General features: G+C 36.4%; 2 protein-coding genes across 3 annotated transcripts; both read right to left on the reverse strand.

Annotated features, from left to right (window-relative positions):
- Window positions 1–34,001: 34,001 nt before the first annotated feature.
- On the reverse strand, window positions 34,002–35,240 carry LOC104098980 (uncharacterized). Its single transcript, XM_009605836.1, has 2 exons — window positions 34,953–35,240; window positions 34,002–34,895 (listed from the first exon to the last, which is right to left on the reverse strand). Exons 1-2 carry the CDS (start codon window positions 35,238–35,240, stop codon window positions 34,002–34,004), a joined length of 1,182 nt encoding a protein of 393 aa, XP_009604131.1.
- A 7,338-nt stretch (window positions 35,241–42,578) lies between these two features.
- Window positions 42,579–47,076, reverse strand: LOC104098979 (uncharacterized). Of its 2 annotated transcripts, none has more exons than XM_009605834.4 (6): window positions 46,786–47,076; window positions 45,727–45,984; window positions 45,464–45,637; window positions 45,222–45,328; window positions 43,860–44,185; window positions 42,579–43,355 (listed from the first exon to the last, which is right to left on the reverse strand). In XM_009605834.4, the coding sequence occupies exons 1-6, from the start codon at window positions 46,939–46,941 to the stop codon at window positions 42,769–42,771; spliced, it is 1,608 nt and encodes a 535-aa protein (XP_009604129.1). In that variant the 5' UTR covers window positions 46,942–47,076; the 3' UTR covers window positions 42,579–42,768. The 2 variants fall into 2 exon arrangements, with proteins under 2 accessions (XP_009604129.1, XP_009604130.1); XM_009605835.4 differs by having other exon boundaries at window positions 45,727–45,981; window positions 46,786–47,069.
- Window positions 47,077–72,089: the final 25,013 nt, after the last annotated feature.

The raw sequence follows: 72,089 nt of genomic DNA on the forward strand, positions 1-72,089 counted from the left end.
AATCGATGATATTTGTCTACGTATCTCACATCCGGTGAGAATTAGACTCGCGCAGTTCGATAAGAAAAGCACGACCTTTTTTGAAAATATTTGAGGTATTTTGAAATGACTCATTTTTTTTTTTTTTTTTTTCAAAATTTCGGCAGAGTTTTGGGATTTTCAAATACCTGGTAAATTTCTCTCTCTTGCCTCACTCTTGTTTTTTCTTGATTTTCTTTCCCTATATTAGAATTTGGTCACCATGTAAGCCGAAACAAATATATGCACAAGTAGTACATAAAAATGAATCAGGATGGTCTTTTGATTTTGGAACACCTGTCCTAGACGGACCCAACCCCTGTGTTGAGTCCCCAAAGTCAAATGCACGTGATGCAAACAAACGTACCTACTAGGGATCCGACATGAGGTTATTACATTCTAGGTTTGAACCCTGGGTGTATTGTTCTAGACCTGGCTTACCCAAGAAGACAACTCGAGCCGAGGGGGCAACGTACCGGGAACCAAAAGGCCATCCGACTTTGTAATGATCCGATCCTCATTCTAAATTAGGATATGACACTAACAGAAAAGAAGTCACTCCATCGTGCACTTCCTAGAAGATTTAGAAGACTCAGAGAGAAAAAGAGTTTCACAACAGTTTTATATACAATTCAAACAATATCAAAGCGGCAATAGCGACATTTAGCACATTAGGCTCAAATACGTAAAAATTATATAATAAATAAAAGTCAAGTATAACAGTTATTCTAAGCTCGAATTCTGAACTCTGAACCAGAGATTCTGGGTTCTTGTCTCCAGCAGAGTCGCCAGAGCTGTCACACCTCCCTTTTCCCGAGGCACATGGAGTTTTTCCAATTTAAGTGACATTATTCGAAATGGAATTATTTATTTAATTAGAGTCGCCACTTGGGATAATTATTATAGTGTCCAAAGTCACCGGTTTATTTTAAAATTTCAAATCGAGGAGATTGATTCAATTTATGGTCCGCGAGCACAGAAGACCGGGGTAAAGAATTTTGTTAACCCACGAGAAAGTGTGAGGCACTTCCGAATTCCGTGATTTTAGCATGGTCGCTTAACAATTAATACTTGGCCTAATTATTAGACTTATTACATGTTTTAAACCTATTGTGCATTTTACCTTTTGACCACTTTTAATTATTTGCTTAACCGTTTTTAGTATTTATGGAATTTATTTGAACAAGCTACGATGTTGTACACTTGTCATTTGGGTACACATTGCAACATGTTTATTTCTATTATTATTTGAAGTTATGGTCAAGTCGCGTGAAACACACACTTGAATTGGGGTTTACGTATCATGACTATGCCACGGGAACCGTACCCATAGTCACGATGTTTTATTATTAATCGCGCCTAAAACAAGCTACGATGTTCGAATATTATTCAATTACTAATTTTGAGATTATTGTAAGGTCATGAGGTATGGATATTGTTGTGGAGGAAATGAAGTAAATTAATTATGAAAAAGTTGGCTAACTTGTGAATGTTTATTTATTTTTGGTCATGGGCAACAATTTGCCCATAAATACGCCGAGTAAGTCCAATTAAAGTCTTACACCAATCATGACCCAACTTAATTTCTTATAATTTTACTGCTAACCAATATTTGAAACTAATCTAAATTTATGGTAGGAATAGATAGATACAGACATAACCAATTTAGTCACTAAGATAGAAGATCAAAATGAAACTAAAGCATGCTAAAATGGAAAGCCATTACTTTATTGAATAAACAAGAAAAGTAACAAATTAATACATATTCATCAATAAGATTAATCATATGAACTACCAAAAAGGACAATAAATTAATCTTAACAAATATTCAACATGAGAACAAATTAATCTTAGCACACTCAGATACAAACTCGACTATATCATACTCAAAGTTAAATTAAAAGAGAGTGACCTAGAACATTAATGAGAAAAGAAAATAGAAAGAGAAGTGAACCTTTGTATTGATGATAGTGGATTTAAATTACAACCACTCAATGATCAGATAACTCTCAGCTGGACCCTTCAGACCGCGGAAAGCTCGAGCGGAAAATATCAACTTGCAACCTCAATCGACTTTACAAAACCGACGATTTAGTGGCTATTATTGGAGCTTTTTTTTTGGGGGGGGGGGAGAGGGGGAGTTGTGGTGGGAGGTTAATGATGACTCAAAAGTGGTCAAGGGCTGTGGCTTTGGGGTGGTAAAACTGCTGGTGTTTTCGAAAGAATGAAACGAATAGAATTTTGCTTAGCGTAGAATAAGCAAAAATATTTCTCTCCAAATCCTCCCCTCTTTTTTCCTTTCTCTCCCCTTTTTTTATCCTCACATTTCTCTTCTATTTATAGAAATTATTTTAGAATTTTTCAGATTTTATTTTTCTTATTTTGTTTATTAAAAAAATTTTAACTTCTCATTTTTCTTATTTTTTTTTTTAAAAAAATTATTCCCCACTTTCCTTTACATTTATTTTTTAATTTCTCACCTTTTTACTTTTATTATATTTAAATTTTCACTTTTTTTACTTTTTTTTTTTCATTTTTCACTTATTTTACTTTTTTTTTTTTTAATTTCCACTTTCTTTTACTTTTAAAAAAAATTTAAGCTACCTTTACTTTTATTTTTTTAATTCCAACTTTCTTTTACTTTTTATTTTTTCAATTCCAACTTTCTTTTACTTTTCATTTTTTTAAATTTTCACATTCTTTTACTTTTATTTTTTAAATTTTACACTTTCTTTTACTTTTTTATTAAATAATTTCCACCTACTTTTACTTTTACCTTTTAATTATATATTTCTACTTTCCCTATTTTTTTAATTCCCGTCCGAAATTTTGAAAAAATATATTTATTTATTTATTTCAGTTTTTTAATTCATTTTATTTTGAAATAAAGATAAAAATAAAAATAAAAATAATACTATTAATAATAATTGACCTTTTAAATTATTATTAATTTTTACCCTATATAAAAAAAGTGTAACAAAGTTAAAAAAAATATATTATTTTTTAAAAAATATTTATATAGTAGAAGATAATAAAATTCAAATATAATCAAATATTAGGTGCTTACAATTAGTTGTTGGGCTAATTAACTAACTCAAGAATATTCTTAACACAGTGTTATATCGTCTACTTTGAGCTAAACCCACATATTTTTCTCCAAAATATCTTAAACTATTAAGAGATTTTTATACCTGCAAACTTTTTTTTTCCGGTTATCAATGTAAAACTTTATTCATAGGGCCACATTAATGAACTATGAATCGAAGTTCTTAAAGGGAATACAAAAATAGCTAAACGATAAAAATAAATATAGGTTCTGGCGTTAACATCTCAATTCAGGTTACATAAGGTTGCAAGCTGTCATTATGAGTTCTCTTTTATTATGCTGATTTTGCTAACAAAGTTGCCAAGCACATACAGCAATTCAAGTGTTATAGGTAATATTGCTAGCTTAAACTTTTTGCCGTACAATTATTGAAGTAAATAATTGGATATCTATGGGCAGCAACACAATGTAAGAACAAAAGTTAACTAGTACATTGTCCCCACTTGGTCTACAAAAAAGGCAACATCCGGCCAACCTTGGTACAAAATGGCACATATTTTGATAGATGAATACTTTTATTTTTAAAAGATATCTCCGTCTATATCATAAAAGTAATCTAATCATGTTCTTATTTTGTTTCGAGACTTAAAAACCTAATTAAAGCTATAAGATAGGAATATGTTTATCTTTAGACACTTTAATGCTTTTCATTTGACAAGATTTGTTCTGATTTATTGTCGCCTCAATTGCACATAAGTGGTAACTACTAGGTTACCTTCTATGTGTAAGAAGCTCCATCATTTGTGTCACACTATTTGCTTGATAATTTAATTAAGTCCGTGCGTGTTGCAATACTACTTAACAATTAGCAAAGGGATGCATTAATTCAAACTATAGGTGAAAAGGATAAACAAATACTCCCTAGGTCTAAATTTATGTGTCATATTTTTATTTTTTGGCCAAATACGTACGTAACTCTCAAACTTGTCCTTTTTTGTCACTTTGATACCTAAATATAGGTTTGTTTCTATCAGATACTTCAACTAAATCCATATGTGCCAATTAAACACCTAAACATATGGTTGTTCCTATCAGACATTCCAACTAAATCACATTTGTGTCAATTAAACACTGTCAAGGGAAAGGGCGCATGAACATGAAAAAAACTTGTTGATTTTTATTTATTTATTATTATTTATTATTATTATTATTATTATACTCTATATTATAATTATTTTATATATCCTAATATATTATTTCTATTAAAGCCAGATCGTCATTTTTTTTCTTGGCAAAACCGAAGGCAAAGTGTCATATATTTATTTTTTCTGTCCAAAAAAATGTCACATTTATTTAAAAATAATTTAACTTTAAATTTTCTACTTTACCCTTTATGAGATGATTTATAATCACACAAATATTTATGACTTATGTTTTTGATTATAAATTTCAAAAGTACTATTTTCTTTCATGAACGTCAAACAGTAGCTCATAAATCGACGAAAAATACAAGACTTTTGACTCCTTGCCTCCTTTCTTGAGCATGGCCAATTCTTTATCTAAGAGATGACTTTGAATGTTCACTAATTTCACACTGCACCTACTACACGTACTTCCCCTTCGAAGTACATCTACAAATACCTATTACACTTCTTCGCTGGACTCATATAACTAAATAGTGAACATTCAATCAGATTGAGAAACATGCAGATTCCCACATTTATTACTACTACAACAATATTCATTCTCATAAAATTCCTTTTGTTTCTACAAAGAACTGAAGCTAGAATTTTACCAAATAATCATCATGTCACACAAATGCTCAACCCTGAAATCTTCATAACAAAGAAAACATTTGAAAGACCCTCAATTTCATCACCAGCTTCCAGGCAAATCTCAGAGGCCTCTCCTAATTGGACTTTCATATTGAAAAACAAATTGATTAGCTTTTTGTTTGATATAGACACTGCTAGTATAAGAGACAACTTATGCAAATACAAGTGGTTTAGAACCTCATTGAGTTATTATCGCTGCTCAGGGGCGTATATAGGATTTTTTGTAAGTGGTTACCAAATTCTCGCTCCTCCCCAAAGAAGTGGTTTTGGAAGAAGTCCACGGTTGGCTCCGCCATCTCCACGGCCAGCTCCACCCACTCGGCAGTTGTCTGTTATTGAGATGCTCTTATCAGCAAACTCTTGGCAGAGATTATTTTCAAATTGAAATTAGCTATTTGTATTGTTAGATAGAGCACACATGTCGAAAGTTTAAATTAAAGAAGTTAATTGCTATAACATGTTGCTGGAATTTGATTTTGTATTTGATCAAGTAACATATATTACAAGCAAAATGATATTGTTGAAAAGCGCTGGTTTCGGTTTGCTTCAGTAGTTCAGGAACTTCGTAATGAATTGAATTTATTGTGTTAATGGGACAAAAATATATGCAAATCCCTGCTTTTCTCTCTAGCAAAAATATATGCAAATCTACAGTCTATGCCCATTTTCATTAACCTAGCTAACGGGGCCTGCTGAGCCTTTTCTTTAGTGCTTGTAACATCAATTATTTTTCTGAATGAAAGAGAAATTAAAAACAAAGCACGGTTCCATGACCACTCATCGTTTAGTCATTGTATAGCTATAGCATATATGGAATTGAACACAAAACAATTGTATTATTAGCACGTTCATCTACAAGTGATAACTCCTGCATATATATATATATATATATATATATATATATATATATATATATATATATATATATATATATATATATATATATATATATATATATATAACATACCTATTAACGATACTTACGTGCGTGATAATTTTTTGGACGAAATGTTATTGGTTATTGATATACTTCGTTTTGAAATTTTGAATCTAATACATATCACAATAATAATTCAACATGTCATAATTCAATAAGCATGGGTATATATAATGCCACTTCTCCCTCGGGAGTCACGTTCTTTAATTGTTTGGTGAAGAAAATATTAATTACATTTTAGCAAATAAGCAATTGCTTCTTGAATACAGTTTTTACTACTTCGATAATAAAATTTATTCAACTATTCTAGAAATTTAACACAGTAAAATTTATTCCTATGATAATAAGCTTTTGAAAATTTTAAGTTACCACTTTTTTCACATGAGTAAATCATCACTCACTTGCCAGCAAATTTTTCAAATAAAACCATTTAGAAATTAATTGCACAGAGGATCGAAACAACTTCACAAAATGTTTCCCTTTTCTCTTGAACATCCATATGAATATAATTTAGAAAACAAGAAAAGTTTCAAAGATAATTAAACTTTAAAATGAGATGACGAGTTCAAACACATACTCTAATATGGGCTTAAGACGGTTCTTTTGAAGAAGAAAAAAGGTTTTTGAAGAAGCTATATTAAAATGTGTTTTCTAAAAGAGAATACCAAATAAATACTCATTTTGAAGTTGCAAATTCCTTAAAAAGAGAAGTGTGGCCCTCATTAAACATAGCACTTATAGAAAGAGAAGTGGCTTATAATTTGCCCTTTGTCAACTTGCTTCTTTAATTTATAGTTTCATGGGTCTCGTTTGTCTTCTTTCGGTCAGACAATTGATAAGAAACGTGCTCTTTCATTTTCATGGTAAACGACGTGTGAAAATTTTCCTTTCTTCTATGACTTAGAATCCGTTTGGAAATAAGAAAAATTTTCACTCCTTAAAAAAAAAATTCACTTTTAACCGAAATCAGCGTTTGTTCATAAAATTTTCAATTTTTCCTTAAAGATGCATTTTAAAAATTTTCGAAAATTTGAAAAACTCCATAAAGTTATTTTTTTAAATTTTCACTCAAATCAATCACAAAACTTCAAAAACAACCCAAAATTATATTCATGTTCAAATACAACTCTAAATTTCAAATACCATTTTTACTTTGAAAAACTTTTTTCCCTATTTTGAAATTTTACAATTCTTATGTCCAAACGCCCACTTAGTGACTATGTATTGCTTGCTTTGCTGTCAACATATACACACTGACACTCGCTTTGAGATGTAAAAAGGCATTGGTCACTGTTGACGGTGTCAGCCATTAACAATTCAGCGTATGGACTCCTATCGGCGTGTATATTAATGGCCGGTCTTTTGTGCATTGGTCGTGTCTGTTCAAAGGGCATATATGTTAAAATTTTTGGCCAAGTTTTAAGAAGAAAAAGAAAGTGTTTTGAATGAAAGTAAGAATTATTTTTTGAGAAGCAGGAAAAATAATTTCTACTCAAAAATCTTTTTTCGAAAATATTTTTAAGAACAATACACTTAAAAGTATTTTTTAAAAATTTGGTCAAACACAAATTTGTTGTTCAAAAATTCTTTTGAAAATTAATTAACCAGACACCAACACTGATAAGTTATGCGTCTTTTGTTTTGATGATTTGACAAACTTCATGAGAGAACCAGATAATAAACTTAATGCAATTAGTTCCCTTGCGTTCAGAGTAACTAGTCAGATGTCTGGTTCAATTCTCAATGAAATCATATAAGGGAACATTAGAGGGAACAAATAGGGATCAATTCCCCTGGTCGTCGTGCAGTCAACTCTATAGTTGTAAAAGCTGTTGCATTGTACCGTCTGGCAGCAGTACAACAACACATCTCTAGCTTGCTAAGGCCAAACTAAAGGACACTTTATTGCATCATCTTTGATGACCTCACACACACATATTATCAACATAAGGTGAGAGATTTTTTTCCCTAACACTTGCAAATCCAAAAATCATATTCTCTCAAGTGCTAGCCACCACCTCTCTCAAGAACAAAGCTACTACAACCTCAAGGACCAAATTCAAAGATTGAAGATAGCGTACGTCCCTAGGTTTGTTGAGTCTATTATTTTGTTCTTCATTTGTAATCCTACACTACTTTCAAGAAGTATTTTTGTCGGACAGATTTAAACCACTGTTTGGTTTAGTTTCTTGACTAGAGTTAGTCAAGGTTTGTTGCTTTGTAAGAGAGTTATTGCAAAGGGTTTACAATAGAGTTATTGTAAGAGCTGAGGGATTAAGAGTTTAATTCCTAGATTGCAATAGGTTGTTATCTAAAGTTTGCTCGGTTTAGTGGAGTTGAAATCCTACTAGGGTAGGTTGTGATTTTTAATCCCTTGAGCAAGGAGTTTTTCACGTAAATATCGCTTGTTCTTTATTTACTATGGGAACAGATAGAGAACCTGATTCTAAGAGAAAACAAGTATGAGTGACATTGTACCTCTAGGAGTTTTTGCTCAAATTTTCAAAAACCGTCAAGGAACCTGGTTCCTGTGACTCAGGTTAGTAGTCTCTTCAATACTTATATTCCTTTCTAAATTGCTGAAGTCTCATGTCATTAATTTATTCATATCTCTCTCCTAATTTTTGAAGTCCAAAATGATAAACCTTTATGAACTGACCCATTGACCCAAAAAACTATTTTCTTCTCTCACACCCAACTAAAACCGATTCTTTTATTCTAAACCAGAATCAACCTTGTCTAAAAAAGAATCACTCTCTCCAAATATACCAAAAGTGAACCCAACTCTGTCATCTTCCAAAATCCTAACTCCATCTAAATCAAAACCCCAAGAAGTCTTTGGTAGATTTTGATGAGACTTTAACTGAAAGGGAACAAGGTAGATCTAATATTTTAGAGAGTGAGACTGAAATTATTGCTGGGTTTGTAGAAGCCTTAAAGGATGGAGGAATTGGTGAATGTGCTAGAAAAAAGGGGGAACTGAATGAGGGACCTGATCCGTCTAGTCCATCTCAGGATATTAATTTTGATGATGAATTCTTTTTGAGCTCTGTGTTTAAACGAACTTCTGATCTAGTGGTGAAAAGTAAGTTGATTAATGATAAAGTGGTGTTACTTATTGATGTGGTGTATGTGGAGGATGAGGAGAATGAAGTGGAAAAATCTCCATTTATGAGAAAGAACGCAAAGAAGAGAAAAATGGAGAAAAGAAAGTCAGCTAAGAAAGATGCAACAAATGATAAGGGTAAACAGATTGAGAAAGAGAAGAGGGAGACCTGATCGCTCAGGAAAAGAAAGAGTAGTGTCAGTGAGGAGCATAGTTCCTTAAAGAAGCAAAATGTTGACTTATCGGAATTGGAGAGGAAGGAGAATCTGAAGTCTCATAAAGTGTTGTTAGGAAAATTGTTTGACTGTGATATTGCTGAAAAATGGAGGAACTTCTAGACATTGTTGAATTTCAAAAATAGAATCACCTATTTGTTCCTCCAAGTCCGAACGTTTATGAATAAAAGTAAAAACTTCTATGTTGTATGTGATACTCTGATGCTATATGTGCATGGGACTAAGTTTGTTCTTGATGAGGAAAAGCTTGGAAAGATTCTTGGTGATCTGAATGATGGTTCAGCCTACTCAGATAGGTAGAGAACCAGGTCCCCGTGGACCCTTTGTAGAATAAAATGCTAAGTTGAAGGGTGAGAATGAAATGTTGAGGAAACAGGTGGAGGACCTGAGAGAGTAGATGATCATTGATCAAAGGATTGTAAATGAACGAATGGACAAGCTCATCAAGGCCTTATCCTCTTACTTTTCTTCCTACCCAGTGATCCATGTCTTTCACTCCTTCCAAATTTCCTCGAATTCCTATCTTCTTTTGATCCCTATGTTTGATGACATTGGTACTTTAGTTGTTTAAATTATCATATTCTGTATTGACTGAAACTAATGTGCTTTTGTTATAATTACTTTACTATGGGAAATCACTCTATTTTGTGCAAAGATATTCACTTATTGTTCTTGTTACTGTTTATGATGTGTTGCCTAAGTGGCATAAGTTAATGTTGCTGAACTTCTTTTTGGTTGTGCCTCTTCTGTTATTCTTCTCAATGATACCAAAAGAGGGAAGTTACATAGGCGTCAACATGGGGGAGGAACATAATTGATTTTGATATGATGTGTTGTGCATGAAACATAAGTCTATTTCGCAGTGGGAACATTGATGTTAACATGTTGCTTATAGGTCTAATCCATAAGGGGAACTTGTAAGAAATCTGGTTCTCAAGGGGAATATCAATTTTGGATTTGTCATCATAAAAAAGAGGGAAATATGATAAGTTATGTTATTTCGTGTTGATGATTTGGCAAACATTCTTAAGGAACCAGATACGGACCAGATGTGATCAGTTCCCTTGGTTGTCGTGCAGTCAACTTTACAGCTGCAAAAGTTGTTGCACTGTACCGACTGGCAGTAGATATGTTACTTGAAAATTGAAAGGGAGGAAACATGTTCTCAAGGGGAATATGGCTGATCCGTAGGGGGAACAATGTGGATATCTAGTTCTCAGAGGGGATATCAATTCTAAGTTTGTCATCATCAAAAAGGGAAAAATTGATACGTTATGCTGATGACGTCCAATCCTACTCTCTATATGAAAGTAGCACGGTAGTTAGCAATAAACCCAACAAAGGTTGGGGTCGAATCCCACACGGAGTAGTTGTGTGTTAGAGTGTCCAAATGTGTGCAAACTCGATGTTTTTTAATGTAATCTTCAAACAAAGTGTGGTTGTTCAATTATGTCTACAATTTCCACTAAAGTTTAACTAAGGAATTCTATCAAACACGTAGAGTGCAAATAAGATGTAGTTATAACAAAATAAGAGAAAGGCGCTAGGATTGCTTCCCCCTCGTGTAGGCTATGCTTTTGGGTATACAAATCATCAATTCTAGTTAATTAAGCATGTGTTATGACCTCAATTTCTATTCTACTAACTTAATATATTCCAACACTTGAGAGATTTCTACCCCAAGTTGCTCTTCCAAGACAACTAAGACTCAATGATAAGCAATTGATTAGCCCAAGTAGAAATCACACTATTCCTAACTAGATTTCATTAATCAAATGGTTAACCCACTTAATTCCTTGCTAATTACTTTATACCTAAGCTAAGTTCTACTCTTCCAAGCTAGAACTAGCAAAATAGGCATGGATTTAGTATTTGCAACTACAAAATCAATCAATAAAGCATGGAGTAATTGGATAACACAAAGCTTAATCAAATTTTGAATTTATATTAATAACCCCAAAACATAACCAAACTTAGGGTTCACAATTCTAGCTTAATAAACTTAGCTAGACATATTAAGAAAGGAGAATACAAAAAGAGATGAAAAACTAAACATAATAGCTAAAGAGGAAAGAAAGATTGTGTAGAACAATGGTGAAGTCACCCAAATTCCTCAAGAAGAAATCCCCAACAACTGCTACACAAGTCTCCTTGCCAAAGAGATACCCTAGAATGACTTAAAATAGCTATTTATACTAAGCCCCACGACTGGACAATTGCGTAGGCTGGATGTATGGGCATAGGCTAATTGCGTAGCCTACGCAAGTTTGAACACTTCAATTTTTTTTCTCTGCGTAGGATATCTGCGTAGCCTATGCAGGTTTGCGTAGGCAAAAACAGAATGTCCTTAAAGCTTTACTTCTCAAGTCTACCTTTACGTAGCCTACGCAAGTTTGCATGCGCAAGGCTACGCATGGTCTTCAGCTCAAACTTCAACTTTTCTTCCATTTTTCACTTGGACTTAGTCTTTTCTTGATATTTTTTATTCTTTTCCATTCTTTAAGCGTACACAAAGATTCATTACCTAAAATCGAGCCATTCAAAGCATAATTAGTCACTTTTTTCCAATAAATGGGGCATAAAATCGTATAAAAACACAAGAGACATTGGCTAAAAAGCCAACTTATCAACTCTCCCAAACTTACACTTTGGTTGTCCTCAACCAAATCAAGACTCATACTTAGGCATCAATTCATTGAAGCTATTAAACATTTAAGCTCACAATCTAAAGCTAGCATCACAACCAAGCTAAGAAGAAACTCATGACTTCGGCTGGTACCACAATAGTAACGATCCGACCGGTTGTTTTGAGTATTTGCACTTCACTTGGTAGTTTGATGGCATGAGTAGCTCCGTATGATATATTATATCTTGTGTGAATCGTCAGTTTTGATTTTCAGGTTATTCAGAATTGATTTGGAAGAACGATTCTCAACTAGGAAGCTTTAAGTTAGAAGAGTTGACCAAGTTTGACTTTTATGAATTTGATCTCGGAACGGAGTTTTGATGATTCCAATAGCTGTGTATGGTGATTTTGGACTTAGTAGAGTGTTCGAAAATTTATTTGGAAGTCCGTAGTTAAATTAGATTTGAAATGACTAAAATAGAAATTTAAGTTTGAAAGTTTGACCGGGGAGTTGACTTTTTGATATCAGGGTCGGAATCCAGTTCTGAAAGTTTTCATAGGTCCGTTATATTATTTATGACTTGTGTACAAAATTTGAGGTCAATCGTACTTGATTTGATAGGTTTCGACATCGAATGTAGAAGTTGGAATTTCTTAGTTTCGTTAAGCTTGAATTGGGGTATGATTCGTGATTTTAGCGTTGTTTGATGTGATTTGACGTTTCGACTAAGTTCGTATCATATTTTAAGACTTTTTGGTATGATTGAATGGGGTCCCGAGGGGCTCGGGTGTGTTTTGGATCACTGGTTGAGAAACTAGTTAAGTTAAGGATTTGGAGTTTGACCATGATCAATATCGGGTCAAGATGACCTCTATTCGGTGTTTTGAGTATCTGAGCAGGTTCGTAGCATGGTTTATGATTGAAACGCATATATGGTTTGTGTCCGAAAAGTTCCGAATGAGTTTTGGGTGCTAAAACGAAAATTCATTCGTTGCTGATTTTCTGGTGTACAATAATTACGAAAATGTCATTTTTTATCTCTTAAATTTTCATACTTCATTTAAATTTTCAAAACATCATATCTCCCTCATTTTAAGGCCAAATTGGGTGATTCAAAAGTCTAACTTGACTAAAATTTCACAAGGAATCCATTGGAGGTATCAAAAGATAGTTTTAGGATTGTTTGGCATACAAAACGATGCAAAATATTTGGGAAAAAAAATATTTAATATCGAGGGTTTGTTCATTTTCCATTTTTGACGAATTGGAGCTCGAAAAGAGGCTATTTTCAGGATAATTTCAAGAAAAATAATGGGGTAAGTGTTATTAACTCAATATTGATCAAATTACCCGAATTCATAGTTATTTTTAATATTTAATTGGTGAATTAAGTTGAAAATATTTAGAAAACCCTCTTGGTTTAATTTGAGGATTTGAGGATCGAGTTGATGTCGGAATTTGATAAAATTGGTATGGTTGGACTCTTGATTAAATGAGCATTCATATTTTGTAACTATTTTCAAGTTCCGAGACGTGGTCCCCACGAACGAATTTTGAGTGTAATTTCGGATTGTTTTAGGAAAAATTAATATTTTGATATGGAATTAAATCCTATAATTTGTGTTGACTGAATCGAATTAATTGTGACTAGATTCGAGCCTTTCGGAAGTTGATACGCTTAAAATGGAATTTATGGAGCATTGTTTAGCTTGCTCGACATTGGATTCAGCTTGTTCGAGGTAAGTAACTCTTCTAAACTTTGAGCTGAGGGTATGAATCCTGATTATACGTGTTATGTGAATTGTTTGGAGGTGACACACATGCTAGGTGACGGGCGTGTGAGCGTGCACTATAGAAATTGAGACTTAGTTGATTTAGTAGAGCTGTATAGTCAATTAACTTGTATTTTTCCATGTATTGTTATGTGTTAGAGAAACTGAGGTGTGACTCATATTAGAAATCATGCTTAGGAAAATATTGGTATTATTGGGACCCACTGAGGTCAGTTCTGCTGTCGAAGTATATGTTTAAAGTGGCATTTCGTACTCAGTCATATACATTCATGGCATATCATATCATAGTCTCTGTTATTATTTATTGATACATCATATCATCATTTTGGGCTAGTTTCATGAAACTTTGAGCCTGAGAGACTGGAGAGATTGATGACTGAGTGAGGCCGAGGGCCTGATTTTTTGAGAAATTAATACTATAGCACGTGAGTTGCCCGTTCAGCACGTGAGTTGTCCGTGCGGATCCAGATATTTATACTATAGCACGTGAGTTGTTCGTGCAGTGCGTGAGTTGTCAGTGCAGTTCATAGCGCTTGGGCTGAAGGAGCCCCTTCAGAGTCTGTACATACCCCCAGTGAGCGCAGGTACCTACTGAGTGCGAGTGTCGAGCGATTGTGAGGACTAAGTGACTGGGAGGACTGAGTATGCATATGGTTTTATTACTGAGTTGCATCGCATTGACATGCACACTTGACATACAGGCATAAAGATGCATTTTTCCTCATGTTGTACCATATTGTGTCATTCATGACTTCACATACTCATTGACATGTAGGCATAGAGATGTATTTTTCTCATGCCATTTAAAAAAAGAAACATCCTATTTGTTGTTGAAAGTTTTTTGGAAAAAATCACAGTTTTACAAAACGTACTTATATTTTGGTGATTTCGGTAAAAGATTCGGGTTTTCACTGATATACTTGAAAAGCATGTCTATTTTTCTGGAACTGTGAACGAGCTGAGCATTTTATCTCTGAGCTACTTCTTTTATTACTTTTATTATGTTGTTATGAATTGTTGTTGGCAGTTGGTGTTAGACCCTGACCTTTGTTCCAGCTCGTCACTACTTTCAACCTAAGGTTAGGTTTGTTACTTATTGAGTACATGGGGTTGGTTGTACTCATACTACACTTCTACACCTTGCGTGCAGATATTGGATGCTGATATTGTTGTGATAGACGAGAGCTGGATTTGAAAATGTACCTATGTTCCGGTCATAGTTGCCTCTTGTTCATGGTAGCCTTAGATTTATAAAAATTTGTTTATGTATATTTCGAACAGATGATGTATTTATTTCATACCAGCTTTGTAAATTCTAATCTTAGAAGCTCATGATTTGTACTACCAGTCCTTGGAGAGTGTATTATAGTCAGTTAAATATTAATTGAATTGAATAGTTATTAATTGGCTTACCTGACGGTTTGGGTTATGTGCCATCATGACTATGTGGATTTTGGGTCGTGACAAGTTGGTATCAGAGCTCTAGGTTCATAGGTTCTACAAGTCATGAGCAAGTATCTAGTAGAGTCTTGCGGATCGGTATGATGACGTCCATACTTATGTTCGAGAGGCTACAAGGCATTTAGGATAAATTCCATCTTTCTTTATTTTTCGTACGGAATTGATTCAGCTTGAAATATAACTCTTTGAATTCCTTCCATGCATTCGTGTGCGCATGTGATCGCTCGGTATCAGATGTGCATCGCCGGCTTGTGATTCCATGAACGAGGTTCGTGATGTGTATTCTGTGTTTTGGTGATTGGCCAGTCTGGAGGACTTGAGGCCAGGTTTAGACCGCAGCTTAGGCTCGGTAGATTCAGTTGTGTGAACTTGTACATTTGGACTCATATGTACAGTAATGTCCCTATGAGTGGAATTTGTGGCTCGATGAGTGGTTAAATAGCTATATGATGAGCATGACGTGACTTCAGAATGTGTTCAGATGGTTTGATTGTGATGAGAATAGTTTTCTTGAGATGTAAAAAAAGAAAAAGAGGGTCATTGGGTGCTTGGTGTCTGTCTTGATTTAACGTATAGTCTCGAGTATGAATGTATTGAAGGATCTTTCATGTTGTTTAATTGTGGAAAAAAGTAGATTTTCACGTCTTGATTGATAAGTTCGGTCTTAGGGAGATTAAGTGATCGCATATTGATTGCGGCTACGAAAGGGTATATCAAGATGCTAATTTTTAGGCAAAACATGTGGGTTATCTCATGCAGAGTAATCTATGGAGGTGGACCCCTTATAACATTGAGCGGAGAGTTTCTTTTCTACCAGCGGGGTGTATGTGTTGAGATTTGAATTTGAATCTAGTTGAGAAAGTTGACTTGACTGTCAAGAGAAATAAATGCGATCTTAGCTGATGATTTAGGTATTTTATAGTTGGTGTTGCATGAGCTTGAGAAGAATTTTCGTTGAATTGACGACGGTATTATGGCGGTAATAGATTATGGATATTGTGAGTTATGGAATGTTTTATTCTATGGCTTTGAGCCAAGTGGGAGAGATTGCTATCACCGATTTGATTGCACGGTTATTGTCACGACCCAAACCGATGGGCTGCGACGGGTACCCGGTACCTTACTCAACCAAGTACCAACATGACGTATATTTTCGTATCATACTATCATAGATAACTGAGCCGGAGAGGCTGCTGTGAGATAAGTAGAATACAGTGTGAAATACCAACTTATACATATGACGTACTGCCTATAAGGCCATACCAGTATCCGTATATATGACATATGTCTACAAGCCTCTAAGAGTACATAAATATCATAAAGGTCGGGACAGAGCCCCGCCATACCAAACAATACACATCTAAATCATACTGACCAAACAAGGAACTCCGGAGCAAATGGAGCGCACCAACACCTTCCGCTGAGCTGATAGCCTATTTGGAGGACTCTCGACCTGTCTATCGGGACTGCGGGCATGAAATGCAACGTCCCCAGGCAAAAGGGACGTCAGTACAAATAAAGTACCGAGTATGTAAGGAATGAAAATCAGTAAATCATAGACATGAGAGAAACATGGAGTAAAAGACTCGACATATAAGTCTGAATAGATCTGTGAATTATTTAATATTATAATGTCATGCATGTGCGTATAAATGTCATACCATGTATAGGTATATGCGTTCATAACATCATCAAGCCTCTGAGGGCATCCCATCATATCATCTCGGCCACTGTGGGCAAATCATCAACGTATACTAGCTAATCAGGTGGTGGTGGGTATATAATGCCATAACCTCTTTCCATATCCCATATACATATAATATACGCGTATATAACTCCTTCTGATCATGGGTCAATGTACATGTATAAATGCATGAAATGCATAAGAAATATGTTAATAAGATTTCTCGAATATCATAAGAATCAATATACCTTTCGGAAAAACTTTATCAAATACGTATTTTTCTGAGACCCATGAACAGAGGATATAATAATAATTCTCATGGGGAATCAAAAATATAGACATCCCTAGTATTTCTATGAATAGAATCATTTATGAAAGTTGCGTATTTGCTCGTTTTGTTTGTATCGTACTGATCAAGCCAAAAGAAAATGAGGGATAGCCTTAACATACCTTAACTCCGTTGAGTCCTTAATACCTTCCAAGAAATTCTTCAAACAACTTAATCCAATCTACCACATCATAAGAAGATTCAAAATCAGTGCTGAATAATGGCTAAGTCCTCAACTTAAACTAGTAGCTCGTTTACGTAAATTTGGGCAGCATCTCCCCTGTAACTAGGCCCTCCTCCTCCAATACCATATAAGAACAACAACAAGAACATAACAATAACAACATGTAAGAATCATTTTCCAACCTTATCTCCATCACAATATACCACAAAACAGCACACATACCATAATCACTTCATACATAAAATAACCAAAGTAGTGTCAAACAACTTAAAATAATGTAACGACGAACGCCCAGCCCACCATTCCATCATTATGTGGTGTTTCTACACACTATTTTTCCTCCAAAACTCCATTAAACAGTAGAAAAATAGACAGACCAAAGGCAACACAAAACAGCTCACAAAACAGTCCACTACAAGTCAAATAACTCGAACTCACGGCTTCCGATCACCGTCCCGTGAGTTCTAACTATTAGGAAAAGAATTTATGAACTTTTATTGATATTTTAAAGCTTAAATACTAAAATTAGAAATTTTATTAACTATTAAATATATTCCAAAACTTAAACTACAAAGAAAAAGAGAGGCGATATAGCGATACTTACGTCGTAGGGATCGTTTTAATGTTATTGCTTCTTGATTTCGTGTCCGAGATGATAGTCTTGTTTGAAGCACTATTAGAGATCTCAAGCACCATTTTTATGGAATTCTATGGTCAGATGCTATTTAAAAATGAAGAGAGAGAGAGAGAGAGAGAGAGAGAGAGAGAGAGAGAGAGAGACGAGTTAACAAAATATATATCAACTTTTGAAAAGTCAAAAGGTGCTAGTTTGTCACCCTCTGATTTGTCCATTTTCCGACGCTTATATCTTTTTATCCGGATATTGTATGAACGAATGGTTAAGAGCGTTGGAAACTAAATTCCAAGACCTTTAATTTTGTATATAATTTGTCCCAAAAAGACCTCATATATCACACGAAATATATTGCTCAAAAAGCACTGTTATAGGGCAAATCCTTAGTCGGTGTTTCCGCAACTTTATTCCGATTTTTTCCAAACTTCATATTTTCTATCCAAACATCATATATAGATATATTATGACTTTAAAATTATTTAAATCATGATTAACAAGTCTTATATTCATTATACGTCACCTTGGGATGCACATGGTGTAATAATCTTCCCCCCTTAGAAACATTCGTCCTCGAATGTTAAAGTCTCAGATATTTATAGAAATATTTGGCAGAGTATCCTCTTGTAACGACCCGACAGGTCGTTTTGAGCATTCACGCTTCTTTCAACTATTTAAAGTCTTGAATAACTTCCTACGAGGTATTATGACTTGTGTGAATTGTCGGTTTTAATTTTTAAGGATGAATTTTACGAGGTATTAGCTTGGAAGAATGAATTTTCATGTTGGAAATTTAGTTGAAAAGGTTGACCGGATGTTGATGTATGTGGAGTGAACTGGAGAAATTTTGCTAAGGAAATTAAGGTTTGGTGGTGCCGAGGTAGATCAATTAGTACAAAGAGGCTCGGATTTTTTGGGTTGAACAATGCACCGATGTGTAAAGAAAAATTTTGTCAGAAAAAGGGGCATTTATGCGATCACTATGCGGTCGCAGAATCACTCTGCGGACCGCATAATGGTCGCAAAGTGGTTCAAGAGAGGAGCAAGATTTGAGGAAAATCTGCGGTGCACTATGCGACCGCAGACCTGTTTTGCGGTGTATTATGCGACCGCAGAACAAGTATGCAGACCGCATAATGACCGCAAACCGGGTCAGTAATGCCCAGCTTTGGAGGCCACATTATGCGGCTGGTATGCGAACCGCATACCTGTTATGCGGTCGCATAACTGCGTCGGATCTTCCATTCTTTCTAATTTTTGACCCGACCCAACTTCGATTTATAGCCCTTGAAGCTCATTTTTTAGCCAAAATCTGATATTTTAGAGAGAGGTGAGAGCATTTTAGAGAGATAAAGTGAAGACTTAGTCATTTATCCATCAATTCTTGTTCAAGGTTTGAAGATTTCACAAGGATCTTGCTAGGGCTTCAAAGAGGTATTTCTTTCTCTAATTCTTCAATTTCGGGTTTGGAGTAAAGATGGGTGATTAATAGTATGATTTTTGGGTGTAGAGTATCATAAATACATACCAATAAGGTTGTGAAAAGATTGTTAAGTTCAAATGCGTAAGGATTGGGTTGAAAATGGTAGAAATCTTCATAAACTTTAATTGAAGATTTGAGGGTCGAGTTGGTGTCGGATTTTGGTGAAATTTATATGGTTGGACTCGTGGTTGGATGGATGTTCATATTCCGTAACTTTTGCCGGGTTTCGAGACGTGGGCCCTACGAGCGATTTTTGAAGTTAATTTCGGATTTTATTAAAAATATTAGTATTTCCTTATGGAATTAAGTACAATAATTTGTATTGACTGATTCGAATTAATTATGGCTAGATATGAGGCTTTCGGAGACCAATTCTCTTGGCAAGGGCATAGCGGAATAAATAATTATACGGGTTGAGGTAAGTAACAGTTTTAAATCTGGCCCTAAGGGTATTAAACCCCAAATTTTAGTATCATGTGATTATTTTGGAGGTGACGCACATGCTAGGTGATGAGTGTGTGGGCGTGCACCGAGGGGATTGTGACTTGGTCCGTCCCGAAAAACTGTAAAGTTGAATAATTTGTTGTTAGCTATATGCCCTCTATGTGTTGATAAAATTTGACTATAAATCATGTTAGAAATCATGCTTAGGCTATATGATAGTACTGTTGGGACCCACAGAGGTCGTGTACTTGTTGAATTGCCTGTTAAATACTATATTTACTCAGTCTCAGTTTTTACTTGCATATTTTATCTCAGTCTCTATTATTATTATTGATACATCATATCATTGTTGTTTGGGCTGATTTCATGATTATTGAGAGCCCGAGAGACTGGAGAGATTTATGACTGAGGGAGGCCGAGGGCCTGATTGTGAGGATATTTTATGGATCGGGGATGCCCGCCTGCAGCAGGCCTTATTGGCTTATTATTGCACATAAGTTGGTCGTGCAGCACGTGAGTTGGCCGTGCGGATCCAAACATTTATATTATGGCACGTGAGTTGTCCGTGCATCACGTGAGTTGTCCGTGCATCACGTGAGTTGTCCGTGCTTATAGCGCTTGGGATATAGGAGCCCCTCATGAGTCTGTACACCCCAGTGAGCGCGGGTACCCATTGAGAGTGAGTGATGAGGGCTGGGAGCCCAGTGAGTGATGAGGGCTGGGAGCCCAGAGAGTGATTGTTGTCCTAAGAGGTTATACTTGATTTTATTTATTGTTGCACTTAGTTGCTATTTGTCATTGTTGTGAAATCTCTGAAAGATTGTTGATATACAGATTACATGAACAGGAACTGTATAAAAATTGATTTGACATTAAACTGCCAGATTTGATAGCATGTCTATTCTTTGCTGGAATTACTGGAAGTGAACCATAACTGTGTAGCTCGTTATTATCTTCAGTTCCTTATTTATTATTGTTACTTGCTGAGTTGGTTGTATTCATACTACACCCTGCACTTCGTGTGCAGATTTAGGTATTCTCGATTATAGCGGGTGTTGATCCTTTCGCGCGGTTGAATTTCAGGAGATTTTGAGGTAGCTGCCATGTTCCGCAGACCTTGTCTCTCCTTCTCTATCTCTTTGTTCACTGTATTTGGTCTCAGACTAATATAGACTATATTTTTCAGACTTGTATTCATATTAGATACTCATGTACTCAGTGACACCGGGTTTTGGGGAGTGTTTGTATTGTATTTAAATATTATATTTTCAATCTTGAGAGAAATTGTGGTTTATTAAGATTTTCGGCTTGCCTAGTATTGAGATAGGCGCCATCACGATGGGTGAGATTTTGGGTCGTGACACCTCTGTAATGGTGCTACTATCAACCTTTTAGACAGAAAACCCAACAATACAAAGCCACACAGGGCCACAATCAACAATAACACCAATGGTCTCACACGACCAATGACATTAACTAACATAAGAATCAAATACCATATACGTACCTAAGGTTGTGATGTCTTAGTCCGATCCTCCTCCGAAAGCAAAAACAAGTGAAGATACCTAGACTTCATGTCTTCTTCATCTCCCAAGTTATCTCCTCCACATTGTTATTAATCCAAAGTACTTTAATCGAAGCTACATCCTTAGTTCTTAATCTCCAAACTTGTCTATCTAGTATAGAAATGGGAGCTTCCTCATATGATAGTTGCTCTGTAACCTGAACATCGTCAACTGGAATGACTTTAGAGGGATCTCCAATACACCTACAGAGCATAGACACATGAAAGGCTGGATGTACATACTCCAATTTGGAAGGCAAGTCTAACTCATATGCTACCTGACCTACTCGGCGTATGATCTTATAAGGTCCAATGTACCGAGAGCTAAGCTTTCCTTGCTTACCGAATCTCATAATGCCTTTCATCGATGATACCTTTAGGAATACCCAGTCATACACCTGAAACTCCAAGTCTCGTCGTCGATTATCTGCATAGGACTTCTGACGACTCTGAGCTGCTAATAGCCTTTCCCATATAAGCTTAATCTTCTCAATTGCCTGTTATACCAACTCTGGTCCTACTAACTTAGTTTCCCCAACCTCGAACCATCCGATAGGTAATCTACACTTCCATCCGTAAAGAGCTTCGTATGGACCCATCTGAATACTGGAATGATAACTATTATTATATGTGAAATCAATAAGTGGAAGATGATCATCCCAAGCTACCCCTGAAGTCCATCACACAATCCCGTAGCATATCCTCTAGTGTCTGAATAGTACGCTTAGCCTGACCGTCTGTTTGGGGATGAAATGATATACTAAGACTTACCTGAGTCCCCAATCCTTTTTGGAAGGACCTCCAGAAATTAACTGTAAACCAAGCACCTCTATCTGAGATAATAGATATAGGGGCACCATGAAGTCATACTATCTCCCTAATGTAAAGCCTTTCATAATCCTCTGCTGAGTAAATAGTCCTGACAGACAGAAAATGGGCTGATTTTGTAAGTCTATCGACAATAACCCATATAGCATCAAACTTACGTTGGGTACAAGGTAAGCCTATGATGAAATCCATATTAATCACTTCCCATTTACAAGTCAGAATCTCTATAGCCTGTAATAATCCACAGGGTTTCTGATGCTCAATCTTAACCTATTGATAATTTGGGCACTGAACAATAAACTCTGCTATATCCTTCTTCATTTCGTCCTACCAGTATATTCCCCTGATATCATGATACATCTTCTTCGCTCCTGGATGAATAGAATAACGAGAATAGTGAGCCTCTCCCATAACCTGTTGGCGCAACCCTGCTACATTAGAACACATAATTGACCTCGATATCTGAGGACTCCATCTACTGTAATCTCAAATGGTGTATTCTCCCTTTGAGGGTATGTATCTCTGTAATGAGCTAGCACATGATCCTCATACTGGCGTTCCTTCACTTCAGTTACTAAAGAGGATGTTGTTGTGTCCTGAATAGTAACTCTGGTATCACCTGAGCCCAGTAATCAAACTCCAAGACTAGCTAGCTGATGAATCTCATGGGCTATCCCACACTTCTCTGGCTGTAAATATGACAGGCTACCCTTAGATCTACGGCTTAAGGCGTCAGCTACTACATTCGCCTTTCATGGATGGTATAAAATATCAATATCATAGTTTTTTTAGTAGCTCCAACCATCGCCTCTAATGTAAATTCAATTCCTTTTGCTTGAATATATATTGAAGGCTCTTATGGTTAGTATAGATATCAACATGAATGTCATATAAATAGTGCCTCCACATCTTTAGTGCATAAATCACTGCGGCTAACTCTAAATCGTGGGTCGAATAATTCCTCTCGTGCTTTCTTAGTTGTCTTTAAACATAAGCAATTACTTTTTATGGTCATTCTGCCACTTGTTGCATGAATACATGGCTTATCTAATTGCCCACAAATAATGGAATTTCCTGTAACTCATATGATCTCAAATATCATCTTTTGATTTTTTTTCTTCCCGTTCATTAGCCACGATAGGCACCACTTTCTTATGGAATGCATACAATGTTGTTGTGAGACTGTTGTTACAAGACCATTTCTTCCTTATGTCACTATGCTTAAGTTGAAGGCTTCTTCTTTATTCCCTCAGCTAGTCTTTCTTTGTAGTACTTAAGAGAGACACGTTGACTTCTGTAAAGCTGCGAGCTTATTATATCGTATACCCGAAAGATTTTTTTTTTTGACGTTCTCACTCGCCTATAATTATCCTTAATTACTTACCTCCGTGCCCTTGTGCTCGTAAGGTTAATTCTAAACTGAATTGTTTTTTTTGACTGTCTTCTCAGTGGCACCATTTTATTTTTCATAACATTTATGAGGTACCTTTAACAACCCCAACTCCTATCTGAATATTTCTCAAGGATTGCGATGTCATCATATTTGCGAGACTGAATTCCCTATGTTGGGTTTTGCTATGTTTATCTTGCATAACCTGTTGATTTGTCGGTACCCTCTTGTTTAGCCATAGCTAGGCTCTTCCTGAATCAACTACTAATTACACGTTAATCCATTATCATATCTATATTCTGCGTAATCTCTCGTGGGTTATATCCTTTGTCTTAACCTACCTCGTACATTGGCTCCTTATGTATCCAATGTTCATTTGTACTTATTTATCAATAACATCTAGTGATGGAACCCTTTCTGCCTCTCCCCGTCGTCTTGCTTACATAATGTTCTGGAGTCGTACCATATCCGTAGGATCTGAATAAATGCAATCTCATTCCTTTTGCCTTTCTACCACATTCTTCCTTTACTATACCATAGTTACTTTAACCACATACCTCTGACTTAATACCATATCACACCATCTTCCCCCTTTAGGGGAGTACTAATATTTATTGCATGAAGATTTACCTATAAATGTTTCACCTCTTTATATTTGGCGTCTTTTCACATCTTCACGAACTCTTACTTGCCTTGCGGTAACCCTTCTGTACCAGGGATAATTTAATTTCTTACACACAAAGGTGACACCTAGTGTAACTGGCACACTTAGTCCCTTAAGCTTAACTTTGCTCACAATGCATGTTTTAGGGAAACGTCTTCCTGAATGACCTTTAAAGGTTATTCTTCTATTGTCCATTCAATTATCGCCGGAACACGATCTCTGAAATTCTCACGATGTTAACTATTATCAAATCCTTTGGTCTCGAATTCATGTTCAGTTTATCTTATTCACTAGCCCATACTAATTTCTATTACTCCAGGGGTCTAACCTTTCTTTCTAGTAATCACGTTTGAGTCACCAACTCATTTCTCGAAATGGGGACATGACTTTTTGGCTTATACTCTTTTATTGTTTCAAGGCATGTAACTTCTTGTATTTTCCTTCACTTGACTATAGAATCTGTAGTCCTGTCATATTTTGATTTACCATTATAATCCATTTATCACATCTTACTCATAATGGTTCATTTACTTTCTTCTTATTCTCCTGCTAATATTTCTGTATATCACCTTATTATGAAAACTTCTTCAAAACATTCTTTCACTTTTAGTCCCCCTTGATTCAACTCACTGACTCTTCGGGTCGCCTAACACTCTCTCTTTACTAGGGACGAGAGCCATACAAAGGTAAATATTTATCCCTTCTAGGATTCCAATGCCAATATTCTAAAATTTCTGAACATTCTAGTATTCATATCCGATTGTACTATTCTAGAGTGCATCATCTGGGTGTCTCACAATGAGAACTATTACCACATTTGCAATATCTTTTGTAAATATGAGTTAATGATAATAATCCATCAACAATTTTGGGTTACTCTAACCCCAATTGGATGCTGATATCACATCCTTATTTTTAAGTATATCTATTAGCTCCCACACGGCATAACTGAAATGGGCGTTGTCAAGTGAATATATCTTTGTTATTGTTGAAAGTAACTCAGAAGGCTTATGTTTCTCTGCCTGAATTGTAAATACAGATAATCTTCACTAACTGGGTATCTTGTATCCTTCTTCACCTAGCTTCTTTTACTTGTTAAAACTTGTATCTACCTTCTGATTCTCTCGCTGCTTTTTACCATAGGGGTAGATAGATATCCATGCCTTAGGGCTCCTTATCAAGAGGCTCACATGTCGTAGTACACACAAATCTACTGAAGGCCTTACATTTACTCATCATAAACATGACGCAAAATCGTATTTCTCTGACTCAACTCTTCCATAGCCACATTCAATCTCTTACCAACTATTTTTTTTGGATGTAGATGTCATTGTATAACGAATAAAATAGAATTTATGAATTTGAATTTCTTACATCTAAGTTCTACCACACGATCTAGAGTAAGAAGAAAGAGTGATAGTCCTAAATTCCCTGTAGCCTCATGCTTATAAGTGTGGTGAACAACACACCCATAAATAAGACTCTACAAGACACGACTTGTAGACTCCCTAAGATAGAACTGCTCTGATACCACTTCTGTCATGACCCAAACCGATGGGCTGCGATGGGTACCCGGTACCTTACTCAACCGAGTACCAACGTGACGTATCTTTTCTTATCATGCTATCATAGATAACTGAGCCGGTGAGGCTGCCGTGAAATAAGTAGAATACAACATGAAATACCAACTTATACATATGACGTACTGCCTATAAGGCCATACCAGTATCCGTATATATGACATATGTCTACAAGCCTCTAAGAGTACATAAATATCATAAAGGTTGGGACAGAGCCCCGCCATACCAAACAATACACGTCTAAATCATACTGACCAAACAAGCAACTCCGGAGCAAATGGAGCGCACCAACACCTTCCGCTGAGCTGATAGCCTATTTGGAGGACTCTCGACCTGTCTATCGGGACCTGCAGGCATGAAACACAACATCCCCTGGCAAAAGGGATGTCAGTACAAATAAAGTACCGAGTATGTAAGGAATACAAATCAGTAAATCATAGACATGAGAGAAACATAGAGTAAAAGACTCGACATATAAGTCTGAATAGATCTGTGAATTATTTAATATTATAATGTCATGCATGTGCGTATAAATTTCATACCATGCATAGGTATATGCGTTCATAACATCATCAAGCCTCTGAGGGCATCCCATCATATCATCTCGGCCACTGTGGGCAAATCATCAACGTATACCAGCTGATCAGGTGGTGGTGCGTATATAACGCCATAACCTCTTTCCATATCCCATATACATATAATATACGCGTATATAACGCCTTCTGGTTATGGGTCAATGTACATGTATAAATGCATAAAATGTGTAAGAAATACGTTAATAAGATTTCTCGAATATTTCCTAATGGCGTGAGGAACATGTTGTGTATTGGGATTTTCTCCTAGATGAGATCAAATGGAAGGTTCCTGGCTAATTGAGTATGTAGTTTGCTAGTGATCAGAGTTGATTATGAGATTCTCGTACCTTTTCATATGATGGGATGCTATATGCGGTGTATTGTGTAGGATTGAGATTTGCATGTGCAAGGTCATGGTTCAGTTTTGAAGGGAATGTCATGAATTCTTAGACAATATGGACGGTTTCAGATGTCTAGATGAATGCTATTACTACTTGGTATTTCCTAAGAAAGGTGCGCATTTCAGAAGGCGCATTATGTTTTGACTTACAGATGCTTCATTGGTATTGCGATGCTCGCCTGGTTGGTCGACTGCTGATATTCAGATTTTGCTATGTGGCACAGAAGAATTATAGAAGTATTCCTCGTGGGATGATCGTGTATGAGAGATATGTTAGACATTCGGACGGTGGAGTTGGGATCAGATATGGTGATTCGTGTGTTCTATGGATTTGGAGACCGGGAGTTCTCAGGAGAAAATTGTTTCGTGGTTGTGGACTGTGAAGTTGTCACCAAAGCTAGCCAAATAATAGTATGTGTTATGATTCAGTCATTGTGGACTTTCGGATGGTTATTTATCTATTTGTGGGTGACCAGAGTTGATTTGGGGTCCATTGGTAGGCCCAATGAAGATGTGTATTCTATATCAGATCAGATTTGTTGACTCCGAACTGCTATTATTGAGGGATGTGCCATTCAGTTAGAATTGATTTCATTCATATCTAATATGTTCTATATGTTACTCTTCCATGCTACGGGGGGTTGTGATTCGTTGGTTATATGCACACATGATGCGTTCTGTTTGGGCCTTATAGCGGAATTCAAGCGAGATGGTGATTGGGGTGTGGAATGGTTGATTGCACCCTGGTTATGGTCTTTTCGAGTTGTGGTATATTGTGTTATTGGCTTCTCCATGGTTATGGGCATGCACTTCGTGTACTTGATGTCGAATTGCGTGTAGTTGTTGATTTTGAGCATTGTGGCTTGAGGTATTTCATATGGACCGATGTTTTGGATGGTCACGCATTGCAGAGGGGCTATGTTGGGATATGATCCTTTGTGTTAGATTCGTGTGTCTTGGTCCTACTATGTGTGATGGGTTCATAGCATTGCGTTGAAGTGGTACTTGTTGAGCTTGGGGGACAGTTATCTCATTTGAGTTATTTTCTCCGATTGAGTACATTTGAATTGTTGCTTGTTGGTGCACACGGTTGTGACTTTAGGTTGTATTAGTGTGGCATGTCAATAGAATAGCTGTGTTTGATGAGATAAGGTCATTGGACCTAGAATGAATAGTATCGGATTTGATTATGGTATATTTGGAAGAATAACATCGGAAGTCGGCTTAGGACTTGGCTTTGGTTCCCGTCGGATGAGAGAGAGCTTCATGACTTGTTGATCTGATGAGTGGTTAAGAGTTTATGCACGTTTCTTTCATCATTGGCAATGTACAAAGGTTCTGAACAAGATTTTAGTTGATATGAGGTTTGTTACTGATGTCGAGTTGGTTATCGAGCAGCTATTGCTGTCGGAAGTTATTGCTATGAGTATTTGTGTTATGTGGTATATCATGTTAATTATGTCTCGGGTTATGGTTATGGCTTTGGGCAACTTGTTCAGACTTAGACAATGTGTAGATTTGAGATTCAAGTCTTGTAGGAAATTTCAGATGTTGGAAATTGGATTCTGGGGTTTATGGGCTAAGGTTGAAGTAATAATCGTCATTATGTTGTGTTGTCGGGCATATATGGAATAGGGTGACGTGGGATCACCCCCCAGATATGTGCATGGTAAGGTTACACGGTGATCTAACGGCTTAAGAATAACTCTAGGCACGTTCGAGGACGAACGTATGTTTAAGTGGGGGAGGATGAAACGACCCGGCCGGTCGTTTTGAGCATTTTCACTTCGCTTAGTAGTTTGAGGGCATGAGTAGATCCGTATGATGTATTATGGCTTGTGTGAATGGTTAGATTTGGTTTTCAGGTTATTCGGAATTGATTTGAAGAACGATTCTCAACTAGGAAGCTTTAAGTTGAAAGAATTGACCAAGTTTCACTTTTGTGAATTTGATCTCGGAACGGAGTTTTGATGATTTCAATAGCTCCGTATAGTAATTTTGGACTTAGGAGTGTGTTCAGAAATTTATTTGGAAGTCCGTAGTTAAATTAGGATTGAAATGACTAAAATAGAAATTTAAGTTTGGAAGTTTGACCGGGGAGTTTATTTGTTGATATCGGGGCCGGAATATAGTTCTAAAAGTTTTCATAGGTCCGTTATGTTATTTATGACTTGTGTGCGAAATTTGAGGTCAATCGTACTTGATTTGATAGGTTTCAGCATCGAATGTAGAAGTTAGAATTTCTTAGTTTCGTTATGAATTGGGGTATGATTCGTGGTTTTAGCATTGTTTGATGTGATTTGACATTTCGACTAAGTTCGTATCGTGTTTTAAGACTTGTTGGTATGATTGAATGGGGTCCCGAGGGGCTCAGGTGTGTTTTGGATCACTGGTTGAGAAACTAGTTAAGGATTTGGAGTTTGACCATGGTCAATATCGGGTCACGATGACCTCTATTCTTTGTTTTGAGTGCCTGAGCAGGTTCGTAGCATGGTTTATGATTGAAACGCATATATGGTTTGTGTCCGGGAGGTTCTGAATGAGTTTTGGGTGCTAAAACGAAAATTCATTCGTTGCTGATTTTCTAGTGTACAATAATTATGAAAATGTCATTTTTTATCTCTTAAATTTCTATACTTCATTTAAATCTTCAAAACATCATACCTCTCTCATTTTAAGGCCAAATTGGGTGATTCAAAAGTCTAACGTGACTGAAATTTCACAAGGAATCCATTGGAGGTATCAAAAGATAGTTTTAGGATTGTTTGGCATACGAAACAATGCAAAATATTTGGAGAAAAAAATATTTAATATCGAGGGTTTGTTCATTTTCCATTTTTGACGAATTGGAGCTCGAAAAGAGGTGATTTTCAGGATAATTTCAAGAAAAACAATGGGGTAAGTGTTATTAACTCAATATTGATCAAATTACCCGAATTCATGGTTATTTTTAATATTTAATTGGTGAATTAAGTTGGAAATATTTAGAAAACCCTCTTGGTTTAATTTGAGGATTTGAGGATCGAGTTGATGTCGGAATTTGGTAAAATTGGTATGGTTGGACTCATGATTGAATGAGCATTCATATTTTGTAACTATTTTTGGGTTCTGAGACGTGGTCCCCATGAGCGAATTTTGAGTGTAATTTCGGATTGTTTTAGAAAAAATTAGTATTTTGATATGGCATTAATTCCTATAATTTGTGTTGACTGAATCGAATTAATTGTGACTAGATTCGAGCCATTCGGAAGTTGATACGTGCAAAATAGAATTTCTGGAGCATTGTTTAGCTTGCTCGACATTGGATTCGGCTTGTTCGAGGTAAGTAACTCTTCTAAACTTTGAGCTGAGGGTATGAACCCTGATTATACGTGTTATGTGAATTGTTTGGAGGTGAAAGACATGCTAGGTGACGGGTGTGAGGGCGTACACAGTAGAAATTGAGACTCAGTTGATTCAGTAGAGCTGTATAGTCAATTAACTTGTATTTTTCCATGTATTTTTATGTGTTAGAGAAACTGAGCTGTGACTCATGTTAGAAATCATGCTTAGGCAACTGTTGGTATTATTGGGACCCACTGAGGTTAGTTCTGCTGTCGAAGTATATGGTTAAAGTGTAATTTCGTACTCAATCATATACATTCATGGCATATTATATCTCAATCTTTGTTGTTATTTATTAATACATCATATCATTATTTTGGGCTAGTTTCATGACACTGTGAGCCCGAGAGACTGGAGATATTGATGACTGAGTGTGGCCGAGGGCCTGATGTTTTGAGATATTGATACTATAGCACGTGAGTTGTCCGTACAGCATATGAGTTATTCGTGTAGCACGTTAGTTGTCCGTGCAGATCTAGATATTTATACTATAGCATGTGAGTTGTCCGTACAGCACGTGAGTTGTCCGTACAGTTTATAGCGCTTGGGCTGAGAGATCCCCTCCGGAGTCTATACACGCCCCTAGTGAGTGCAGGTACCTACTGAGTGCGAGTGCTGAGTGGCGAGCGATTGTGAGGACTGAGTGACTGGGAGGACTAAGTGAATTGATACTCTGAGAGTATGCATATGGTTTTATTACTGAGTTGTATCGCATTGACATGCACACTTGACCTACATGCATAAAGATGTATTTTTCCTCATGTTGTACGATATTGTGTCATTCGTGACTTCACATTCTCATTGAGTAGGCATAGAGATGTATTTTACTCATGCCATTTGAAAATGAAACATCCTATTTGTTGTTGAAAAGTTTTTGGAAAAAATTACAGTTTTACAAAACGTACTCATATTTTGGTGATTTTTGTAAAAGATTCGGGTTTTCATTGATATACTTGAAAAGCAAGCCTATTTTTCTGGAATTGTGAACGAGCTGAGCATTTTATCTGAGCTACTTCTTTTACTACTTCTATTATATTGTTATGAACTGTTGTTGGTTGTTGGTGTTGGACCCTGACCTTTGTTTCAGCTCGTTACTACTTTCAACCTAAGGCTAGGTTTGTTACTTATTGAGTACATGGAGTCGGTTGTACTCATACTACACTTCTGCACCTTGCGTGCAGATATTGGATGATGATGTTGCTGTGATCGACGAGAGCTGGATTTGAAGATATACCTATGTTCCGGTCATAGCTGTCTTTTGTTCATGGTAGCCTTAGATTTATAAAAATATATTTATGTACATTTCGAACAGATAATGTATATATTTCATACCATCTTTGTAAATTCTAATCTTAGAAGCTCATGATTTGTACTAACAGTCCTTGGGGAGTGTATTAGAGTCAGTTAAATATTAATTGAATTGGATAATTGTTAATTGGCTTACCTGACGGATTAGGTTAGGTACCATCACGACTATGTAGATTTTGGGTCGTGACAACAACTATACTCAAATGCATGACTCTCAATAACTTCCATAGGATTCAATTTCAAAACCACATGAGTACCAATCATGTCAAGAAGATTTTCAAACTATGATACCAAAGCTTCTAAAGTTATTTTTAAGTCACAAGGCCACTTTTTTTTGTTCATGTGTCTCAATTGAGAAAAGAAACATTAACCACACTCGAGTTTTCATGTGCCCTCACAAATCAAGAGAGATTCCCACACATGTTATTATATTTTCAAGGCAAAAGTGGGATATGAACAAAAAAAATAAGCACTCTCTCTCTCTCAAAAGAAGTTCAAATGTACAAAAGCATAACCATAGGCTTGCCCCTCTCGTTGATCTCCACTAATGTAGATGTGCCAAGTTTAAAATCATTTAGGAATTGCGGGAATATATTATAGGCTTTTGGTTGGAGGTAGGGCATCAATATGGGTAAAGAGTGACTACGACCTTCCTAAGCACTACAATCTTGACAATTCAAAACACAATTCTTTTCAAAATTTCACCCTTTTTGCTCTCCTTTTCAACTAGGCGATATGATTGAATTACACCATTGGAGCTCCTTAGTTCGCAAGGATTTCCTTTTGTGATTACCACCTTTGTCATGATTCTCTAGTCTTCCTTTTTTATTTCAACTCTTTTTTTTTCACCTCCTCCCCCAAACTTAGGCTTTTGGCCTAGAATGTGATTCAAGTGCTTAAGAAAGTCGGGGCATCAAAAGAGGTTATCATAAGAAGGAGAAAAAGGATTGTAATTAAAGGACAAGTGGTCCAAAGAAAGCCTAAACTAATTTTTTAAACTAAGCACAACCTAGAATTTAGCCTCGAAACACACTTGGGGCAAGTTCTAGACCACAATTGACGCAAAAGAACTCAACAACAACCTCACCTCACATGGCTCATGCACACTCAAAGCAGATATATGTATTCAAAGCCCAATTGAAACACATGAACACAAAAAGTTGCCATAGCCTAAAATCTATATAGTGACATTAAAGCTAACAATGGAACCTGAGGATCATGCCAAGAAAAATCAACTCTAATTACTTTTTGGAATTTTCAAAGCCATGCATTTCATGGAAAGTTGTTTCAAGGCATACATCTAAGTAGTGTTGGTACCAAACGAGTCAAAAGTTGACTTTGGGACATTAAAAAAAAAAAATCCGGTTCAAGTTGCATCTTTGGGAAAGAACCATGGCAAAGAAAACTCAAAAAGGTTATTGCTAATTCCTAGAAAACATAAAATAAAATATCAACAAAAATAAAAGAAGAGAAAATACAAAAAAGAAAATATAACATCAACTAATGGCATCAAAAAATGTCAAGCATACCAAAACTCATCAATACCCCTCCCCCATACATAAAATTTTGCATTGCCCTCAATGCAATTAAAACAAGTATAAGGGTAGGGTAAAGAAATATTCCATCAATTCGAGCGGGGTGGCAGGCTCAACTGTGGCCAACATTTAATGAAACCGTGACCAATGGTTTGCATTGGAGCATAGGTGGAGCAAGCTGGAAATTGACACGGTTTAAAACGTGGCTTACAGTTTAGCTCACGGTTTGGTTCAATTATTCACATGTTGCTCTATCTTTTCTTAGACAATTTTGCTCAACCTCTTCACTTTAAACCTACACCCTACACATATTTAATGCCCAAAATACATCAAAGCAAGGGAAAAAAATACTACACTACCAATACAACATCAAAATGCAAGAATAAAAGGAAAAAGAGCTTGGGTTGCCTCCCAAGAAGTGTCTTATTTAACGTTGTGGCACGACGCAAAGTCCAATACCAATCAAGTCATTAGGGGTTCCCACAATTGAATTTTTGAAACTATGTTTCCTCTATCAATGGCCCAAATAATGTTGGATTCTATGGCCATGCACTTTGAAGATTCTAAATCTACTACACCAAAGGGATAAACATGCATAACCTTGAATGGCCCGGAACATTTTGATTTCAACTTGCTCGGAAACAACTTAAACCTTGAATTGTAGAGAATAACCAAGTCCCCGGGGTGAAACTCCCTTTTGATGATCTTCTTGCCATGGAGGAACTTCATTCTTTGCTTATACAAAAAATCACTTTCATATGCTTGAAACTGAAATTCATCCATTATATTGAGTTGAGACATTCTTAAGTTTGTTGGATCAACCCAATTTGACTTGAATTTTAGTGGCTTAATGGTAGAAGGTTTGGTTGGAGGAATAACTCGGATTTCCAAGTCAAGGGACAACTTCTCGGGCTTGTAAGAACATGAACTGAGTCCCTCCTTAGCCATCACGGCTTCATTTTACCCTTTCATGGCCTCATTGTTCGAATTGAGGAGAACCTCTTGTAGAGCTTCTTGCATGCAAATATCTTCCATGTCATCGTCAACCACATCATCCACCACATCAACTACGGATATCACACCATAGTCATGTGGTTGTTTTATTGACTTTTGTATATGGAAAATTGCCTCTTCATTATTCAATCTAAATTTGAGCTCTCCCGCTTCATCATCACAAATAGCTCGCCTGGTTTCCAAGAAAGGTCTTCCAAGGATGATTGGAATTTCTATATCCACTTCACAATCCAATATTACAAAGTCGACAGGAAAATAGAATCGATCCACTTTGACAAGGACATCATCGATGACACCCAATGGTTTCTTTAATGTTCGATCTGCCGTTAACAACTTCATTGTGGTAGGTCTAGGATCCCCCAAACCTAATTTCTTGAATACAGCATAGGGCATCAAATTGATACTAGCCCCCAAATCACACAAAGATTTTGTGAAGCTTGTCAACCCAATAGCACAAGGAATAGTGAAAGCCCCCGGGTCTTCTATCTTCTCAACCCCGATTTGTGAGATGATTGCACTACATTGGTGGGTGACCTTGATGGTCTCAAAATTAACATTCTTCTTCTTAGTGACCAAGTTTTTCATGAATTTAGCATAGCCCAACATCTTTTCAAGAGCTTCCACAAAAGGCACATTGATGGTGATTTTATTTAACATATCATAGAACTTTTGCAATTGACCTTCTTGTTGTTGCTTTGCAAATCTTTGTGGAAACGGAGGAGGCATTCTCGGTAATTGCTTGTACACTCTTTGTGCCTCCTTTCTTGCCTCATTGCTTGGTTCGTTCTCTTTTGAAGGGGCTTCTTTGACATTTTGAGAAGTGCTTGGTGCTTGGTGTACCTCTTAAACAACAATTGGACTTATTATTGGCACTTCACACTTGGGAACTTCAATCACCTCGGGTGTCTCATTGACCATGAGAGGTACATTTTGCTTAGGAACTTCATAAAATTTAGGAGGATCATCAATCTTGGGAAGAGCAACCTTAGGAACTTTGGGACTCTTGACTTTAGGAAAAGCATATTTTAGAGGCAACTCCTCTTCGTCATCATCATCCTCAACTACAATGGATCTCTTCTTTAGAATTTTGCTTCGCCTTGTGGAAATGGAAAACACTCGCTTTATGCCCTCATCTCTCTTTGAATTTGGAATTGTGTCACTAGGCAATGATCCTTGTGGTCTCATATTCAATTGAAAAGATATTTGATCCAATTGAGTCTCAATCACCTTGGTTGTTGTATGGAGGATGTTGGTAGGATCTTTGTTGATATTGTTGGGAAGATTCACCACCTCGATTACCTTGATTACCGCCACTTCAACCTTGATTTCCTTGATTGTTGTTCCCCCAATTTCCTTGATTGTTATTACCCCAATTTCCTTGGTTATTAGTCGACCTCCATTGTCCTTGGCTAGATCCTTGAAAGTTACCTCGTTGATTTTGATAGTTACTCACAAATTAAACTTCCTTATTTTGCTCTTGATAGGAATCATCTTGAGTATAGCGTCTGTTATCTTATGAGTACATCTCCTCTTGAGATTAACGCTGATTACCCTTTATATTTTGCTTAGAACCCAAGACATGAACACCTTCCATGACATGTACTTGCCACGATGCTTAAGTTTGTTGAAGTTGCGCTTTTGCAAGTTGATTCATAGTGGTGGTCAACTCGGCAATGGCTTGACCATGATCTTGAAACTCCTTGTTGAGGTGAATCATATTCAGATCCCCTTGAGAAACATTTGCTCGGGATTGCCAAGTGGATGACGTCTCCGCTATCTCATCAAGTATGGCGCAAGCCTCCGGGTAAGGTGTGGTCATGAAGTTTCTGCCGGCAAGTTGGTTCACTACACATTGATTGGTTATGTTAATCCCATGGTAGAAGGTTTGTTGCAACGTGTTCTCGGTCATATCGTTGCTAGGACATTCCTTCACCATAGTTTTATAGCTGTAACGACCCGGCTGGTCGTTTCAAGTATTACAACCCCATTTTCCCATTTACTTCTCAAATTGTACTTTACAGTTGTTGTTTGAATTGCCAGGGCAATTGGTTTGGGTCCAGTGAGATTTTGGAATGAATTGGAACATCTAGTTCCAAGGTTTAAAGCTTAAGTTAAAATAGTGACCGGATGTCGACATATGTGTAAACGACCCCGGAATGGAGTTTCGATGATTCCAATAGCTCCGTATGGTGATTTTGGACTTAGGAGCGTGTCCGGAAAAATTATTTGAAGGTCCGTAGTGGAATTAAGCTTGAAATGCCGAAAGTTAAATTTTTGGAAAGGTTGACCGGGGTTTCACTTTTTGATATCGAGTTCGGAATCATATTTTTGAAATTGGAACAGCTTTGTTATTCCATTTATGACTTGTACGCAAAATTTGAGTTCATTCCGGATTGACTTGCTATGTTTCGGCATCGAACCTAGAATGCTCGATGTCGATTCTTCAAGAATATGTGGTATCACATTAAGCAAATGAGATCCAAATTCAGTTTTGATTAAAGTATTAGATCCGTATTGAAATTACGGAGCCATAGCAAAAAGAATCGTTGAATTCAGACATAGTATGAGAGAGTTATGCCTATTTCCGTGTCTGGAACGATTTTCCGTCACCGCGAGTGCCCAGCGTAGAGTGGGGCGCTAGCCCTAGCGCTGGGAATTTTGGGATGCTGGAAACTGCGCCACAGGCAGCGCCCCACGCTACCTGTGACGCCCGAAACAGCTGAGGGTCTATAAAACGGGGTTCTTGCCATTTTTACTCATTTTTGAGTTTATGGAGCTCGGTTTAGGCGATCTTTGGGCAATTTTTACGGAAAAACATTGGGGTAAGTGTTCCTTATCCTATATTGATTATATTTCATGATTCCATATTTATTTATATCATGAATCCGTGAATTTATGGAAGAAAAATTAGATTTTTATAAAATCTTTCAAAAAATGTAAAATGAAGATTTGAAGGCCAATCCGATGTCGGAATTTGATAATTTTTGTATGGTTGGACTCGTATAGAAACGGGTATTCGGATTTTGTAATTTTTGTCGGGTTCCAATACGTGGGCCCCATGGGCAAATTTTGAGCTAAATTTTGGATTTTTATGGAAAATAGCATTTTCATATAGAATTGATTCCTATACCTCGTGTTGATTGTATCGAATTATTTTGACTAAGATTTGAGGCGTTCGGAGGCCGAATCACGAGGAAAAGGTTTATTGGAATAAAGAATTTGCTTGGATTGAGGTAAGTAACTCTTCTAATCTTGGAGTTGAGAGTATGAACCCTGAATATATGTATTTTGTGAATTGTTGGGAGGTGATGCACATGCTAGGTGACGGGCGTGTGGGCGTGCACTATAGAAATTATGACATAATTGTTTATGTGAAATTTTATAGTTAAATAACCTTGGTATTTTTCATGCGGTTTTATGTGTTAAAGAAATTGAGCTGAAAAGCATATTACAAATCATGTTGAGGCTATGTGCCAGTATTATTGGGACCCACAAAGGTCATATTGCTGTGAATTATTATGTTAAATTGAAAAGTCATACTTAGTCATATTCATTTCATTGCATATCATAACTCAGTTTTATGACTCTATTTTGATGCATAAAAATGTTTTGGGCCGAATGCCCTGTTTTACTGAGATACCCGAGTGGCTTGAGAGGTTTATGACTGAGTGAGGCCGAGGGCCTGATTTATGTTTCATATTCATGGGATCGGTCTGCACGCCGCAGCATGTTGGATATTTATGGGATCGGGCTGCACGCCGCAGCATGTTGCATATTTATGAGATCGGGTTGCACGTCGCATCATGTTTGATATCGGCCGAGGGCCTGATTGTGAGGATGAGTGTGGATCGGGGCTGCCCGCCTGCATCATACTTTATTATTATCGCACGTGAGTTGTCCGTGCAGATTATAGCGCTTGGGATGAAGGATCCCCTCCGGAGTCTGTACACACCCCCAGTGAGCGCATGTACCTACTAAGTGCGAGTGCCGAGTGTTTAGTGTTGAGTGACTGGGAGGCATGAGTGATTGTGAGGTATGCCCGAGTGGCAAGAGTGATTGTGAGGTATGCCCGAGTGGCAAGAGTGATTGTGAGGTATGCCCGAGTGGCACGAGTGACTGTGAGGTTTGCCCGAGGGGCTATATATGAGTGATGTTCTGCCTGATTTTATCATTGAGTTGCATCGCATTGGCACGCACACATGACATACATGCATAGAGATGTATTTTTTCTTATGCTGTACAACATCACATCATTCATGATTTCTCACATATTTTTGACAGATGGGCATAGTGATGCATTTGTTTTACACGGGTTATCCGGAAGGAAAATGAAACATCTTATTTATTATTGACAAGATTTTGGGAGAAATTTATTGTTTTCAAACTATTTATATAATTGGAAACTTCGGCAAACGATTTGGGTTTTTACTGAGATATTTGAAAGGAAGAACTATAATTTTTGAAATCATTATTTGGCTGAGTATTTTATCCCTGAGTTATTTCTGGTATTATTTGCTTTATGTTGTTATGGATTGTTGTGTACTATTGGTTGTGGACCCGACCTTGGTAGAAACTCGTCACTACTTTCAACCTACGGCTAGGTTTGTTACTTACTCAGTACATGGGGTCGGTTGTACTGATACTACACTTCTGCACATTGCGTGCAGATGTTGGCTGCTGTTGTTGCTGTGCTCGCTGGTTGCGGGACTTGAAGATGTATCTGCGTTCCTATTGTAGCTGCCTCTTGTTCAGGATAGCCTTAGATTTATAAAAGCTCTGTTTATGTATTATTCAAACAGACTATGTATTTATTTCATTTCCGCTTTGTATACTTTATTCTTAGAAGCTCATGATTTGTACTATCAGTTCTTGGGGAGATGTATCGGTTTTAGATATTTTTTTTTAATTAATTTTATTGGAATTGGATAGTTGGAAATTGGCTTACCTAACGGTTTGGGTTAGGTGCCATCACGACTAGTAGGATTTTTGGGTCGTGACAATAGCGTCCCCAAATTTCATGAAGTGGCTTATTCGGTTCTTGCTTGAATGCCAAGATTTCATCCCTCAATGTAGCCATGTGCTCGGGTGAGAAGAATGTGGTAATAAACTTCTCCGCCAACTCATCCCAAGTATGGATAGAATGGTTTGGTAAGCGCTCCAACCAATCCAAGGATTTTCCTCTTAGGTAGAAAGGAAATAACTTCAACTTCAAAGTGTCCTCAGACACATTTGTTTGTTTACTTCCCCAACAAGCATCTACGAATCCCTCTAAGTGCTTGTATGCATTTTGATGAGGTGCTCCGATGAAGTAGCCTCTTTGCTCAAGCAAGGTGAGCATGACATTTGTAATTTGAAAATTTTTTGCCCTAATGCTAGGGGGAAAAATTGCACTTGCATAACCATCATTTAGTGCGGCATGTTCTTGAGCCGGTTAGCCATATGAATGTGGTGGATACGGCGGAGGTTGGTGTTGGTTTTGACCTCGACCACGCCGATTTCCTTGAACCGAAGCCGCTTCTTCATCTACTATATCTTCATCAATGACCCTAAGAGGCAAATCACCAAGGTTATTGTTGTTCGTCATTGGTAACCTACAACAAGCACACACAAAACAAAGTATCACGAAGAAAAGATACGAACTCAAGAAAACACACAAAAATAAAGTAACACAAGAACACCGTACTCCCCGGCAACGACGCCAAAAATTGATGACGTCCAATCCTACTCTCTATATGAAAGTAGCACGGTCGTTAGAAATAATAAACCCAACAAAGGTTGGGGTCGAATCCCACAAGGAGTAGGTGTGTGTTAGAGTGTCCAAATGCGTGCAAACTCGATGATTCTTAATGTAATCTTCAAACAAAATATGGTTGTTCAATTATGTCTACAATTACTACTAAAGTTTAACTAAGGAATTCTATCAAACACGTGAGTGCAAATAAGATGTAGTTATACAAAATAAGAGAAAGGCTCTAGGATTGCTTCCCCCTCGTGTAGGCTATGCTTTTGGGTATACAAATCGTCAATTCTAGTTAATTAAGCATGTGTTATGACCTCAATTTCTATTCTACCAACTTAATGTCTTTAACACTTAAGAGGCTTCTACCCCAAGTTGCTCTTCCAAGACAACTAAGGCTCAATGATAAGTAATTGATTAGTCCAAGCAGAAATCACACTAACCTAGCTAGATTTCGTTAATCAAATGGTTAACCCACTTAATTTCTTGCTAATTACTTTATACTTAAGCTAAGTTCTACTCTTACAAGCTAGAACACGCAAAATAGGCATGGATTTAGTGTTTGAAATCACAAAATCAATCAATAAAGTATGGAGTAATTGGATAATACAAAGCTTAATCAAAATTTGAATTTATATTAATAATCCAAAAATATAACCACACTTAGGGTTCACAATTCTAGCTTAATAAACTTAGCTAGACATATTAAGAAAGGAGAATACAAAAAGAGATGAAAAACTAAACATAATAGCTAAAGAGGAAAGAAAGATTGTGTAGAACAATAGTGAAGTCACCCAAATTACTCAAGAAGAAATCCCCAACAGCTGCTACACAAGTCTCCTTGCCAAAGAGATACCCTAGAATGACTTAAGATAGCTATTTATACTAAGCCCCACGACTGGACAAAATTGCCCTTCGGTCAATTGCGTAGGCTGGATGCATGGGTGTAGGTTAATTGCGTAGCCTACGCAAGTTTGAACACTTCAGCTTTTTTTTCTCTGCGTAGGATATCTGTGTAGCCTACGCAGGTTTGCGTAGGCAAAAATAGAATGTCCTTAAAGATTTACTTCTCAGGTCCACCTCTACGTAGCCTACGCAAGTTTGCATGCGCAAGGCTACGCATGGTCTTCCGCTCAAACTTCAAACTTTTCTTCCATTTTTCACTTGGACTTGGTCGTTTCTTGATATTTTTTTATTCCTTTTCATTCTTTAAGCGTAGTCAAAGCTTCATTACCTGAAATCGAGCCATTCAAAGCATAATTAGTCACTTTTTTCCAATAAATGGGGCATAAAATCGTATAAAAACACAAGAGACATTGGCTAAAAAGCCAACTTATCATATGCGTCTTTTGTTTTGATGATTTGACAAACTTCATAAGAGAACCAAATAAGGAACCTGATACAATTAGTTCCTTACGTTCAGAGTAACTAGTCAGATGTCTGGTTCAATTCTGAATGAAATTAGATAAGGGAACAACAAAGGGAAGAGATAGGGATCAGTTCCCCTGGTCGTCATGCAGTCAACTCTACAGTTGTAAAAGCTGTTGCACTGTACCGTCTGACAGCAGTACAACAACACAGCTGTAGCTTGCTAAGGCCAAACTAAAGGACGCTTTATTGCATCGTCTTTGATAACCTCACACACACATATTATCAACACGAGGCAAGAGATTATTTTTTCCAACACTTGCAAATCCAAAAATCATATTCATTCACGTGCTAGCCACCACTTCTCTCAAGAACAAAGTCCTTAGGTTTGTTAAGTCTTTGTTATTTTGTTCTTAATTTGTAATCCTACACTACTTTCAAGAAGTGTCTTTGTAGGACATATTTAAACCACTGCTTGATTTAGTTTCTTGACTAGAGTTAGTCAAGGTTTGTTGCTTTGTAATAAAGTTATTGCAAAGGGCTTACAATAGAGTTATTGTAAGGGGTGAGGGATTAAGAGCTTAATTCCTAGATTGCAATATGTTGTAATTTGAAGTTTGCTCGGTTTAGTGGAGTTAAAATCCTACTAGGGTAGGTCGTGGCTCTTAATCCCTTGAGCAAGGAGTTTTCCACGTAAATATCGTGTGTTCTTTATTTACTGCCGATTTACTGTGGAAACAGATAGAGGATACAGTTTGGTGGACTCCTAGTTTCTATCAAACACCAAAAGTACTTTTGAAAAAAATATTTTTTTAAAATAAACTGATTTTAAAAGCTTGCCCCACACTATTAGAGAGTATGAATTTCTGCCTCTCCCCACCATTATAGTTCACGTTTCACATGTGCATGTATTATTAGAAAAGAACATGTCCCATCACTTCATCCTATCCATATTATTTTTTAAAGTCGAATATCAATATCATGGATAACTAACGGAATCAATTAGTAGAATGAAGGGGGGGGAAAGGCTGGTCTGCAGTGTGCACTGATATACTTGTGCAATTCTCTCTGTGTTTTTTTTTCGTTTGGTTACGTTTATCATCTACTCTAAACCCAACTCCTATACAGCTATAATTGGCACTTTCATGTTCAGTTAATCAGAAACTCTGAATAATGATTCAAAAAGAATTTAGCTATGGAATGTTTATTTGGAGGAAAACAAAGAATTGATACTAATCTATCTCTTGTTAAAAACTTACAGGGAATCTTAAACCTCACCAGTGTTCGGTTTTCTGTTAAAATCTTGTCCTATGCCGTCCTTATCTCATGATTTATCCTGTGTTGTCTGGGTAAGACCTGAATATAATGTTCCCTGCATTTTCTGTAGCAAACTAATGCAGCGGTGTCAAACAGGAAGATTGGAAAACATGCACAGCACTAACTTTCGATACAAAGGCACGAATACATTCTATACATGGACAGTCCTAAAATGGTATATCCAAGATCCAATCCTAAACTGAACACACTGTTGGCTAACCTACTTTTGATATATACAATAGAACTACAGCCATCCTTTTTTACGATTATCTAATGTGACTTGAGCAAAAACTATCTAGCTTGGTTACCAGAGTCTTCACAGATGAACAAAAACTGGGGCAGTGATGCTATCCTTGGAAGATTGAGCAACAGATCCCCAACCGAGTCCTTTCTTGACATTGTTGGAGCTGGCTTACAACTGGAGAGATCATTTGATTCATTGTCTGACGTAGAAGGATCTTCTTCAACTTCTCTTCCAAACGGTGCTGTGGGAATGAAATTTAATTCATTCACTCTTTTTTCACCCGGCACAACAACACCACAGTTCTCGCCCTTTTGAGCTGTTGCGGGATCCTTTTGAAGGAGGCAGCACAGAGAATTGACCCTTGACATAAGAGATTTCTCATCTGATGCTGTCACATTTTGAGTGTCACTAAGCAAGGACTTGGAGATCTCTTCCAGGATCTCCAAGCTTTGCCGTTCATCACAGGCAAGGTTGATACCTTTAGATGTCTTCTGCTCTGATACACGTTGCTCAAGATGGCTCACCAAATCACTCATTGACACGGAGGGATTCTTTCCAGGCACTCTGAGTTGATTGAGGTTACTAAGCCCTTTCCGTTGCTCCACTTCCCTACTCTTAAGATCTTCAGTTGCCCCTGTATCAATAACGGCATATTAAATGTAAAGTTACAGCAACCCAAACCAAATCCAAGAAAAACGGCACACCAACTATAACATTATACATTCTGATAGCAATAAGAACCTAGTACTGATCACTTGAATTGACCATAGAGTTGTTGAGAACAATAAACCTCAACATAGGAAAACATGTCCACAGACCCAATTGTGCAATATGTTCATATTGCTCTTTTTGAACAGAGATTACCTCCTCATTGTGATTAGGTTGAAGTAACACACAACAGTACCAGCAAGATAGGACTATAATAAAAGCAAAGCAATGGGCAGCAAACTTCCTCTCCACCCCTTAAAAACGAAACTACAATCAATTTTCCACTCTGTCAGAAAGGTGGGAGGTGAGGGATGATGATCATCAACCAAGCTGCCCAAAAAAGAATAACTATAATGACGTCTTAAAAGACATTCTCAGTAGAGAACTCAACTTAATTTAATGCACTTCTCAAATAAATTGACATATTTACCTGAGCTTGGGGATGGCTTCTCTTGGTGAATACATTCCAAAGGTCTACCAACAGGATCTTGCTGACTTTTGGAGGAAGAACTACGAGCTCTTGAAGGTGAAGCGGCACTTTGCAAGTCGAGAAAATTTGGACTTCCCTCATCATTCAGATCAAATTCACGGCCAGTTACATGTGGGTCTTCAAATACACATATCCGGGACTCAAAATAAGGAGAATCTAATGTTATCTCTGCTTGTTGACTCAGGAAGTTAAGACGAGGATCACACTGCATAAGCTTTTCAAAATGTTTTCCTAACAAGCCTTGCGGACACTGTAAGTAATGTCGCCTGCAACCAAAGCAGATTTATAGTATTTTAAAGTCAAAACTGAACCACATTAAGACAAAGCAAAGAAATGCTAGAAATTCTGAACAGTCCAAAGCAGCCTACAACCAGCACTACCTGTAATTATAATACCTGCAATCACTGTGATACAATACAAAAGCTACTACAGGTGCAACATGGTACCAAAACCCTTCATTAATATTAATTGCAGGCTTTCATGTTAAATTCTTACTACAGATTAAACTGAAATTGGGAAACCTAGTTGAGCTTTTGAGACTCGAAACTGCATCTACTGAGACATTCCATTCGGTTGCTATATTTTTTTTTTGATGACCGAGAAATCCGTCTGGGGCCGATCCTTTGGACCAACCGCAGCCTTCGAAACTCGGTGGATAATGGGCCGCCCCTCTACCCTTCTCCACTTAAATACCAGGCTTTGCTTTGCATGGTGTGGGGGCTTGAACCTGTGACCTAAGACACAAATCCACCACCCTTTGCCACTTGAGCTATTGCTATATTGAAATGCTCTTCCAGTTAAGTTAGGCACCAAGGAGAACCATAAACCATTGTTCATCTAAATTGAGTCCACGAGCAACCCACTCTACCTAATCTTTCTACTATTGCCTCTCTCGCCTCTACAACGACACGTAATCCTGAATAGCAAGTTTCTGTCTCGCCTCTCCTAACCAAAAATGAACTCATAAAATGAACTAATCCTGGAAAAGATAAGAGTTTCTATGTGAATAATGTACTCTTCCCATCCTTTTATAAACCCCCATACCAAACCATTAGTCCAAATAAGGAAAATGCATGGCCTTGTCCATATCGATAGTTGTTACTTGCTAGAGGAACCTAATAAGGCCACAACTTATCATATGAATAAATAAATAAAATCCCTTCAATAGCCACAAAGTGACCAGACAATCAGATGTCCACAGAGATGTCAAGGTAACACGATAAAATTGGCAAACAACTAACCACGGTGTAATAGTGATTTATGAGGGGGAAAAAGGGAACTACAGGATAATAGTTATTAGACCTGTGTACGCTAGCCTGTCCTTCGGTAAAATCTGATGTTGCTTGCCAAAGAGTGTGCTTTCTGGGTTGCGGATTTGTCTCCCTAAAGAAAAGAGGTTGTCTTGCCAGCTGCAATACAAGGATCCATAACACCTCATCAACTAAGGTAACAAGCAGAGCAACATTGGAGCCTATTCTGCAAATGCAGTAAAGGAAATAACTCCACAAAGACAATAGCAAATTAAGATGCTAATTACCCCTTACCACTACATCCAAGGTTCCCGGCGCATCATCTGGGTAGTTTGCTTTCAAACCCATAATATCAGACCACTGGATCTCTATCTTATTCTTGAGACCACCATCAAGGACTTCCCAAACAAGTTTATGCTTGGCAAAGTAACATTTTGCGACCAAATCGCCTTCATATCTTGACTTATACTGTAGACACAACAAAATTCCATTCATTATTTGAACATTAAGACTGAGCATTATTTACAAATCATTTTCAAAAGCGAAACTAAGTATACCTCCCAGCTCCCAATTCTCAAAACTGAAGCAGGAAAGTTCGAGGCCTTGAGTTTTTCAGTCATTCCGGTGCTTCCTTTTTGCTCCTTCTTTCCATGACTTCCCACCTTGGAGGTGCTCCCCTGAGAAAGCCTCATCTGGATCAAATCCAGCAGTGAGGGGCTCTTTCTTAGCCGCAGACCTAACGGACTGGGCTCATCTAGAGGGCCGTCTTGCAATGGTGAAACTGGAAAACCACCACCTCCTACACCCAGTTGCTGCTGCAAAATATCCTTGATTCAAACCTCAGAGAAGATAATAATAGGCATAACTTCTCCGGTATCTCTCTAAGCAGTATCAAGGCATCAATAATGATAAGTCAACTTCCTATTCATGGATTTGGTAAATGATCATTCTCCTACAAATGTTTCTAAATTGGTTATTTATATTCCTTGCTTCAATTGATACCAAGCACTTCCATTTTGGAAAGTCCCAAATGTTTGATGCAATTCAATTAATAGTATTATCTATCCAATTTTCAATAATTCAAATACATTTAACAACTCAAATTTTAAATTTCCATGAGATGTTTTCAGTATAAAACTGACATTTTCAAACATTACTTTGAATCTTTTTTACACAACTAATACAACTAACATCATAAACTCGCCGTATAGTCAAACACAGAGCATATATTAGCAGATAATAACTGTAAGATGAGATGTTTTCACTATAAAACTAACATTTCAATCATTACTTTGACATTCGCTTACACAAGACCTAATATAATACAAAAATTCCAATTAACATCATAAACACCGTATGTAGTCAAACTCAGAGCATATGCTAGTAAATAACAAGATGCACAACGAACAAAAAACACAAATACCAGTATTATTGAGAATTAAAACAGCAAAAAGGCACAAAAGTTCTGCGGATCAGAAAGAAGCATCACTTTGAAAGTAAAACAGAAAATATTAATCAGCTCATATTTTGAGAATATGCAAAATATTCTATATTGTTTATAACTTCACGCTTGTGGAATCGAACAAACTGAAAGACAGAAAGAGAAAGGAGCTGACTTGCAGAGAGTAGTAGAGTTTGGATCGCTTGTTGAGTGGACAGAGTTCTTCATCCGAAGAGGTTTCAAGCTCCACTTCCCTCTTTACCGGCAACATTTTCCCCCTCTGCCACCGCAACTCCGGCGGCGTTTTGGCGATTTTCATCAATTGAGCCATAAAAAAAAGACAAAAAATTTCAGATTGAGTGAGTGCGACAAACACCAAAAATATCAGAGCCGTGCTGAGTCGACTTGGAAAATTCCAGTGAAAGTCACGCTTGATTTGAAAGAGAAATCAATGTTTGTTTTGGCTACTTCCTGACAATCAGCTCACTTTTTCTTTTATTTTGGTAACAATTATCATTTTAGTCCCTCAATTCTTAGTATATTTGATTTAGCCACTAAGATATTTGATTATACGGGAGTATTTTGCATTCAGTTAATTAAATTGTTTATTTTATGTCCCTTTCTAAATAATAATAAAATTAATTTTTATGTATTGTGCTACGTTTGTAAATTTACTTCATATTTCTAGAGATGATTAGAAAAATAGTTTAAATATTACAAGTTTCTTTTACAAAAGCATTGCGTCTATAGTTTACTTAATTGATAATTAAAGTGACGTTTGTCTGTGATTTGTGAAAACAGTTGAAACATTAAATATTAAATATAAATCTTAAAATGATTGTTTAAGTTTTTCCATATGCTTACGCGAATGTCATTAGGACTAAGATGAATATTAAATTAATTAAGGACCAGAAGTACAATTATTAAGCAGTGTAGAGTAAATTCCACGCACTCGAGCATCCTCTCACGTGCTGGAACCTTACGAAACCAGAGGAGGAAGGTGGGTAATTGGTAATTTCAAGGTGAGAAGTTAACTGAAGTCACGTGCTCCACGTGACACGTGGAGGAATCTGGCGGTTGAATTGACACGTAAGAGTTTGAATTGGATGCTACAAACAAAGGTGTTAATAGTCTGTTCGGCCGGTTATTTTATAAAATTTGTAACACATAAATTTTTTTTAGTTATTTTATTATCTATAATCAAAATTAAATTTTTAGAAATCATACCAATTATGTCGATTTTTTTCAATATCGGTACAGTTCGATTAATTTTTTGTATTTTTTAATATTATTTAAAAGTTACTAGTATAAGTAAAATACAATAATATACGTATTTTAATGTAATACTTAACAAAAGTCTCTAGACATTTTTACTATTTAAAGGACGATGAATTAAAAAAAATATAAAAAATGACCAGAGTATAGATCCATCAACTATTCTACAGCAGCGTAAAAGATACAAGCAAAGACAAAGAAAATATAAATTATACGAGTGGAAAGATATTAAGCAAGACGGACTCAAGAATAAAATCTATAAAAAATTAAATATTTGAAAATATAAATTTAAACTATACGAAAGAACATATTCAATACATTATAGTTTGTTATTCATAATCACTAGAATACCTTGTGTCTTGCTAGTGAATATGCTAAAAATAATTTAGTTTTAATAGGAGTAGTATAATACGTTTGGGAATCAGAATTTTGAGTTTAATTACATATTAGCTTGTAACCGTTTTCATAATTCCAAGGTCAAAGGTAAAATTTAATAATTTATTATTTTTAAACTTAATATATAAATATATTTTTTCTATATAATATTTTCGGTACAGTTTAATATTTTTTTGATTTATTTTAGTAGATAATATATCGGTACGATTATAAATTTATATAAAACTTATATTTTATTAAATAAAATTTAAAAACCATTTCGATATGTTTAATCGATTTTTAAATATTCATTCACATGTTTAGTGGATAATGTTTGGATATTGGTTATTTTGTCGTGTTATGGATAAAGGAATAAACACACGTGTCCGTACGTCCCATCTCTTAATTTTTTAACATTTCGGCGGCTTTAAAATCACGCGCTGTCTTTTTAGGACCAATCATGAGTGATTTTACACCTCAACAATTTCTTTGACCATACACAGTGTCCTTTTCCGGATAATAATTTTGAAGATCGAATAATTCGGATTCGGCTCGACTAATCCTGTTGATTTTTTTAATACAGCTCTTATATTATTGTCTAAGATATTTTAAAAATCATTCAGAATAGTAGAAAACATTTAATAGTGCTAGGTAGCATAGTTCAATTGTTCTTTATTCGGTTGCCCATCTAATTAATATCACTAATATGTACAGTAAAAGTAAATGTAAAAAATGAATAAATGATCTTTTATTATTACAATATCATGTATATTAAAATAAATTATATTTATCAAAACGATTAGATTTTTTAGTAGATTGGCAGACTTCTTGAATAATCTACTAATTTGATAAGCGTTGTTACAGCTGTATTAAATATTAAGCAAGCTTCTACTAATAATCCAACCTCTTTGCCATGGAAAGAAACTTTCCCTCCTCTCTTGGAACAGTTGGGAACGGATTGATACTATTCCGAAAGAGTCAATACCTATAACTTAATCCAATATGAAAATGCAATAAAATGACGTACAACTTGCATGTATGTTAATATATGACTGATGGGAAGGGGCGGATCATGGATTAATCCGCAGTTATGGGGAACCATGACATTCAATATAAATTTATCACCGTTCGTAAAGATTGTACGAGCGTTTATACTAATATCTAGCTATTTATTGAAGATATTTGCAAATACATATAGAGTTTTTGCCGAAATTTCTGAGTGTCCGTGACCCCTCAACTCATTATGTGCGTCCAGTGGCGTAGCTAAAAAAATTTTCAAGCGTGTTCAAATTTAAAAGAAGTGAAAAATATTGCGACAAAGGGTGTTCAATATGTGTTATATACCTCTACAATGTAATAATTTACCTATGTATACAGTGCAATTTTTCGACGAATAATGGTCAGTTATAACCATGTGGCTTCGCCATTGTGTGCGTCTGCTTCTGCTAATGGGCCAGCAAGTTAATAATGTAGAGATTTTTACACAAATAGCTTGTCATATTCATTGTTTAATTTTTTTAGCCATATGCATAGTTTATACATTGATTATATATAATTATACACATATAATACATAAAATTATGCATGTATAATATCTTCACCGGCTATTTTTAGTTTAAACAGTTTGGTGGACGATTATTTGGTTAATTCTTCAATAATGTAATGCTTTTAACACCAAAATGAGCACATTAATAACCTGTGGTGGACGCACATGGTGGCAAGCGGGTTCAACTGAACCCGCTTCATCAAAAAATAACACTGTGTATATGTATAAATTAAGATTAAAGCTGCATAAATTTTGTATAAATATTTTATTTGAACCCACTTGACAACTATTATTTTACGACTAAAATTATGTACTTTTAAGATTGAACCCGCTTGCACAAAATTCTGGGTCCGGCACGATTAACAACAAAGTTAGCTTATTTACTTTTCTAAAATTTGTAGTGGGTGGGGGTAATCCATCAATTGTGGCAGAGGCGAACCCTTGGGTAGGAGGCACCGGGCCCTGTTACTTCTGCAAATGTAAATATATATATATATATATATATATATATATATATATATATATATATACTTAAATAATATGTATATATTTTTATTGGTACCTTAAAATTTAAATCCTAGACAGCTGTATTGCTCGATTTAGGGGGGCAGAACTTGAATTTTAGTACGTTGTCTGTGTTCGAATCCGACACCATTATTTGCTCAAACTTTAATTCTACAACAATGTCTCCGCTACTTTAAATCCTCCCTCTGAATTATTGACAATTAAAGAGAATTGACCTTTCGGAATCCTTAGGATAGGATTGCAAGTTGCAACTTCTGAACTGCGTTTGCCGACCCCATCACAAATGTAGCAGTATTTAAATCGAAGTCTTCTTTTCGTATATACTTGCCTACTATTTTGTCTGTGTTGTGTAGAAAGAGCTTTGTTCCTTCACATTCACGGGCCGCCCAACCAACATAGGTTTATAAGCTCTGCAACAAAGAACTTTACAGGCCCAGCTCATAATATTACACATGTCTTTTCAGTTATCTGCTTCATTTCAGATGGTCGTGTAGGCTACGGATTCGAGCCCATAAAATTGGCCCAAAATGCTATCTATATAGAGTATTTGTGGCGGGGGGGCGCTAAGAGATTATTAAAATGTAAAAGTAGAGAACAGTTAGGTAGATTTGGGAATACATTCAGACAGGAGCCATTTATTGCATTATAGGTTAAGGTAAGAGTAAAGTCCACTTTACCTCTTAATCATTAAGTATTGGGAAACAATACCCCCTCACATTTTGAATGGGTTTTAAAATAAAGATTTTTTTTTTCTCTCTATCATTTCAAAGATGAAATATAATATTTTTCATCCAAACCAATACTTGAATTTCGTCTTTCATGCTTGTAAAAGTTAAGATTTTTCTATTATATTGAGGTTATATTGAGGCCATTGTTAAAAATTTTACAATAAAGAAAAAGAAATTACATACGAAATTCAAAAAATATGTTTAACGCACATTCACCGTGGATACTTTAGCATTTCATGAAGGGAAAAAGATATGTTGAGATTGTCAATTCTCTGACATATATTAGATGAAAGAATTGTTGCTATGAGTATTAATTTATTTATGTATTTTTTTTGTTTATTAAAATTATTATACTAATGCAATTATTAAACTTTACTTATTTTGAAAATATCTTTATTGAGCAGAAGTTATAGTTGATCATGTCATATTTGAAAATTTATTATGGAGGCGTTTTTACATTACATCATATCTTAAACTATGCAGGAAGAGGGCTAATAAAAAACTCCATAAATTATATAGACCCTAATTGTTTGTTAAAAAACTTGAATATTCTAAAAATTATCTATTCAAAAAAGAAAAAAAAATTATTTCACTGAAAAATTATTGTACAAGGGGGTTCCCTTTCTCATTCAAAACGTGAGGAGAATATTGTTTCCCAACCCTTAAATGTTAAGGGATAAAGTGGATTTGACTCATAAGGTAAATAAGCTTATTTGTTGTCTCATGACATTTATTAATTTGCCGTAAATACGTGCAGTAAAGTTTTACAATAAGCTAATATTGTAATTCGTCTCGTGAATACAATCGGCAATTGGAGGCAGAAGGTTGATGTGATCATGCGCAGTAGCTCCAGTTTTTCATTTTATACTGGTACCAGTAGTCGTACCCGCACGATGCGCGGTCAATATTAAAAAATATAAATTAAATTAAATAATAATCGGCTTGTTTGAACAAATTAGATCGTATTGCTTTAATAAATTTCAATTGTCATTTTATTTGTCAATTTAATATACCCAATAATAAAATCGCTATTAAATTAAAGGGACTTATATAGTCATTGAATAACTTTTTTATCCTATATTTCTTTTATTCTATTATTCAATGTTTAGTATTTTTACATTATTAATAGATATTTTTATTAGCATATTACTTTGTTTAATATTTTTGTCTGCTCGCTTTATTTTTGTAATATAAGAGAAGATATATATATTTTATCAATCTTGAAATATTTTTATTTTAAATTTTATTCTGTTGTTGTCAATAATATTATCTGAATTTTAATGAATAAAATCTCTATTAAATTAAAGAAACTTATATAGCCATCGAATAACTTTTTTGTTATGTATTTTTTTATTATATTATCCAATATTTAATATAATTGAATTGTTAATATAAATTTTTATTAGCATATTACTTTGTTTAATATATTTGTCTAATACTTTCTTTTTGTATATAATAGAAGATATATATTTTATTACTCTTGAAAAAATAATTTAATTTTAAATTTTATCATATTGTTCTCAATAATATTATCTGAATTTTAATGAATAAAATCTTAATTAAATTAAAGAGAGTTCTATAGTCATTGAATAACTTTATTGTTCTATATTTTTCTTTATTATATTATCCAATATTAGTATTATTGCATTTTTAATAAAAACTTTTTTTAGCATATTACTTTGTTTAATATTTTTGTCTACTAATATAATATAAGACCTATATTTTATTATTATTGAAATATATTTTTTATTTTATAATTTATCCTATTATTCTCAATAATATTATCTGAAGTTTAATAAATAAAATTTCTATTAAATTAATGAGACTTATATAGGCATCAAATAACTTTTTTGTTCTGTATTATTTTTATTATATTATCCAATATTTAGTATTATTGCATTGTTAATAGAAACTTTTATTAGCATATTACTTTATTTAAATTTTTGTATGCTATTTTTATTTTATAATATAATAGAAGATACATATATTTTTTTATTCTATTATTCTCAATAATGTTTTCTAAATAAATAATTTTTTTTATTTTTAAAAATAAAAACAAATATTATTAAAAAATAAAGAAATTTTAAATTGGCATTTTTTTATTTTTTTTATAATTTTAGTTTTTTATTTTAAAATAATTTTAAAAAACTTGAAACTACCCTCCAATTTGAATGGTCAATTTTATTTTTAATTTTTATTTTTTATTATAAAATAATTTGTTTTATTGTTTTATAAATATTTAAATTCAAAAATAATAATCAATAACTAATTATTAACTAAATAACTAATTATTAAGTACTTATACCGTGTGGCTTTTTTCTAAGCTGCCACTAGGCTTAAGGAGAGGGATTTTGTCATGAACCCAATTTTCCTCCGTAGGATGTTGTGACGACATCTAGTCTCTAAGACTAGGTAAGCCTAACACTTACTGATTAATAGCAAAATTTAACTAACAACTATGAATTTCGATAATGAAAATTTTTATATAAGCCAACAATCCCAAAACCTGTAGTACAAGTCATAAGCTCTACTGAGTTTGCTAGAAAAAAATCTCTAAATACAATTATTTCAGAATAGAAATAAACAGTACATGTAAAATATCAGAAGGTGACTCCGAGGCCTGCGTACGCGACAACTGGTTTACCTTGAGTCTCCACAACACAACCCGAACAACTGGCTATTGATCAACCAACTCCGAAATACCTGGATCTACACAAAAATGTGCAGAAATCGTAACATGAGTACACCACATCAGTACCCAGTAAGTATCAAGACTAACCTCGGTAGAGTAGTGACGAGGGACAGTCAAGACACCTACTGGACTAAACAACCTGAACAAGTATGAATGTGAATTAACGGGAAAACAATGTTAATATAAAGCTAAGCATGGTAAGGAAGACAAAACAATACTCGCAATGAAACACTAGAAATAATAATTAGCAACAAGAAGCAAATAGATAGTAATGTTGTAGAGTAAGCCGGACACAGTCTAAGTCCGATGAAACCAAATAAAGGAAAATAAGTAACAACTCAACAAGAACAACCGTTTTTATACCAGATCTAATCAGGAATTTTCACGAGGTACCAAACCTCATAATCACAAATCACGGGTCCCAATTCTTGAACCCTAATCATTTGGCCTCTTGTGCCCACATTACAAATTCATAACCGCACGAATGACTCACGTGACAAGAGTGTGACAATATCTAGTATCCGCACAGACCACTCACATGCCAACAATAACAATGACTCATAAATGCACGAACAACTCACGTGCCAACAGGATAACTCTCACATAGAAGGAAAGTATACGGGAGTATATGTAAATGGACAATAACATGAGGATTCATCTTCTCAGTCGATATGGGTGATTTATTTACGTGTATGCTTGTGCAAGTGTTCTACCACAATTCTAGTCAACAAGTAAGAGCGGAAATAATAAATGGCACATAAGAAACGATCACCACGAAATGTACACGGTATAACTCACAAAGGGTAGGCACAACACTACACAAATAACAACAATAACAATGCCCCTAGGCTATCATAAGTCATTTAAAATCATTCCTCGATATAGCCCACCTTGTCTCGCCACGTGCGCAATAATAAAGTAAATGCCCGTCTTGTCTCGCCGCATGCGCATAATAATATTCCCACCGTATCTTTCTACATGCGCAAACCCACATATATAGCCCGCCTTGTCACACCGCATGTGCGAATATCAATAGTAATAATAGCACGAACAACTCACGTGTGAACACAATCCTCTCAACAATATCACTTGTGCCAAAACATAACAACACAATAAACTGAATTTCACAATATGTGCCCATATGCTACAATATTTCCTCAAAACAGTTTCAATACCACAACCATGCATTAGCCCCCAGCTCAAGAATATTGGGTACAATATCAAAAATAACAATAACACGAGAATACGACAAGTAAATCAACTCAAGAACTTCAGAACATAAAGAAACGGACGAACGAGCTCACAATGAAAGAGACAACAAAGATTAATGGTTCCAACAAGAATTGCTCAACAAAGGGAGAGATAACGCATAACAATGATTTTCACATAAGTACAATACAACAGTAAGAGAGATAACATGAATCAATGATTCTAAATAAGGATAAGTCAATAATGAAAGGGATAACAAAACTTCAATTAAGGTTGAGCAATTACGAAAAAGATACTAATAAATTCAATTAAGGATAAGTACTTACGGAAAAGATAATAATGACTCCAATTAAAGATAAGAAATTACGGAAAGAATAATAATAACTTTAATTAATGATAAGTAATTACAAAAAGGATAACAATAACTTCAATTAAGGAAAAATAATTACGGAAAAGATAGCATGGCAATAAAAGAGAAAACATCTTAAATTAAGGCACATAAGTGTTTAATTGGAAACAAGGGTAAAACATGAATCAATTAATTTCAAATAAGACACGTAAGGGTTAATTTAGTAAATGGGGGATTTAACATGCTAAAACAACTTCACATATAATGAACATAAGAACCTAAGCGATCAAATTTTCACAAATAAGCCCGAGTACGTACTTGTAACCTTGCATACACGGCCTTCACATGACACAATTAGTACAAATGACTCAAATCCTAAATAAAACTCATAGGAAATGATTCTGGACAATAAAGCTTCAAACTTTAACAAAAACTAAAAACTAAACCCAAAAGTCAACCCCGGGACCGTACTTTGAAACCCGACAAAATTTATAAAATTCAAACACTCATTCAATTATGAGTCCAACCATACTAATTTCATCCAATTCCGACTTCGAATCGATGTTTAAAATCCAATTACTCTCTTTAGAAATAGTTTTGATAAAACCCCCTATTCTTCAATCAAGACATGGATTAATTCAAAAATGAACTTCTGTAATCATTTTAAAATATAAAACTTATAGTTATATTCTGACCCCCATGAAAAGACGAGAAGAACGCCACGAAAATCACCTCAATCGGAGCTCTAGAACTCAAGATATGCTCAAAATACTAAATACACGCAGTCTGATTTTTTTTAATACACATAGAATTTTGCTTCTGCGCCCAAAACTCTGAACCTGCAGTCTGCCAGCTGTAATTTCCACATTTGCGAACCATTTTTCGCACCCGCAGGATCACAGATGCGGACCCAACTTCGCATCTGCGAAGCACCAACACCAGCTCTCTTCTCCGATACTAAAATGAGCATAACTCTCTCATACGATATCTAAATTCGACGATTCTTTTTGCTATGACTCCGTAATTATGATACAGATCTAATGCTTCAATCAAATTATAAATTGGATCTAATTTGATTAATGTGGTACCATTTATGCTTGAAAAAGCTATGTCGAAACATAAAAAACGAGCGCAACACAACCCAAACCTATCCAAAACTCACCCGAGCCCCTCGAGACCCAGTCCGAACATACCAATAAGTCCCAAAATATAACGCGGACCTGTTCGAGACCTCAAATCACATCAAATAATATCAAAATTATGAATCGCACCTCAAATAGAACTTATTGAACTTATAAACTTTCAGCTTCTACAACTCGTGTCGAAACATATCAAATCAACCCGAAATGACGTCAAATTTTGCATGCAAGTCTCAAATGACATAACAGAGTTAATCCATTTCTCGGAATCGCAATCTGATCCCCATATCAATAAAGTCAACTCCTGGTCAAACCTCTTAACCTTCCAAAACTTCAACTTTTCAATTTTTGCCAAAATACTTCAAATTATCCTACGACCCTCCAAATCCAAATCCGGACGCACACCTAAGTCCAAAATTACCACACGAAATTATTAAAATTATCAAAATTCTATTTCGGATTCATCTACACAAATGTCAAACTCTGATAAACTCTTACCGTTTAAGCTTCTAAAATAAGAATCCTTCTTCTAAATTGATCCTGAATCATACGAAATCCGAACTTAACCACACACGCTAGTCATAATACATAATACAAAGCTGCTCGAGATCTTAAGCCGCGAACGGGACGCTAATCCTCAAAACGACCGGTCGGGTCGTTACAGAGTTTTCCTCTCCTTTTAATAATATACTAGTATACGTATCCGCGCGATGCATGGATCGAATCAAAGAAAAAAATTGAGCAGAGAGAGATAATAAAAATATATGTATATTGCAGATTAATTTTAGCGATCGCGATCAAAATAATTAAAAAAATAGATGAATTTGATCGGGTTGTCTCTATATTATTATTGTCAGGGGCCACCGATCCCAAGTGACTCGTTATAAAATGGCCTAAGCATGAAATATTTTGTCTTCTTTTGATCGATAAAATATTTATTCCTCATTATGAGTTATAAAGTAATAATAATAATAATATATCAAAAAGTTTAATTTCTTTGTGAGGCGAAAAATCAACTAACTCATTTAGCTTTGCTGATTTATCCGGCGGCTTGCCACTAACTTTTAATAAGCTACCTAATAGCAAAATAAAAATAAAAATTAAAGAGAGACAAAAAAAAACTACTCCTACTAATCCATAAGGAGTTAAAGTATGCCTCTACGTTAGTAGTTGAAATAAATCGACCAACTTACTTGAATTACCATCAATAGAGTTTTCAAGAATCTCAATTATTAGGGGGTTAAATTGGATAAGAACTACTTCATTATAGTCTGCTATATTAAAGGATATAGTCTGCTTTGAATCTTGTAACCACAAAAGCTGCTAGTGGCATATGGAGCCTATCCGATATCAAAGAATAGATGTAATTTACTGGAGAAGATGAATCTCTAGTAAATTATCCAACATTTAAAATTGTCTTTCCAATCCTTTCTTCATCAAAGATATTGACTATCGCTGAAAGAATAGTACTTGTTTACAAGAAATACTCTGCAATTTGTAGAAAGCAAAAAACGTGATTAAAGAACAAATACTATAAGAATACATTTGCAATCCACTCTAGAATATAAGATTTACATCACCCTCATCTATTTGGAATACTAAAAACATGAAGCAAATGAATTGCTTTAATAGAAGTCAGCACTTGTGCTACAATCACAATATCTTAAATCAGAAATGTATAGTTACAGCCTGCATGATTAAATTCATATCTTAATAAGCAATTCCTCTTGCAGGAGAAAAAAGAAAATTAAAATAAAAAAGTAAACATAAGTTTTTAGCAGGAAGTTATATTCTTAAATCTTATTGATCGAATACTCTGTTTCAACTACCATTCACTATCAATTATTTATTATTTATGTTAGAACAATGATAAATTAAGAGGCATAAAACAATAGAAGATTTTAAGTCAAACAACTCCTATAAGTATTTAATGTTTGAAGAATAATGATATTTCCATGTAGCTTCAAACCTTTCCTACGGCTAGGCATTTCTTAATAGTGGCAACACAATTTTAATTCCTGTACTGCTATAAATATTTTTGTATTGCTTCTACAGATCAAAAAGAAAACAAAGGGCAACCCTCTTTTGTACTGTTTTACTTATTAATAATAATGATGCAAGCCAAAACAAAAAAGAGATTCACAAAGAACACCTAAAAGTAACATAACTTCAGAATAAAAAGTAATATTTTTAGCACATATACAGATCAAGGATTGGACTATACACAAGTATTTTCGGGATCTAGCACGTTGTTCAATGGTTTAAGTAGTTTTACTTTAGGTATTATGACTTGTACGTGTGGTCGGAATTGAATTTCGGGAAGTTCGGAGTTGATTTGGAAAGAAAATTCTAATTACGGAAGCTTTAAATTGAAAAAATTAACTAAGGTTTGACTTTTGATCAAAAGACCTCGGAATCGGGATTTGAAGGTTCCAATAGGTTCGTATGATGATTTCGAACTTGGGCATATGTTCGGATGGAGTATCGGACCAACCGGAAGTATTTCAGCGCCTATTATGGAAGGTTGGCATTTTGGACGTTTAAGAAATTCTTAAGTTTGATTTGAAATGAATTTTGGTGTTATCGATATCCGTTCGGAGTTTCGAGCCTTGGAATAGGTTCATATCGTGATTTATGACTTGCATGTAATGTTTGGCGTCATTCCGGAATATTTTGGTATGGTTCAGAAGTGTTCGTCGAAGTTTGAAAGTTTAAAGAAGGATTTCGACCGTCGATTCGTAGTTTTGATGTTTATTGGCATGATTTGATATTTCGACTACGTTCGTATCATGATTTGGAATGTGTTGGTATGTTCGGATGGGGTCCGGGGGGCCTCGGGGTTTAAACGGATCGAAAAAAGATTTAAATTTGGATTTGAAGGAGTGCTGGTGTTGCTGAAGACTGGTGATTTCGCACCTGCGAAAGAAGTGGTCGCAGGTGCAGTCACGTAGGCGCGAAGATTCAATTACAGGTGCGATATTCTTGGGGGAAGTCTGGAGCACAGGTGCGAGGAAATGTCCCCACGGTGAAGAAGCACAGAAACAGAGGTTGGCCAAGAAGGCTTGGGCCGCAGAAGCGTCCAAGGACGTGCAGATGCGGGAGCGCAGAAGCTCTTGAGGCATGCAAAAGCGGAATGCGAGTTGGGCAGATGGGATGGCAGAAGCGGACGATCTCCGCACGTGCAGGAGCGCAGGAGCGTGAGATGGACTGCATAAGCGGTTGCGCAGGAGAGGGAGTTTTGTTCGATTTACCTGGACTTAGAGGGAACCACACCTGCGATGGATTTGTCCGCAGGTGCGGAGTCGCAGGTGCGACTGTTTATCCGCAGGTGCGAAGGTCGAGCTGGGCAGTAAGGTTTTTAAACAAGTGTTTGGCTCAATTCCACTTCATGTTTTTCATAAGAGCCAATTTTGGAGCAATTTTGGAGTGCCATCTTCATCATCTATTATGGGGTAAGTAATTTCTTCACGATGTGAGTTAAATACATTGTTTATATATGGATTTAAGCATGAAAATTTGTAGAAAATTTAGGATTTTGGTAGAAAACCTAAAATTGGTATTTCTATATTTTGATCACGAAATCGGACATGGAATTTGGAATAAATTATATATTTGAGTTCGTGGCGTTATGGGTAAAGTTTATCTTCGAAAATTTTCGAAATCCGGGCACGTGCGCCCGAGGGTTAATTTATGGACTTTTCGAGCAGAGTTAAAAATTGTTATAAATTGATTAATTATTGGTAATAGAGTATATATTTATGGATTTGCACATTTATTTGACTAGTTTTGGAGAGACGAGCATCAATTTGAGGTGTTTGAGAGGTGTTGGAGCCGGTTGTGGAATTTCGGAGCGAGGTAAGTCTCATGTCTAACCTTGTGAGGGAAAACTACCTCTTAGGTGATAATTATTGTTATGTGTAACTAGTTGTGGGTGTTACTGTTACACCCTATATTTTCGTATGTAAAAATGCGTCGTAAGCAAACTAATGTAGGACAAAAAAATGAGATAATATTTAAAAGTATATAAAGTAAGTTAATCATGTTACCTCTAAGGTTACAAATATTGAAGATCATGAACAACAAGTACAAAGAGGGTTGGACAGTTCAGAAGCTAAAGCAATTAAATAAAGCAATGTTTCATCGAAAGTCGACAAGTTGGGAATGTTATAACATGTACCTTTGGGGTGAGACTAGGGTGATTAACATGATAAAGAGATTATGTTATGATTTATATTAGTCGTATTACATCCGTGTGTTATGTTTTTAAGTCAAGCGAGTTGTGGAACAAAAGTCGATGAAAGTCATCACAAGTTACATTCATAAGTTTTACTGAAACTTTGGGTCAAATGTAACTGCAATTTTCTCCCAATATACTTAGAGTTATGGTGTGTTCCACCCATCAAATTAAATATCTATGAGTCTATTTTCCAACGCATTAAACCATTTGTCAATACGACATCGGAGTAGAGAAATATGTGCATTTTTGCGATACTGCGCAAGCTGCTAGGTGACAAGTAGGTGTGTCACCTACTTGCTTAAATGAAAGCCCAAAAATGGGCCATTTCGGGTCGTCCAAAGAGGCCTTTTAAGGGCCTATTTTCTTCATATATTAGACTTAAAATAGAGTATAATAACCAGACATAAGCTCTGCAAAGAATCCTCCCAAAAATTTCCCACAAACCCTAATTGATTTTCTCTCCCTTTCAAGTTCCAATTGGAGGTAAAACTTAGAGTTTGAAGAACCAAGATAGGAGCTGAGTTATCCAACAAATAAGGTGAGTTTACTGCTCTCTTTCATCCATTTTTTCTTCTGTAAATTCATGGTAAGTCGTTCTATACTTGTAAGAACTCACGGGATGGTGATCGGAAGCCGTGAGTTCGAGTTATTCACTTGTAGCGGACTGTTTTGTGGACTGTTTTGTGTTGCTGTTGGGCTGCGTGTTTTATTACTATTTTGTGGAGTTTTGGAGGAGGAAGGGGGTTTATAAACACCATATAAATGTAGGGTGGTTGGCTGGTCGTTCGTCATAACATTTTCGGGTCGTTTGACACTACTACGGTGGTCGTTTTGTGTACGAAGAGATTGGGGTGTGTTGGGCTGTTTTGTAGTATTTGATGGTGTATATAGGGCTGGAAAATGATGTATATATGTTGTTATTGTTCTGTCCTTGTATTGTTGGTGTTATCTTGAAGTTGGAGGAAGGGCATATTATAAGGGAGATGCTGCCCGTTTTAATACAAAATAGGTTTGTCGTTCGTTGTGCGATAGTTGTACCTTTCGTAACTTAACGATAGTATTATTATCATTCTTGTAGATTAAGGTGCGAAGAGGTGAGTTCAACTTGGTGATTGAAAAGATTGTGATAAGGTATGTTAAGGCTAAGCCTTCCTTCATTTTGGCATGATCTCGTAGCTACATGTGTTAGTAATGAGACAAAAAGAGAAGTTCATATTCATGAATTTATTCACACTATTCTAGTCTCATAAGTTACAATATTATTCCTTATCGAGACTCTATATTCAATTTTAGTATTGTCTTCTTCCAGTCAAGAGAGCAGCAAGCCTATATATACAGTATTACAGTATTTTCATTACCATCGAGCTATAATCGATGGGCAGGCCCCTATTGGGCAACCTCTGATCAGATGAAAAGTTATATACCGAGCCTACTGTGGCCGAGCGCCTATGAGCGAGCCCAGCATGGTCGAGATACATAGCCTAGTATGGCCGAGCGCCTATAAGCGAGCCTACTATGGCAGAGCAGTTATATATACCGAGCCTTATAAGGCCGTACAATTATTTTACTTACTATATTGAAGGAGTTGAGTCAGTATCAGCAGGTAAGTATATCTCCAGATCATCTTTGACTCCCAGTTAATTTCAGTTATCATATTATCAGTTCAGTTTCAGATTTCAGTTATTTTATTGCCTTACATACTCGGTACATTATTTCGTACTGACGTCCCTTTTTTGGGGGCGCTGCATTTCATGCGTGCAGGTTCAGACAGACAGACGGGTAGACCTCCTCAGTAGGTGTTTCCCGAGTTCCGCCTGATCGGTAAGCTCCACGTCTTTCGGAGTTGCCAGGACTAGAGTTTTGTGTACATCTTATGTATATCTGTATATATGTTATGGGTAGGTCGGGGCCCTGTTCCGATCACAGTACATCTATCAGTAGAGGCTTGTAGGCATATCCTGTTGGTTAGTGCAGTATGTTGGGTTTGTATAAATTGGTGGTTTGTCAGCTGTAGTAGCTATGACGGCCTTGTCGGCCTAGCTTTATATTGATATTTAGTTAGTGCTAGTTTCCATTCAGTTTTATATTTTGCTTCGCAAATTGTCTTGCAAGGTGGCCCCATGGCCAAAGTATGACATTATGTGTTCAGAGTCCCTTAGTCGCAATTTGGTACGCCAGGTTAGGTGAGGCACGGGGTGCTTGTCTCGCTCCTAGGTTCGGGGCGTGACAGTTACGTACGTACGAGGTGATGAGAGTCCGTACGTAGCTAAAACATGTTTATGTCCGGGTAGACTTAGGACTTTATCATGTAATAATTGAATTATTTGAACTCGTTCTACTGGATTAATTAATTAATGTTATAATTGAATTTGATTTAGAAATAAATATATGTATAAAGGTTGAGCCTTAATACTTTGAGTTGTGGGCGAGTTATTTGAGAAACGGTAAAGATTATATTCGTTATGTGCTCATGTACTGTATTGTAAACGCGTGTCTCGTAATTTGGTAACTTCCTTCCTTTCTTGTGGAGCGGGCCGAACGCCTCAGCAGTATAATAGATGCATCTATGGTTCGTGCCGCTTGACCCTTGGCAGTGTACACATTATTCTGGATTGTGCCAAACGACCTCGGCAGAATCGTGCGTAATATCGCTAGTAGTCCGAATATTCACGAGATAAACCTTCCACTGATGCCCAATATTTATATGGCATTCCTTATTTATTTGATATTGACACTTGGTATTTCCTGAACTATTAAGTTAGAATACAAGATTGAGAAATTTATACTTTAAAAGAAATATTTGGAAGATTATGAAATTTATAGATTTACCCCACTATCGTTGTGTACTTCATATCTGTTATGAATTATTATATTATTTTATTGGATCTCTAGTAAGTGTCGATGTCGATCCCTCGTCACTAGTTTTTCGGTGTTAGGCTAGATACTTACTGGGTACACGTTGATTTACACACTCATGCTGCACTTCTGAACTAAATGTGTAGGATCTAACAGGTTCATTTGGCGATCATCTTGGCGCGTGGGCGCACCTGTTGAGGAGACTTTATGTGAGCTACATTCCAGGCGACGCATCGCAGTCTACCGAGTGTCCATCGTACTATGTATTTTATCCTGTCTACTTACATTCTGGATAGTTGATGTATTATTATTATTGTACTCCTTAGAAAATGCTCATGCACTTGTGACATCGGGGTTTGAGGTTGTACTAGTTGATGCTTATGGTTTCGTATATTATTATTGACTTCTATTTCTTCTATAAAGTACTAATGTTGTACGTTTCCGGGGATTTAGAAGTGTAAGTCTCCTTCCTTTATTAAAATCTATGTTTTCGAAAGTAGCAAAATGAGTAATTAAATTGATAAATCACTGCTGGCTTGCCTGACGGCGGCGTTAGGCGCCATCACGACCTACAGTGGATTTTGGGTCATTACAGTTTAGTATCAGAGCGTTAGGTTCACTTAGGTCTCACGAGTCATGAGCTAGTTCAGTAGAGTCTTGCGGATCAGTATAAAGACGTTTGTACTTATTTTCGAGAGGCTACAAGGTTGTTAGGATCACTTCCTTTCTTGATTCCTCATAGTGCGATTTGATTCCATTGAAGCTTGTGCCTTTGTTTCCTTCCTACTCAATCTTACGCGACATGGGGAGCTTATTGTCAATTTGACATCGAGGAGTTGTAGTGGTACTACATACATGGTGTAGGATGTTTTTCCATGCGTGTTCGGGCAAGCTATTATCGTCGCCTTGTGGAAGGATGTTCTTTTGTTCCAGCTCAGTATCTGTATTCCCCATGATTTCGAGATTGTGCACGGATTGCTATATTGTCTATAGTAGGGTGCTCATTTGTGTGTCTAGGTTGTGAATGACTTGAAAGGAGGATTTCTCAGTGCATGATTTAGAGGTTCAACATTTAATTACAGCAAAGGAAAGGTAATCGAACTATGGATGTTCAGGCCTTGGTTGATGAAGTGACGAGACTTGGCATTTTCGAGCGTTGTGTAATTCTCATTTGTGATGTGGTGTCGTCATCTTTGTTGGAACACATTAAGGTTTGCCGGTGTTATGGTCTTCTTCGATTTGCCTTCGGGGCAGGATGTGTGATTGTGGCTGATAATTCGGAATGTTCATGAAAAGTTTAACAAGAGACTACAAGAAATTTGATGGGTTGACAATGCGAGATCATGGTAATTGAGAAGGAGGAATCTTTGTGGGTTCTAGGTTTATGTGATTGTAGCTTAAGGCTAAGTAAAGGAGCGCATTGTCTATGATTGAGTCGCGTGGTTGTCTGCCTGTGCAGCTTCTGGTTATCGATACATTGGTGGATTAATTATGACTAAGAAAAGGAAATATCATGGGTGATTCTAGCAAAAGATTTGATGAATGTGTGCTATATTTCGCCTTATCGAATCATGCGCAGATTTTGGGGAGGCTCAGAGTTAATGCTTCTGGTAGATGTGATGTACAAGGAAAATAATTCATTCGGTTGCTTCTTTGGGAGTGTTCATGTGCTGACAGAACACTAGAGTTTGATTATATTTGGGACCACGATAGAGTGGGTGACTCCCAACAACGGTCCTACTGGGTTCAAGAATCTAAGTGCAGTGCCTAAGGATTTTGGGTCTGTTGTATGGTTAAGGATCGAGTTTTCATAGTGGATTACGAACGAGACTTGGAATGTTCTATGTTATCATCGAGTATACGATGATTCATATAAGGAAAGAAAGAAATAGCTTCGGATTTGCAGAAGGTCTTGCATAACGGATGCACCAGTTGGAGATGCGGGCATCGATTTGAGGTGTTTGAGAGGTGTTGCAGCCGGTTATGGAACTTCAGAGCAGGCTAAGTCTCCTGTCTAACCTTGTGAGGGGGAAACTACCCCTTAGGTGATAATTATTGTTATGTGCAACTAGTTGTGGGGGCTACGTACGCACGAGGTGACGAGAATCCGTACGTAGCTAAAGCATGTTTATGTCCGGGTAGACTTAGGACTTTATCATGTAATAATTCAATTATTTGAACTCGTTCTGCTGGATTAATTAATTAACGTTATAACTGAATTTGATTTAGAAATAAATATATCTATAAATGCTGAGCCTTAACACTTTGAGTTGTGGGCGAGTTATTTGAGAAACGGTAAAGATTATATTCGTTATGTGCTCATGTACTGTATTGTAAACACGTGTCTCGTAATTCGGTAACTTCCTTCCTTTCTTGTGGAGCGGGCAGAACGCCTCGGCAGTATAATAGATGCATCTATGGTTCGTGCCGCTGGACCCTCGGCAGTGTACACATTATTCTGGGTTGGGCCGAACGACCTCGGCAGAATCGTGCGTAATATTGCTAGTAGTCCGAATATTCACAAGATAAACCTTCCACTAATGCCCAATATTTTTATGGTATTCCTTATTTATTTGATATTGACACTTGGTATTTCCTGAACTATTAAGGTAGAATACAAGATCGAGAAATTTATACTTTAAAAGAAATATTTGGAAGATTATGAAATTTATAGATTTACCCCACTATCGCTATGCACTTCATATCTGTTATGAATTATTATATTATTTTATTGGATCTCTAGTAAGTATCGATGTCGACCCCTCGTCACTACTTCTCCGGTGTTAGGCTAGATACTTACTGGGTACGCGTTAATTTACACACTCATGCTGCACTTCTGCACTAAATGTGTAGGATTTGACAGGTTTATTTGGCGATCATCTTGGCGCGTAGGCGTACCTGTTGATGAGACTTTATGCGAGCTGTATTCCAGGCGACACATCGCATTCCACAGAGTCTCCATCGTACTATGTATTTTATCCTGTCTATTTACATTCTGGACAGTTAATGTATTATTATTATTATTATTATTATTATTATTATTATTATTATTATTATTATTATTATTATTATTATTATTATTATTATTGTACTCCTTAGAAAATGCTCATGCACTTATGACACCGGGGTTTGGGGTTGTACTAGTTGATGCTTATGGTTTCGTATATTATTATCGACTTCCATTTCTTCTATAAAGTACTAATGTTGTACGTTTTCGTGGATTTAGAAGTGTAAATCTCCTTCCTTTATTAAAATCTATGTTTTTGAAAGTAGCAAAATGAGTAATTAAATTGATAAATCACCGTTGGTTTGCCTGACGGCGGCGTTAGGCACCATCACGACCTATAGTGGATTTTGGATCGTTACAGTTTAGTATCAGAGCGTTAGGTTCACTTAGGTCTCACGAGTCATGAGCCAGTTCAGTAGAGTCTTGCGGATCAATATAGAGACGTTTGTACTTATCTTCGAGAGGCTATAGGGTTGTTAGCATCACTTCCTTTCTTGATTCCTCATCGTGCGATTTGATCCCATTGAAGCTTGTGTCTTTGTTTCCTTCCTACTCAATCTTACGCGACATGGGCGCTTGTTGTCAATTTGGCGTCGAGGAGTTGTAGTGGTACCACATACGTGGTGTAGGATGTTTTTCCATGCGTGTTCGGGCAAGCTATTATCGTCGCCTTATGGAAGGATGCTCTTTTGTTCCTACTCAGTATCTGTATTCCCCATGGTTTCGAGACTGTGCACGGATTGCTATGTTGTCTATGCGTTGTTATCGCACAATGTTGGTGTATTGGTAGGGTGCTCATTTATGTGTCTAGGTAGTGAATGACTTGAAAGGAGATTTTCTTAGTGCATGATTTAGAGGTTCAGCATTTAATTCCAGCAAAAGAAAGGCAATCGGACTATGGATGTTCAGGCCTTGGTTGATGAAGTGACGAGACTTTATTGGAACACATTAAGGTTCGCCGGTGCTGTGGTCTTCTTCTATTTGTCTTTGGGGCAGGATGTGTGATTGTGGCTGATAATTCGGAATGTTCATGAAAAGTTTAACAAGAGACTACAAGAAATTTGATGGGTTGACAATGCGAGATCATGGTAATTGAGAAAGAGGAATCTTTGTGGGTTCTAGGTTTATGTGATTGTAGCTTAAGGCTAATTAGGGGAGCGCACCATCTACGATTGGGTCGTGTGGTTGTCTGCCTTTGTAGCTTCTGGCTATCGATGAATTGGTGGATTAATTATGACTAAGAAGAGGAAACATCAGGGGTGATTCGAGCAAAGGATTTGATGAATGTGTGCTATATTTTACCTTATCGATTCATGCGCAGATCTTTGGGAGGCTCATAGTTAATGTATCTGGTAGATGTGATGTACAAAGAAAATAATTCATTCGGTTGCTTCTTTGCGAGTGTTCATGTGCTAACAGAACACTAGAGTTTGATTATATTTGGGACCAGGAGAGAGTAGGTGGACTCCCAACAACGGTCCTACTGGGTTCAAGAATCTAATTGCAGTGCCTAAGGATTTCGGGTCTGTTGTGTGGTCAAGGATCGAGTTTTCACAGTGGATTACGAACGAGACTTGGAATGGTCTATGTTATCATCGAGTATATGATGCGGTATATGAGGAAAGGAAGAAATAGCTTCGTATTTGCAGAAGGTATTGCAGAATGGATGCGCCAGTTGGAGATGCGGGCATCAATTTGAGGTGTTTGAGAGGTGTTGCAGCCGGTTACGGAACTTCGGAGCGCGGTAAGTCTCCTGTATAACCTTGTGAGGGGGAAACTACCCCTTAGATGATAATTATTTTTATGTGCAACTAGTTGTGGGTGCTACGTACGCATGAGGTGATGAGAGTCGCACGTAGCTAAAGCATGTATATGTCTGGGTAGACATAGGACTTTATCATGTAATAATTGAATTATTTGAACTCGTTCTGTTGTCTTAATTAATCAAAGTTATAACTAAATTTTATTTTGAAATAAATATATGTATAATAGGCTGAGCCTTAACTCTTTGAGTTGTGGGCGAGTTATTTGAGAAACGGTAAAGATTATAATCGTTCTGTGCTCATGTACTGTATTGTAAACACGTGTCTCGTAATTCGGTAACTTACTTCCTTTCTTGTGGAGCACATCGAACACCTCGGCAGTATAATAGATGCATCTGTGATTCGTGCCACTCGACTCTTGGTAGTACGAATATTCCGGAGATAAACCTTCCACTGATGCTCAACATTTTTATGGTATTCCTTATTTATTTGATATTGACACTTGGCATTTCCTGAGCTATTAAGGTAAAATACAAGATCGAGAAATTTATACTTTAAAAAAAATATTTGGAAGATTATAAAATTTACAGATTTACCCCACTATCGCTGTGCACTTCATATCTGTTATGAATTATTATATTTTTTTATTGGACCTCTAGTAAGTGTCGATGTCGACCGTCATCACTACTTCTCCGGGGTTAGGCTAGATACTTACTGGGTACGCGTTGATTTACGTACTCATGCTGCACTTCTGCACTAAATGTGCAGGATCTGACATGTTCATTTGGCGATCATCTTGGCGTGTAGGCGCACCTGTTGAGGAGACTTTATGTGAGCTGCATTCCAAGCGACGCATCATTGTCCATCGAGTCTCCACCGTACTATGTATTTTATCCTGTGTATTTACATTTTGTACAATTGATGTATTATTATTATTGTACTTCTTAGAAAATGCTCATGTACCTGTGACACCGGGTTTTGGGGTTGTACTAGTTAATGCTTAGGATTTCGTATATTATTATCGACAGAAGGTCAAATGTGCGATATTGGCTGATAATTAGGAATGTTCATGAAAAGTTAACAAGAGAATACACGAAATTTGATGGGTTGATAGTGCGAGATCATGGTAATTGAGAAGGAGGAATCTTTGTGGGTTCTAGGTTTATGTCATTGTAGCTTAAGGCTAAGTGGGGTAGCCCACCGTCTACGATTGGGTCGCATGGTTGTCTGCGTGTGCAACTTCTGGTTATCGATGCATTGGTGGATTAATTATGACTAAGAAAAGGAAACATCAGGGGTGATTCGAGCAAAGGATTTGATGAGTGTGTTCTACATTTCGCCTTATCGATTCATGCGCAGATTTTGGGGAGGCTTAGAGTTTATACTTCTGGTATATGTGATGAATAATGGTCCTACTGGGTTCAAGAATCTAAGTGTGGTGCCTAAGGATTTTGGGTCTGTTGTGTGGTTAAGGATCGAGTTTTCACAGTGAATTACGAACGGAACTTGGAATGGTCTATGTTATCATCGAGTATGCGGTGCGGTATAGGAGGAAAGGAAGAAATAACTTCATATTTACGGAAGGTCTTGCAGAAAAAGTGCACCAGTTGGAGATGCTATTATGCGCATAAGGAGAGTATGAGATGGTTCATGAGTATTGAGACGATGTGGTCTCATGATGCGGGTCACTCGGGATGAGTGCGGATTTGGTTCGTTACGTTCTGAAATGGAGCTATTATTATTTTTAAGGCAAGTCGAGAGTAAATTTGAAAAAGTTGTGTAGGCTAGCAATGGCTGAATCAACATGACTGTGGCAGAGATCAGTTCCTTCAGCGTGTGAAGTTATACATGTGGTTTGTGATTGTACGCGCGGGCTTGACAGCCACCACAACGTGATTGATTTGGGAGGTATTTGATTCAAATGGCCTTATGGTGTAAATGGATTCTGGAGGAGTCATGGCGGTTTAGATCAAGACTTAAGGTTTGTATTTTCTGTGATTTGGGAATTCAGTTGCGTGTTGCATTGGCTCTTCAGAAATGAGCTAAGTGAAAGGTTTCTATCCAATGAAGTGTTTATTCTACTGGTAGTTTAGGGGTTATGATGAATTCATGTATTCTCACGTAGCGGCATGATAAGTGTCGTGAGAGACATGGTAATTTAAAAGTTGAGGATCAAGGTTGCTGTTCGGTATTGACAAGAATGTCACGAGCTCGGATGAGCAGGGGAGAATTCAGATATTCAGAGTAAGCTGGCATTTTCTTTAGTGTCACCTGAGAACGGGGTTCTGTGTAAGAGACTTTGTGTATTGAATTGCGGATTCTTGATTTGCTGTACAGAATTAGTACTGTTGGTGGTATGGATGTGCGGACTTTACTACTTTGGGGGAAGGTCGTGGGAGCGTACCCCACAGGGAAATTTGTATGTGACATGTTAGTCACCTGATTGTTAAAGATTGAAACCAAGTACGGAGATTTTTGGTACTATCGTTTACGTGAGAGTTTATGGCTGGAAGGCGCTCTATTCCCTTGGTTGTGAACTGTGGGAGTTGGCCCGGAGTGGATGGATGCTCGTGTGTGTCATGAATAGGGCCATTGTGGATCCTTGGAAGGTTATTGGCCCAGTATGGTATGATCAGAGTCTGTTTGAGGTCCGTTGGTGGGTCTAATGTGAATGTGTGCTCTATGTCAGGTCGTGTAACGACCCGACTTGTCGTTTTGAAAAGTTCAGTTCCATTCAGCGACTTTAGGTCCCGAGAAACTTCGTAATATGTATTATGACCTGCGTGTGTGGTCGAGTTTGGTTTTCGAAAGATTCAGAGTTTAATTGGAAGAACAATTCTCATTTTTGAAGGTTAAATGAAAAGAGTTGACCGGACTTTGACTTCTAAGCAAATGACTCCGAAATGAAATTTTAATGATGTCAATAGCTTCATATGGTGATTTCGGACTTAGGCATATGTCCGGATTTGGATATGGAAGTCTGTAGGACAATTCGGCATATTTCGGCGAAAAGTTGGAAAATGAAGTTCTTGAAATATTCCTAAATTCGACCGTAAGTCGATTGATTGATAACAAGGTCGGATTTTGATTTCGAAAATTAGAACAACTCCATTACGTCATTTATGACTTGTATGTAAAATTTGAAGTCATTCCGGATTGATTTGATATATTTCGGCACAAAATATAGAAGTTGGAAGATTTGAAAACTCATAATTCGAATTGATGCGTGATTTGCAATTTCGATGTTGTTTGACGTGGTTTGAGGCCTCGACTAAGTTCGTATTATATTTTTGAATGTGTTTGTATATTTGGTTAAGTTTCCGAGGGTCTCGGGTGGATTTCGGAAGGCGAGCATATTGAATTTTTGGATATTGGAACTGCTGGATTTTTTTTGGACTTATATGTGCAAGTTGTACTAGCCTAAAGTCGTAGGAATTCTTAAGTTTTAAATTGGAAATTTGCTGGAACTTATTAAATCCCTATTTGTCATGCTTCATTCTTTGTTTGTCGAATTATTTTATGTGATGAATTGGTGTGATTGCTACTTTAATCCTTATGTGGATTTCGTGTGCTGGTTGAGCTGATATTTTCTGGAAATAATTACATTTTGGATTTTGCATCTGCAAATAATTAGTAAATAAGTTTAAATGGAGACATTAATATAGGTATCATAAATTACCGGATTAAAGAAGAGGTTGTTCTTGCTGAGTTATTTTTACATCTTTGCTGCTTGCATATTTACTTGGGGACTACGAGGCGTTTACTCGGGAGATCCCTC

This window comes from Nicotiana tomentosiformis, chromosome 6, assembly GCF_000390325.3.
Source record: "Nicotiana tomentosiformis chromosome 6, ASM39032v3, whole genome shotgun sequence".
Taxonomy (NCBI): domain Eukaryota; kingdom Viridiplantae; phylum Streptophyta; class Magnoliopsida; order Solanales; family Solanaceae; genus Nicotiana; species Nicotiana tomentosiformis.

Excerpts from the sequence above, each read along its gene's own strand:
- LOC104098980 (XM_009605836.1), bottom strand. The coding sequence starts at position 35,240 with ATGAGACCACAAGGATCATTGCCTAGTGACACAATTCCAAATTCAAAG. Across the intron at positions 34,896-34,952 it reads TGGTCAATGAGACACCCGAG|GTACACCAAGCACCAAGCAC; the intron begins GTGATTGAAGTT and ends GTTGTTTAAGAG.
- LOC104098979 (XM_009605834.4), bottom strand. The coding sequence starts at position 46,941 with ATGGCTCAATTGATGAAAATCGCCAAAACGCCGCCGGAGTTGCGGTGG. Across the intron at positions 45,638-45,726 it reads TGAGAATTGGGAGCTGGGAG|TATAAGTCAAGATATGAAGG; the intron begins GTATACTTAGTT and ends TTGTGTCTACAG. Across the intron at positions 44,186-45,221 it reads GGACAGGCTAGCGTACACAG|GCGACATTACTTACAGTGTC; the intron begins GTCTAATAACTA and ends CTTTGGTTGCAG.